This window comes from Xenopus laevis, chromosome 8L, assembly GCF_017654675.1.
Source record: "Xenopus laevis strain J_2021 chromosome 8L, Xenopus_laevis_v10.1, whole genome shotgun sequence".
In the NCBI taxonomy this organism is placed as follows: Eukaryota; Metazoa; Chordata; class Amphibia; order Anura; family Pipidae; genus Xenopus; species Xenopus laevis.
The window spans coordinates 46,221,926-46,294,014 of record NC_054385.1 but is presented as its reverse complement, the minus strand read 5'-3'; positions in this window follow the sequence as shown (position 1 = coordinate 46,294,014).

Genomic DNA, 72,089 nt, shown 5'->3' with positions numbered 1-72,089 from the left:
ACTATATGCAGATGCAAGCCATTCAGAACAATTAACTTGTTTTAGCATTATTTTAAAAACTTTATGATTGCGCAGGAAACCCACCTACATATGAGCAAATTAAACTTGTTGGTTAGCAGAAATCTACCTAACCTTAATTATCATTTTAATCGACAAATGACTGAAATTAGATAATTGTATTCATTTTAACTGTTGACCTGTTTCATTAAGGCTTGTATACCATTTCTGTTCCTTTCAAAGTCAAAACAAATGTGTTTTAATGGCTTGTTAATATCAGCAACTTGTTTTTTTAACTTCATTTGAATAAACTTGATCCTCTGTAAATTGTAAATATGCATTCTGTCTACTTGAAATTTTGATGATGATGTTCCTTCCAATGCGTTGTAGGATATGTGCATGAAAATCTAAAGCATGCATAAGAACGGTGGGATAGATCAAGCAAATGAAAGTATTTCATAGAAAGCTGAGCATTACAATGGCCCGAGATTATGGCCCTTTGCCAAATGAGGATGAGATAAATATAGAAGTCCTAATTATTCTTCTAGGCAAGTAACCAAAATATTATTGTTTCATCAGTATATAGAACATAATAACCAACACCGGTAACAAAAAGAGGAGTCGATGGCGGAGCTCTCCTCACTCCTTCCTCTCTCCCACGTCCTCCGCAGCTATCGCGGGATCCCGGTAACACTCAACCGAGCACTCCTATACATCCAACCAAATATCCGCTAGCAGCGCAGGAAGAGGTATCCACGGGAGACGGTAGGAATAATATCAATATCTGGCTTTATTTAAACATACATTGTGGTATAATAGTAGTGGGAGTGCCAAAAACTAACGCGTTTCGTGCCCCACACACTGGGCACTTCTTCAGAGTGTGGGGCACGAAACGCGTTAGTTTTTGGCACTCCCACGACTATTATACCACAATGTATGTTTAAATAAAGCCAGATATTGATATTATTCCTACCGTCTCCCGTGGATACGTCTTCCTGCGCTGCTAGCGGATATTTGGTTGGAAACATAATAACCAACACCTGCATGTTCTTGGAGGGCACCAAAGGGTGTAGCGAGGCTGCCAATGACTGGGTGGAGGGATGGCAGGCCAGGGGATTGGATCTTAGGAGTAGTAGGCTAGAGCGCATTGGTGGGAGCAGAAGGGGAGGGCAGTTATATAAACAAGGAATTCCTTACCTGCTTCCTCTTCCCTCAGGATCCTGGAGCACTGGTGGAGCTGCTGCCATCAGTGTGTCCGGTTCTCCGCAATGGCTGACTCGCTAGAGGCCCAAGTGAGGGAAAGACTTAGGCAGCAAGGGTCAGGCTGGGTGGATCAGCTTTTAGCAGAGCTGATTCCCCCTCTGGCTGAAGCGTTGACCGGTCGCAGCAGGACTGCTGCGAGGAGAACTGCTGCGGGTCACGCTAGACGTTCCCGCCCCCCGTCCCGGGTCAGTCCCAGTCCCCCTAGGCAGAAGACCAGGAATGCGGCTCGCAAACCAACCGCAACTACCGCTACCAGAAGGAGTGCAGCGGCGGCTATCACACAGCTTCAAGGTGTTTTAAGACAGACACAGGCGATAGGAAATTAAAACTAAACTGTGATTCTTCCTTTACTAAGGGTGTATATGGACAGGAGGGTCGTCAAGGTGTTTTGGAAATGACAATTTCAGGCCTTTCATATTCTAATTTATTCTGATATATGGTAAAATATCTTCCATGACTAGTATAAATAAAAAGGGGGTTATGGGTGAGCCCAGCCTGGTTCCATTCAGTATATTAATTCTGGGTGTGAAGACACCATTGACTTGTTTTCTTGCTGTTGGATTTTAATACAACATAAAAAGTTTCTGAAAAAAAATATGTAATCCATTCTCCTTGCATTCAGTCTCTTGTTATTTGTAAACCACAAGAAGCTAGTTTCTAGAGAAGAATGAATCTGTCCTGTTTTGCTTTGCCAAAAAAATTCCAAAACTGACATAAAAAAACCCACAAAACTTTTTTGTTGCAAATATTTTGTTGTGTAACAAATTCTTGTAGCAATTTACACATGCTCACACAACTAATAATAAATCTTACTACAAACAGATATCTGGGTGCTTTGTATCCCACATTAAAATGAATAAACCATATATTTATGTGTATGTCCTTAAATAGAGAGCGGGACAGCTATCCCATAGGTTCATGTGGAAGGAGAAGGGAAGGATAAAATGACATACACATATGTTGAGCATGCCTTTTAATTGTTGAGCACTTCAAATATCTTTTTTTTGGTTGCTCAAAACAAAACAAGCTACTTGGTGAATTCACAAAATTCATGAAAAACATAGTAGTTAGTGGACTGTGAAGACAGTCAAGGATGTGCAAGCTGTCCATGTCTGATTTCCATTGGAGCAGGAGGAACAAGCATGCACCTCTTTGATGGTCTTCATGGTGAAATCAAGTAGGAGAGCTCAGAAAAGAAAATAGGGTGGAGCTTCAGGCTAGGCTATGAACTAAAAAAAATAAGCTTAAGTTGATCTGCTTGTGATTTAGAAATGACATATGTTTTTTTGTTTTTTTTTAAAAAAGGGTTACTTATCTTTTAAATGCATTTTCTTCTATTCTAAAGCCCAACAGAGTGTATCTGAGAATGTCCCAGGGAATGTTGTTTAAGGTCCTTTGTATGTCAGTAGGTAACATACATACATTTTAGTTTTAGCATAATGCATTAAAGATATTATACAAGATGTATTATAAGTTCCTCCTCTTTTTGTAGTAAACCCTGATTACATTTGAAGAATTACAGATTTTAATCTGTTATTTATCATTTTAGCATATATTTTAATGACTATATTTATTAATAAAATGGTCCTATAATTAGCACACTTGTGGGTCTATCTTTGTCGTGGGGATAACAGTGATAATTAGCTTCTTTTGTTATGAAAGTGGATTGTTTGCCTTTATATGATTACAATAAATATTATAATTATATCATTTTTAATAAAACTCTTGGAAACAATCTTCTATTTTTGTGTGTAGTTGAAGGTTTTGTTTGTTGTCTCTTATGGCGGTACATATGATTTTCCCATGATGAACTTATTGGTACTCACCGGCATAGCCCCTCCACCCTCCTCAGAAGTACCCTCTCAAATCCTTAAAAGACTAACCCAGCTTCTTACCAGCTTCTTTGTAATAAGCTACAAGAAAAGGGATGGGAATGTGACATGGAGTTTGTTCAGGAAAGAAAGGTCATGGTAAGTATTTCACAATCTTTCCATTTTCCTTAATGAACTCCATGTCAGTTCTCACAGGCACATAGCAAACTACTCCCTCTATAATAGGTGGGTAATAGACCCTTACAGGAATCTGTATTAATGAATGCCATAATATTGCATAAAACCCATAATCATGCAACTTCTAAGGTAGGGTCTTTGAATTTTGCAAGGGATTTAGTGTAAGATTCAAATCCCCTACCATTATCAATAGACCCTCCATAAATGCTGACAACTTAAGCCACAATGTCCATTAGGTACATTTAATTAAACATAGTTTGGAAGGTATACATTCCCTATTGTCACTGGGAAGGAGCAGTTTTCCTTTCATTAAACTATTATCTTCTATTACTATTGTTCAGTATATCTGACCAGCTGAAGGGAAGATCTTTGTGCAAGTATCATTAGTCCCAGAGATTTTTTTGTCAGGGATGTTACCCATAAATCATCATCATCATTTATTTATATAGCGCTGTCAAGATATATATTTATATTTTTAGCTCTTGGCAATGCATCTCTTGAACTGTGTTTCTTGCAAAATAACTATAACAGATAAGAACAGTGGTATCTTAAGTATATAACAGTATGCCACAGTATGCCATAGTTGGGATTTAGCCTAGTCCAAGATAATTTTTTTGAAGCTGGTGGAAAAGTAGGGGAGTGTTGTGGAATATAATGACTGGGAAAGAATTGATGTAAAGTGGCTCCAGGGACTGAGAAAGGAATGGGTTGAGGGGATGGGAAAATGACAAGGTTAGGAAAGGTTAGGAAAGGTCTGGGCATGGATTTCCTGCTAAGGGGAATATTGAAAAGGTAGTCAAGGACTTGAGTGGCTGGAAGAGGAATATTCAGGATTAAGTTTTGCAGAGACAGAAAAGAGGGTGCCACCGCCCTCCTCTGATAATGAGTTTAGTTAGGTAAGGGTGTTTGGGGACAGGTTGGCCTTTCGTTTAGTCAGCCATTGGTAGAGAGAGTGGAGGAAGGTTAGAGCGGAGGCTAGGAATTGCGGGCTTAAGCCATGGAGAATTTGGGAGGCTGTTGTTTTAAAAGGTGTATGGCTGGATGGTTTCCAAAAATAGCCCTCAGTGGTCTGCGTGTTAATTTGTGGGTGTTATGTTGTTTAATGTTGTTAACACATCATTGTTAATGTATTTTGTTAGGATTTTAATTAGTGCCATTAAATTTGGCTGTAGGCTTTTCAACCCAAATTGGAATTTGTTTGTGTATTGTGGAGGGTAGGAATGTTAGGGTAAGGGGAAAAGGGTGTGTGTTATGGTGTTACGAAGAGGGCAATACATGGATGCTGCCCTTGTCAAATGCTGATTTGATAATGTAATGCATTATACAGGGATTTTTTTTTTCACCTAGCCAGTTTAAGACACTGGATCCCTGTTTATCACACTGCTTCTTTCCTTTATTGCTGCACACACACACTAGTAGTGGGACTGTGGCAAACTCACTCCATCATATTTGCAGTGGGCAGGAAAACATATTTGAAAAATATTTTTGTGACATAACTATGGGTCACTGTTATGGCTGGGTATTCTTGTTAGTCTCAAAATGAGAAATTGCAGAGAATCCAATGGAAGCTAAATGCCTACCTATAAGTATAGTATATTTATAGTACATTACATATACATAGTACATTATAGTTGGGTGTATAGATATGTACAATAACCAGCACATTTCAAAAACACCTCAAAAGCAGCTGTACAACTTCAGCAGTAGCATTATTTATTTATTTTGTAGAATCTTTTTAGTATTATTGCCTGTTAAATATATATTAATAGCCTTAAATATCACTGTTTCACTTACAATAAAAGCATGCTAGATGTCTGTGAAATGAATAATAAATGCGTGATAACAGATTTATTTTATATTTAAACATGCATTTTACCATTAGTATGTTAGAATTAAATTGCTTTTCACAAAACCACTCAAGCACTTCCATTATTCTAAGGTTTGTCTCAGTTTCAGAAATATTTCACACAAATAACTGTCACAACAGTCAGCAAAGCATAGCTCTATTCATTTTAAAACAGTAAGGTATATTTCTTTGAAAATGGATTTAACCTCCTGTGTTATCCCAGTGTTCTGAATAAAAGGTGCACGAGTGTCTGTGGTTTTGTATTGCATGCAAATAGAACTTAGGGTAGGACTACACGGACGTTTTCGGCACAATCCGAAGCGCTGCGACAAAACACTGGCGGAAAAAATCGTTGCGACAGAAATAAGGTAAGAGATAGAAATGTTGGATTAAATAGCAGCTTTGGTCCGACGCGACATGACTGTCGGATGCATCGTGCATGGTCTGCATCTGACAGTCGTGTTGCGTCATCCGACTTTTCTATCTCTTACCTTTTTTCCGTCGCATGCGATTTGTCGCAGCGCATTGGATCGCTTTATTACTGGAAAACTGCAGGTGCCTAACTGCCCTCTCTGTTCCTTTATCAAGCTGACAGCCTCCGCAGCAGTGACCCTTCCCCTTCAGAATTAGGTTGGGTCATCACACAGCACTACATAACCCAATTACTATGTCTAACAACCCCTTCATGCAACAAGAAAAAATGGAAACCAGGTTGGGAAATTATGGGGCACAGGTCTGTTTAGAAACCCACAAAACTGAATATTTGTAAACTATAGTACAACAAGTAAAATTGCAAACAATACATTTAACTATTGCAAATATAATCAACATAGTAATTTTTGATAATGCTTGCCAGGCACCACATATACTGTACCAGCCATGCTGTCCTTTTTCTGCAGGCATGTCAAGTGGGCAAGTAAGAGTAGGTAACCATAAACAAGCACCAGTCACCTGTACTCAAGGAGACAACTGAACACGTTTAAAGCACCCATGTGCTTTAAAACTCAGGGGATATAACCACAACAACCTAGCAACCATTCCACCCACCAAGCTGTGACCAGCCAGAAATATGGGGAACAGGATGAAATGGTTGCTTTTGCTGGCTTTCCAGGAAAAAAACACATCCAATAAGGCAATTTATTCACTTCTTCAGCATCCACCTGACCTATGCTCTTCCCAACTAACTTGCCACCCACAGACACTTACCAATCCTTAACCCACCATCCACCTTACTTAAAACATAGGAAAACACAGCTCCAACTCAACATGAATGCATAGCACTCCATCTGGCAGGGTCTTTAACAAACCGATCATTTCAGACGTCCTTTGGCCCCTCAAACCAAAACACAAGCAAAGAAGACGAAGAATAAAGCACTGCAACACTGAAGTTCGTTAAAAACGTTGTCTTTTATTTCTCACAGTTGATGCATTTTGGGCACGTACACCCTTAATCATAGGCTTATGATTAAGGGCAGAAGCGTCCAAAACACGTTAAGTGTGGATTACTGTGTGTCTTTTAAACTGTGAGAAATAAAGGAGTAAGATTTGGGTGTTGCGATGCTCCATTCTTCATCTTTTCCCCCTTGTTTAGTCAGTCAAGTCTTCTCCCACCCTATATTTCATGGGTAATAGTACTCTCAGTTTAGAGGTTGTATAAGATTTTTCATATGCATTTTAATAATTCATTGCATTAATACACTAGAAATGGTACAGTCTAACAACTTGATGAACAGCTTTGTTAGCAATAGATTTCTCATAGGCAAAAAGTTAGAAAGAAGAAAATAGAAGAAGGAATGTGGAATCAAAGTAAATAATATATGCTTCCCATTCCATTTGGGGATTCATAACTCCCAAATTATAGCCATCCACTGAAATATAAGCATCTCACTTATTTTAATTTTCTACATCTCAAAGGAAGTTTGAAGAAATCCAACTAGTGGCACTGCCATCTAGTTTAGCCCAATCATTGTGAACACAACTATCATAATTATTACTATGTTAAAATGAAAAAATAACAGACATCTATTGGTTAATAAATATCCATTTAATAACAGGTATTTTATCATCTGTTTGTCCCTGTATTTGTACCTTGCTAAAAGTATTTTTTTTGTTTAGTATTATAACATTGGGTTGCTTCACAAGGCTGTAGAAGTTGTTAAGGTGGGTGTGAATTTGGTGGGTTTGACATTTTTGCATAAATGTAGGATGCTATTATAGTATTTGTATAGAATAGCTTAGACTGATATTGACTATTATACTTTGTTCAACTTATTTGTACGTTTAAACGAGCAGTTTGATTTAAGTACTGTGAAAAACAGTTTATAATAACCTTACTGTAGAAAAACTGGAATCTTTTCTTTTTTAAGACAGGCTCTGTGATTGTTATCATCAACATTTTAATTATAGATGATCTTGTGGATATACTTTTCTTCTTGGCAGCTTCAAAGCCAAGCAGGAATGAAAAAATACATAATAATTGAAATGAGACATGGAGCAAAGCTACTATGGTGAATAGCTGAAAATGAATTTCAGGGATTTGCATAAGCGTAATTGTAAAGAATCAGATAATCTCTCTCAGATAATCTCTCTCTCTCTCTCTCTCTCTCTCTCTCTCTCTCTCTCTCTATATATAATACTACCCTTTCAACTGTAAATGAAAATCTGCTCAGCATGCATGTGTATCATCAAACATTTCATATTGTAGTTTAGTAGGCACTCAAGGAACAATCTTGAGTGCCTAACACATTTTGTATCTGTAAATACACTTAGGGGCAGATTTATCAACGGTCGAATTGAAAATTTGAATTTCCAAGTTTTTTTATTGTCAAAACCGTCACATTTGACTAAAGAGTTATTCAAATTTGATTAGAGTTTTTCAAAAAATTCGAAATCAGCTTTTGAGATTTACCATACTCTTTAAGAACTCGAATTTGACTATTCACCACCTAAAACCTGCAGAATTGTTGTTTAAGTCAATGGGAGACATCCAGGGATCAATCTGGAGTTCTTTGCAGCCTTCCTGACATTCAAGTTTTTTTCAGAGAAAAAACTCAAATCAAGTTTTGAAAATTATAATCCAATTCTTTTTGAATTCGGGTTTTTGGGTCAACCCTATTCAACCGAGTTTTAAAAATGAAATTTTGTATTAAATTTTAATTGGTCGAATTTTGAGTTTATGGGAGTTTTAAAAAACTCACATGAATTCCAACTTCGACCCTTGATAAATGTGCTTCCTAATCATAGGCCAATTATTAAGCGTCTGTAAAGATACAAAACACGTAAGGCTATCCCTTAAGTACCCAATAAAGTACTATTTCGTCTACACATCTATTTGGAAGATTGTTCCTTAAATGCCTGCTTAACTACAGTAAGGTGTGGATCCACTCCCTTAGCTGAAGGTTCAGGGCAGTGCACCTAGACCTCTTCCTATACTTGGTGAGTTTATTTTCATGTGACCTCCTTCCTTTTTGGTGCATATCATCAAACATGTGTTTACTCATACACTGGTAAGTAGTTGTCATTGTACAAAAGGATTTTATTGTAGGGCCAGAACTAGGGATACTACACTCCCTCCTGTCACCTTATCCTACCCTCTGTCGCGTTCCCCCATATTGATGGGACAGTTGTAAACATCTCATCAAGATGATGACTGCATCAGCATTTTAAAGGCCTGCTTAAAGGTGGCATATTCATTTTATGCAATGTTGTCATTAAGTACTTTTATTACATACACTGCACACTGGTGCAAAAGACAAACTGGTAGATAAAGTTAGAATGTATTTTACAGGTTTGCAAAGGCTATATTAAATTTGCACAAAATTAGCAATTCTTCTCATAAAGAAATAATTATTTGCATTGCACATATTTTTCAGTAAAAAGGGTATAGTAATAAAAGTCAATAATGGAAAAATATGCACAATTCAAAAAACAATTGCTTTGTCCAAACAATTTTACCTTTGCACCAAGTTAATATAATTTTTACCAACCCATAATGTAGTTAGTGAGCCCGTGCAGTAAGAAGAACTGGAATTCTGTTTATGACTTTTATTACACTTCTCCCCAAAGACTTTTATTTAATTCCCCTCCCTTCATACAAAATTACCTTAAGGCCATTCTCCAAGTTGGATAAAAACATTCCACAGCTATACTGGCCTGTGCATCATTTATATCTGTCTATTACAGAGCATGACCACAGTGATGAATTTACTTTACAATGTGAATATATCCTGTATCATGCCATTAGGATAAAGTGATGATTATCTATATTAGCCAAGTTATACCTAAGAAAATTCTTGTATATGTACAACCAGCATATTCATCTTTATATTGTTCTGTGTGTATGTGCAGTGTTGTAAATTTTTTAAAATGCATAAATAGTTCAGACATGTGGCATAACCATTTCAATAAATATACACAGATGCACACATTAAATGGCAGATGTTAGGGGATGAAGGTGGATCAATGGTTCCTATCTTACAGCAGGCTGCAGGTTTCCTCTTCCAGTATATATGGGACCTTTACCAGCTTTTTTTTTTTAACTTTAATTTTTATTAATTTTAAAACATAAAAGTGCATGTTGCTGGTCAATTGTATTGTACACCACAGACATGATCAACATGGCAGTTATTCACTTTTGTCAGCATGGTCTAAGCATATGCGAGCATAGGAGGAATAGAAAGGAATTTAAGTGTGAGAGAAAATAAGACGGGGTACAAATGCACTGTGTAGGTTTATTAGGGTGCCTTCTAGGGGGTGTTTGAGTATTGGCCCTTGCTCTTTGAGTGTAAAGGTCCCATCTGGACACGGTTTTCTCAAAGTTCAAGAGAGTTCCACAGTGTTTAGCTGTCATTAGTTCCATGTTTCTCATGTCTTTCATTCTTAAGAGGACTTCTGACAGTGTTGGGGGATTGGGGTTTTTCCACTGCTTTGCAAGAGTCTGGCAGCTGCTAGAACATAGTTTGTTAGCTTTTGCACTGATAGCGTATTGTGGGGGATTGGTTTACCCACCAATGTCTTCAAAATGTCTAGATGTATTGGGTGAATTAGAGCTGCAGATAGTAACTCCTCTACTGCTGTCCAGAAATCAGTTAACGTAGATCTTGCCCAGTTGTAGTACCAGAATAATATGGATTTATAGATGTTTGAATTATGGTGTATGCATGAGACACATTTCTGGGCATTTTCCCGAATCTAACTTTCTACTGTTTTTTTTTTTAAAAAAAAGACCTTCTCTGCATTATATATTATATTATTATTTCTAGTACACTCTAAATTTTAAGTTATGGTTTCCTTTGGATTGCACATTGTAGTATTATTCTTGGACGATTTAAATGAAGGCTTGATTATAAACAATGATAAGCTGTCAAAGAATATTCATGCAAATGCTATATCATTGGTTTTAAAGAGTAAATCAGGTTTGCCACCTGCATAGGGCTATTTCTATAAATTCATATTAGGGAAGATCAGCATTTCCAATCTTGTATAGTGTAAAGTGCTAGACCTGACACGCAGGGGCACATTCACTTAGTTCGAGTGAAGGAATAGAATAAAAAAAAATTCGAATTTCAAATGTTTTTTTTGGCTACTTCGATCTTCGACTAGGACTTCGACTTTGAATCGAACGATTTGAACTAAAAATCGTTCGAATATTCGACCATTCGAAAGTCGAAGTACTGTCTCTTTAAAAAAAAATCAACCCCCTACTTCGCCACCTAAAACCTACCGAGGTGCCATGTTAGCCTATGGGGAAGGTCCCCATAGGCTTTCTAACAATTTTTTGGTCGAAGAATAATCGTTCGATCGATGGATTAAAATCCTTTGAATTGAAAGATTTTTCGTTCTAACAAACTATTTGCGGTAAATCCTTCGACTTCGATATTCGAAGTCGAAGGATTTACATTCGGCAGTCGAATATCGAGGGTTAATTAACCCTCGATATTCGACCATATGTAAATCTGCCCCTCTGTCTTTGACCTTCATTATTTCAGTGTTATTGTTATTTATGCCATCTTACACACAGTAAATTATGGGTATGGTACACAGCATTTATATAGTGATACTGGGGATGTTAGCAATGAGAATAAAATGCCATCCTGTATAACAATGCAGCTGTGTCAAAAATAATCTGATGAACAGGCATTGCAGCTTTAGGTAATGGTACTATAGTATACACATTGGCACATATCACACTCCTGATCATACCCATCCCCACACCTTGTGTCTCAACCCTCCCTGATTTTATATTATAAGCTCTTTTGGGCAGGGCATCACTTTACCTCTTGTATTGGTCAATGGCTGCTCTGTATGTAAATGTGTTCATTGGATATACCCATTTATTGTACAGTGCTGTGGAATATGTTGGCACTTTATAAATATGTGATGATGATGATGATGATGATGATGATGATGATGATGATAATACTAATAATACCAATAATAATAATCTTGCTCCTGCATGCCAAGAACATCCCATTATGAGCTATCACTCAATATGCGAGTGGCCATCACACTCCTATTGCACTGGAAAAGTATTGGCATGAACATATCTGTCTATGAAAGCTCACAGTATGAGTATTTGGAAAGTTACCAAAAATAGTTCTCGGAGATGAGCATTTTGCTTCATCGTTTTTTTATTATTTCATTTGGCATACCATTTTGAACTGAATCTTATTCTTAAATTAAAATAAGATTCAAAACTAAGCTTGGCCTTTTTGGTCTTCACATGCATTGCCCTCTCAGAGAGAGATTAAAGACCAACAACTAACCATTTACCCAAAAGGTTATAAATCACATACTACAACACAGCAACCAGTGACAAAACGAAAAGTTTACATTTATGTGTTATTCCAGCAGTACTATATGAAGTGTAATGGCTGAATGTATCATTTAAAAAGAATTTTGCTAATGTCTTTGGCAATTCAAAGGTTTATTGAATATATTTCATATACAATTAAAGCTCAGGACTTCAATAAAAGTTCTGTTCACACATGACTTCCCTTAGAAATCAATGCAACCAAGAAATGTACCTTTTTAAAAACCAAGCTGAATCTAAGTACTCCTTTCTCCTCTTATACACATGCGTTGATTTAAAACAATTGCCATTGCTCATCTCAGAACAGGATTGAGTAGTTCGATCAATAAACCCTTAACAATGTAAAGAAGACATTCGTATTGACAAAAGCAAGGCTTCCTAACTAATCGCCACACTGCATAACAATAAGTAGTACGATAACTAAACAGAAAAGTTAGAACACTGAAAAATAGTGAAACACACACAGAGCTACCCAAACAGGTTTCCCTTAAGTTAAAATCTGTAGTGTAACTTACACTTTTAGCACAGTGAAATCTTCATAGGGTTATTGCTATTTGGTGATCATTAAAGCTGGGAGAATGGAATAAGGTAACCAGACTTTCTATTTAATACAAACAATGAATCTTGCAATGGCAGAAGATTGCAATGCATTCATGAAGGATAATACAGGTGTTTATTCTGCAGAATGTTTGAGAACTGTTTTTTTTTATACATATTTTATTTTCATAATTTCGGTCACCAAACCATCATTATACTTAAAAACTCAATAAATAAATAGAAATAATAAAAAATAGAAATAATCCCAAATGGACTGTTTTGCCACAATTTATGTTGCTTAGTTAGGAAAAAGTACAATATACTATTTTTACTATTAACAATAAAAATAAAATAATTTTTAAAATATAATTCTTAACTTAAAATGGTCTCTATGGGAGATGGCCTTCACGTAATTTGGAGCTGTTTGATTAACAAATTTCTGGATAAGGGATCCCATTCCTATAATTGCATCTAAAAATAACCCAACAATATGTAGTCATATTTATGCATAGTAAATAAAAAATGTAAATGTTCAATCATTGTTTCCTAAGCTTGCTGTCTGGAACTGCCCTAGTAGTTTACTTGTATGATTTCTAAACTTACTCGCTGCAGCAGTGGTAGATCAGTTCAGCTGGTGGATTTTCTAGCCACTTACCAATCCACCGGTGAGTCATTAATCACCTCCTGGCATGTTCTATTGATGTATTTCTGCAAGATTCAAAAGACTTACCAAGGAGAAGTCAAATCCATATTTTGAACTAATCAGATCAATAATGATGGTAATAGTCTGTCACCTAAAATGTATGGCTGTGAATGATTAAATTACAGTCCCTCGGTGCACACGTGGTAATATTGGTTGTCAGATATACAAATAAAATCTTTTCTTTTTGTTTTAATCTAAACCAAACACACTGTACATGAAACTTAATGTATCTATAGTATATTGTGATTTTTTATGACGGGTACATACTGTATCACCTTATGCAATGCAATGTTATTCATACGCATTATTTTTGTAATGTTCTCCATTTTTATCAGTGTCAGTGTCACGCAAAGTCCACCAATATCATCCAAAGTAGCGGAGAAGGGACAATCCCTTCTCAGATCCGTTATGGAAGGTCTAATCTTTATAAATAAACACTTGTGTAACGAAATGAAATTCTCTGAGCAGGATAACCATTATCCATATTTTGTACCATATGTAAAATACTGTATTAGAAAACAAACAATTAAAAAGCTGAATTATAGAAAGGGTAGATTTGTACATTTTAAAAGCTATACATTGAAAAATAAAAACTCTTATACATATTAAACTCATATGAAGCTTTTAATCAACAATTAACTTTTACTGTTAATTTGGAGAATCAAAATAGCCCAAAAACAAATGTTTCAATGCATACAATGATAAAAAAACGAAAATGTTACAATTTGGTTGATTCTTTGAACCAGTGTCTTTTTTTTTTTTAAATAAACCAATTAGGCAATTTCAATTAACTCAGTAGCATAATTGTATGTGAAATATACATTTCTGTTCCAAATAAAACCTTTTGAACTTTTCTGTTTTGTGCTTTTTTTTTTTGCTAGGTTTAAATTAATGAAATGATTTCATAAATTGATAAAACAGCATTTTATTTCAGCTTTAAGGATTATTACTTTGTTGAGAAATATCTCCATTGCGTGTTGTTATTTTGTTTCTATTCCTAGGATAATCTGCATAACAGATTTCATGATAGCTTTATAGCATTCTGATATAAAGATTTGCTAAATTGCTTCTGGTCTGATATATATATGACAACTAGTAAAGGCTTCTTTAGTCACAGCTGTAAACTTTAAGCCTATATTGTTTATAACTTTTTTAGAAGTTTACCATTTGTATACCACATCACTATGTATAGAAGGTAAATTTACCCTGAAGTTTTTTCTTTTTTTAGTAATGCAAATAGAGGAGTGATACAGTTCTTTAAATTTTGGAAATTATCCATCCTAATGGGAGGCAACCCCTCTTTATCTGCTCATGGTGCATTATGGAGAATCCCCATCTAATGAGATCCTTAGGGACTTGTGCACCCAACATGACATCAATGGTTTTACTATGTGAAACAAGATACTGTACATTAAAGCAATAGAAGTTTTAACCAAAGTCAAAGCAAAACACAGCAGCTACACAAGCCCTCCCATCCTTAACAATGCCGTTCTTGGCATGACTATTCTATAATTAAGCCTAAGCTCAAATGTGAATGAAGCTCTTGACAGAGAGCACCAGCAAACCTAACAAATATAGAATATAATGCTGCTTAGTTAGTGAGTCAAACACCATAAATAAAATATAGTGACCCACTACAACATAGCATTCCATAAGGATAGGAACAAACAAGGCTTTGATACAACATATTCATTATAGTCTAGGTTAATGAAGAGAACCCATGCTTTATATTTCAATTGCTTTTATATAGTAGTTCTCAAAGAGTTCATTAAAAGAATGTCAGATCTAATTCTTGTTAATGCCTGTGTTGGATAAAAAGGTATCTGTGACGCCTTCTTGTTAACTTGTATGTGTTGCTGATCCTTTTAGTTTGGCATAATCAATAGTTTCTTTGTAGAACTAGCATTGCATGATTATTCTGGCATCACGTGTATCTTTTCAAGAGCATTGCACTTCTCAGCAACAAAGAACTGATTTGACTTTCAGTGGAAATGCATTATTTAAGCTGCTTAGGCAAAACAGAGTCCTTTTAAACAGACCTTATTAATACACATTAATATGTTCTACAATGGTAATTTCTAAAACCAAACTCTGTGTTTGTTAATATTATTATTTAATACCTGTTGTTGTTATTATTATAACTGTTTTAAGAAGGCTACCCCATTTTGTTCTTTGAATCATCAGTATTGCCGCTTGTTGTTAAAATATTGCAGAAATTAATGATGTTTATAAATGTTTAGAAATATTTTAAATATTTTCAAAGGACCATTAAACTAAGAAAGAACAATACACACTTGTATGAGTAGTTTCCCAAATGCCTGTGGTCAACCCTTCATTCTTGTCAGATGGACATAGGAAGGACAAGTATTTTTTGACTTTTTGTGTCCTCCTTAGGAAGTTAGAACCAAAGAACTGCCTTGAAGGAGGACATTAATAATGAGGCAGATTTAGGTTCCTGATCTAATAAAATGAAAATATGCCCGCTTAAATGCATTTTCTGCCATTGCCAGTCCCAGTAACATTGTGGAAAACTGGAGAAGCAAGAGCAGACTGTGTTATGCAGTGTTACCATTTACAAGTGCTCTATAGTTTCCACAGATCTTGAAATGTTAAGAGTGGATAAAGTTCATTTAACAATTATGCCAAAATACCACTTCAAGAATAATAGTATACATAGGTTTAAATCTCATCTTGCCACATTACACTTGTTTCACTGAGCTGCCCAAAGTCTATATATGGAAACGTGGTATATTCCTGAAGAAGTCAAAACAAATGATGAAACATGTTGGGTCTTAATTAGGTGCCTGGGCCCAATGGGTTAATGGGAATTCATGGAGTTTTATTTGAGATATAAATGTAGGGAGTTTGTGATGGGTTCCCATGCAGTGGTTCCCTGTAGTGGAGGAGGCACTCATTTGGTGTCTTCCTATGAGATCCAACGAATATGGTTGCAACATTACATAAAATGAGTTATGCAATTGGGCAGCCCTGGCTCTCTAGCAGTGATTGCTAGCTAAGTGCATGCACTGTTGAAGCCAGAACCAGCATGGCTTCATCTACACATGTTTCTGGTAATCAGTACAATGGAGCCATGGACAGTAAGAATGGGACCTCCAACCACGCTGCACTACACTGCCATTTATCACTGGGTACAGGGGAGCAGGAATGTGTTGTGCGGTGTGGGTGGATCAGTACAACAGGGAGGCCTCTTCAGGTGTCCATTGATATGTAAGACACTTTTATTCCAAATAAAAATATGGAGATACCCGTAACTTTTTTGCACCTCAATTAATAAGCAGATAATCATAAAGATTTATAGAGGGTTAGTCTTAGTGATTGTTGAAATTTTTCAAAAAAACACCCATAGACTGATGAATTGTACAAAAAAGTTGAATGGCTTGGAAAAAGTCAATACAAAAATTGACAGTTCAGCAAAGTGAAATAAGACAGATTTGACCCTCAATATTTAGTCTCCCTAAAAAGACCAACTGCTATATACTATTGTATTATAATGACAATCTCTAAAGAAAAGCCTCCTATTGGTGGAAACCCCAAACAAAACTTTCACCCGTCTTCCCTATAACACTATTACTTTGTATAACTTTGTAACTGAATTTTAATATTATAGGAAAAAAATAACACCATTGAAAGAACGCTTATTGATTTCTCAGAAAGCAGAAACAGCAGCATGTCATGTCAAATTCTTTATATTCACAGCAAAGAGATTAGATCCCTTCTGAGTTATGTATTGTTACACTGGTGTAAAAACACCAATTGTGATGTGAACAATACAAAAAAACAACAAATCAAAATCCTTATGCTGTCAGCAAAAATATAAGAACATTGATTTGAATATATGGTGCACATACTAAATAGTCAACAGTCCTTGGTCCACTGTTTTGAAATCAACTGCATAGAAACTATTTTGCTTCTCATTATTTCCATAGAGAGACCTTTTTCTTTCAAACATTTCTTTCAGCCAGGTACATTTTGATGTTGCATTCATGAAAGCTGCCAGTAAAGTGTAACTCATAATTGCCAATGTGGTGGTACTTCTATAACAACTCAATAGATTTTACTGTCCAGGTTTTTTCCTAAATACAGTAAGTCCACCCATGATTTTCAAATATTGTGAGGTATGTTGAACCATTTAAGAAATGAAAAATGCTAAATCAATAGTGGACCTTGCTAATTATTGTAGACTAAACTTTCTGTTTAAATGGGGATGTAAACCTTTCCGTAAAACTAATTCCATGTCAACCCTAGCTCTTAAGGCATCCCTAAATTAAAGGACAAGGAATTGTTTGTGTAAAAATAAAAACTGGGTAAATGGATAGGCTGTGCAAAATAAAAAAATGTTTCTAATATAGTTAGCCAAAAATATAATGTATAAAGGCTGGAGTGACTGGATGTCTAACATAATAGCCAGAACACTAATTCCTGCTTTGCAGCTCTCTTGGTTTCCACTGTTTGGTTACCAAGCAGTAACCAATCAGTGACTTGAGGGGTCACATGGGTCATAACTGTTGCTGTCATATCTGAGCTGATTGCTGAGGATCAATTGCAAACTCACTGAAACTGAATTGTCTTGGATAGTAAGAATAAATATCTCCAAAATAAAGATTTTAGCAAAAGTTCTTTATATAGTCATAACTATAATTTCTGAAATTCCTAACAACATTCTTAAAATGCTCCAAGGCCTGACCCAAGATCTTATATGGAAAGGCAAATTAACAAGGGTTGGTAGGGAATATTTCTATAAACCTCTTATATGGGTGGGTTGAGTGTGCCCGATTATTACAATGTTGAATGATATTAATAAATTATGGATGGAAATGGAAAATTAGATGTTACAATGTAACCACAATGGTAGTTCAACTATGGCTCTCGCACACCCTTAGTAAATTAGAGTAACGACACCTGGTGCACGAAGGTAGAGGACAGTCTAGCAGAAAGAATCCCAAGGCACACAGGATAATTGCAAGCAAGCTGCCTTGCGTGTTTATTGCGAAGTGCAACGTTTCGAGGGGTCACGCCCCTTTCTCAAGTGTGCCTTCGTATTCTTTCTGCTACAATGTAACCACAACTCTTTATATATTTAAAACCTGGAAAGGAACAGTTATCCTTAAAAAATTATGGAAACAAAAGATTAGAGAAGTACGGGTATGGGATTCGTTATCCAGAAACCAGTTATCCAAAAAGCTATGAATTATGGAATGGCCATCTCCCATAGACTTCATTTTGCTCAAATTATCCAGATTTTCAAAATGATAATAATAAAAGTGCCTTGTACTTGATCTAAACTAAGAGATAATTAGTCCTTAATGGAAGCAAAACCAGCCTATTGGGTTTATTTAACGTTTAAAGGATTTTCTAGTAGACTTAGGGGCAGATTTATCAAGGGTCAAAGTGAAAATTTGAAGTAAAAAAATTCAAATTGCGAACTATTTTTGTGTACTTTGACTACTGAATAGGTCAAAATTCTATTTAAATTTGAAAAAAATTTGACTATTCGAATATAGAAAAGTATCATGTACTGTTTCTTTAAAACTTCGACCGACCATGCTGAATTGCTGTTTTAGCCTATGGGGGACCTCTTACAACCTATTGGAGTCATTTGGTGGACTTTGAAAAATCGAAGTCTTTTGAGGTGAATACTTTGTTTCGATGTCGATCGAATGCGCTAAAACTTCAAGTAGAATGATTTGAATACAGCCTATTCCCCGAAGTTAAAAACTTGAGATATATGAGATAAATTCTCACTTTAGTAATTCCAGCAAATAAAGCGAAGATTTCATGTTCCCAAGCAAATAACTATATCTACAGCTACAACCAATGTTCCCTCTAAGGTGTTTGATCCCAGCACACACGATAAATTGTGAAAAGTTTTGGCTACAACATTTAGTAAATCCTTATTTAGAGGAACCTTACCAATCATTATCAAATTTTCAGAATCTTATTACTTTCTCTTACCAAAAAAAAAAGGGATTTCTTTATGTTACAAATGAATGCAAGAAACAAATTCCTATTTCCTTTGTTAAGTTGGAAAAAGAGTTAGGGGCCTGACCGATCATTATCAAATTTTCAAAATCGGATTAATTTCTCTTACCAAAAAAAAAAAAGGGATTTCTTTATGTTACAAACGACTGCAAGAAACGAATTCCTATTTCCTTTGTTAAGTTGGAAAAAGAGTTAGGCGTCTATTTATCAAAGGACAGATTTTACTACGAATGTCATGACATTTATTAAAAACATCTGAATTAAAAAAGTAAATACATATAATTACGCTGAATAATGCACTAAAAAGTACAAATACCTTGAAAATCTCTCTTTCGGACAATTCCTAGTAAAAAAATCGAATTAAAAAACTTCGAATTCGAATATTGAATTCAACGTTTTTTCAATAAATTTGGCAATCCTGCGGTCGAATAAAAATTGAACGTTTCAAACTATTTTTAGCGATCGATCAAAGGATTTTTATTCGATTTAAAAAAAAACTAGTAAAGTGCTGTGGAAGGTCCCCATAGGCTAAAATGGCAAAGTATGAAGTCTAATTATTTTTTAAAGAGACAGTACTTTGATTATCGAATGGTCGAATAGTCAAACGATTTTTAATTCGAATTGTTTGAATCAAAGTCGATTTATAGCCTATTCGTTGGTCGAAGTACCCAAAAATTCAAACTTTTTGAAATTCAAACCATCACTTGAGCTTAGTAAATCTGCCCCTAAAAGTTCGAAAGTCCAACAGGAGCAGTGCAGCTCCCATTGACTTCTATAGGACCTTGAAAACTTTTACCTGCCAAAATTTTGCATTAGAAGTTTTTGCACTTTATAAATCTCAAATTTTTAGAGCTTTAAAAAGAAAGAACTTGATTGTTAGCAAATAATAGTGATGGGCGAATTTGTCCCGTTTCACTTTGCCACGAATTTCGTGAATTTCCAGTGAAATTCGCAAAACAGGCAAAATTTCATGAAACGGCGATTCACCAGCGTCAAAATGGGCACAGGCGTCAAAGTTGACGCCGGGGCCCATTTAAGTCAATGGGTGGCCGGTAATCATTGCCGGCATCATAAATGTCGCCGGCTTCAACGTTTTTTTTTTTTTGACGCCCGTGAAACGCAAAACTTGTCAGCAAATTCGTGCCTGCCGAGTAAATTTTCCCATCACTAGTAATCAATAGTATTGAATTAAACAGGAAAATATTTCTCTGTCAGGGCCGGAACTAGGGGTAGGCAGAGTAGGCAGCAGAGTAGGCACGTGCCTAGGGTGCAGAGCTGGGGGGGGGCGCCATGCACGCACCTTCTCTGCTTCTCCTACCACCTAGTCCGGTCCCCGCTTGCAGATGTATCCGGCGTGTGTGTACTCTTTAGCATATGCACGCTGCTCCTTACGGCTTTTTTATTTTTGCGCATAAGTGTTTTGGTTTTTCGCGCATGTGCACATTCAGTTTTTTTTCTCGAATGCGCACATTTGGTATTTCTGCACATATTTGGTCTTTCCACGCATGCGCGTCTGTGGGCGCCTGCCTGGGTTGGCCCGGTGCTGTTCTCTGTTATCTAACACCATGTAGGTTATCAGTGATACTGTAAGTCCCTTTATTAAAGAAACTTACTGGAGAAGATGTGGTCATCTTATGGACACCCTCAATATGTGGTTGACGTGTCCAATACTTATTACTCCAGCAGTAATATAAATAATCAATTCACAAGCAGAATTGGAGGGTTTATAGCACAAATTTTTGGGTAATTTTGGGTACTCTAAACATTGGTACTGTTGGATGAGCAACTTTGGAGGTAAAAACCATAAGACTATGCATGAACTTGATTGACTGAGCTGATGCATATTTGGAATGGTGACTTAACAAAAAATATATTGAGAAGCTTGAGGTAATTAGAACCTTTAAATATAGGGCACTAAGCCTCAAGCCCCCATGCAAACCAGTTCGGGTGTTATAGTAAAATAACTGCAAAATAGTAGACACTTAAAACGTAACCTTTAATAAATATCGTTAAAATTACAAAACCAAAAAGTATATATACAGGGCTGTGCCCTCAGTGACACAACACAACTACAAAGCGTGTAGACCCACTACCTCAAAATAGTATAGGCAGTGCAGGACATTAGCCTTAAAAAACAACGATTAAAAGCTGCATCAGGTGGTATACGCGTCGGGCAGCATAGGTGGACGGTGGGGGAGAAGCTCCCATCCGTTCCCAACGTAGATAGGCAGAATTGTCTTCTGGGGGATGGAAAAATCAAGGGGAGGGTAAAATCGTTGCTACTAGGCTGCCTCAAACTTGTATCGATCGCCTTACTAACTGGCGTTTTGTCACTCCACCGTATACCACCTGATGCAGCTTTTAATCGTTGTTTTTTAAGGCTAATGTCCTGCACTGCCTATACTATTTTGAGGTAGTGGGTCTACACGCTTTGTAGTGGTGTTGTGTCACTGAGGGCACAGCCCTGTATATATACTTTTTGGTTTTGTAATTTTAACGATATTTATTAAAGGTTACGTTTTAAGTGTCTACTATTTTGCAGTTATTTTACTATAACACCCGAACTGGTTTGCATGGGGGCTTGAGGCTTAGTGCCCTATATTTAAAGGTTCTAATTACCTCAAGCTTCTCAATATATTTTTTGTTAAGTCGTAATTATTTTTCAAACCTGCGGGTGTATATAGTACCCTTTGACTGATTTGGCTCACTCTTTTTGATTCATATTTGGAATGGTATCACACTGTGATATAGGAATTCAATGGACACAAGAGTTTCTCATTCTGGGCATATATTTGTTTTCTTAACTTTTGTAACCCTTAGCTGACCCCTTTGTGAGTTACACTCACACATTTAACTCTTCAGTAGCCTGAATTTTCTTTGCAATCATGTGAAATACTGGGATATTGGAATTTACAATGCAATGCCTCCATCTAGTGGGCACTGAGGAATAGCACCTCAGGGGAATTCTTCCAGGTAAATAAACCACACAGTTTGCAGTAAACAAACAAACTTTATATAAAACCTAAGAAAGTGGATATCGAATACACAATGCACTCCGGCATTGGGAACACGAGGGGATCTACCTAACTTACTATAAGGTATCACTCAATGTCTCTCTTACACAGTCCTGTTATTATTACAGTCCCAATCACACTGGATGGGGTTAATATAGCTGCTTCCACATTGCAGGTACTTGAACAAGACCGGTCCTCACACAGGGGCCCTACACTTGTAACCTTCCCAATATCCTCCCTTGGGTAGTTCACTTACCAGGGTGCTCTCAGAGACAGTCATACTGGGGATTACAGGCAGCTCAACAGTGGCATCTTTGGGGGCACATGCGTGGCATGGAGTGAGAGCAGACATATTCCTGCAGAGCTCCGTAACCCAAATTAGCGTTGCTCGCTAATAAGCTGCATTTAGCCTCAGATCCTACTCACCGAGCACATACACAGGCGGGGGAATTGTTGTGCTATATGGGGCGATGTAAGCTAAATGATCAGGTGGGCACATATCTGCAAAAAACTCCGGGTGGCCTCTCAGCGGAGGATCCAAGATGGCGCCGACGACTGAGATAATGAGCACCAACTATACTCACGGGCCTCATCTCCTAGCTACCAGGAATCAGAAGGGGGAATGACAGGAGAACCCCTAATGCCTGGACACAAACATATTCCTACTGATGCTGTAACAGCCCAAGTCCTATCTCAACAGCTTGCCCACCTCCATGAGAAGCTTACAGCGACTATCACAACACACGGTTCTTACGGACATACGCACAGATGTCAATGCAATCCGTGACTGGACTGACAAGCTTGAGACTACAGTGGATGATCTTACCCCCTGAAACAATGCACTAGAGGATAAAAATACAGCGCTATAGGAGGAGGTGACATCACTTTAATCCTATGCAGAGCACTTGGAAAACAGATCCAGGCGCCAAAATCTTCAGATCCGAGGCATTCCAGAGGACGTGGGAGCTCAGGAGATTAGAGTATTTTTGAGCTCCATTTTCTCCAGTATCAACCCAGATCTGCCGGTAGAAGCCTGTCGCTTTGACCATGCCCACAGAGCCTTGGCACCTCGACTACCAGGAACTTTCAGACCAAGAGATGTGATGTCTGTTTACACTACTTTGAAAGTAAGGAAAGTATTATTAGCAAGACCCACAACTCTCCTTTTATTGAGCATCAAGGTCATCGGCTCCAAATATTCAATGACGTTTCTCCCATTACCCTGAAGAAACGGAGGGTTCTTCGTCAGGCTACTCAAACACTACACTCCCACAAGATTCTTTATAGGTGGGGCTTTCCCTTCAAGTTAATAGTTACCAAGGAGCAATGGCAGTGCATCCTACAGGACCCTGCAGACGGTGAGCGGTTTCTCAAAGATCTGGGGATCTCGCGTGTAAGCCAGCAACAAGAAGTATCATCAGGAGGCGCCAGGCCCAAAGAGAGACTTACACCTGAGTGGAGCAAAGTCGTACGATCGCCAGCGAAAAACCTCTTCTCCAGCACCTGCTAGAGATGGTTAATTGCTTACACCCTTTCTATCTACTTGTTTTTACCCTTAGCCCCAGGCGAAGACGGGACCAGAGACGTGGAAGTTGCGTGAGTACGAAACACCTAATCTCCATATCTGAGTGCTCTAGTAGCCTCTGGGACGCACCCAATTTAGGCCATGCATGGCCTGATTTCCCCCCTCTACCTTTACTGGTAACCCATGAGTGGGTTGTATATGCTGAAGTTATTGTTATTGGTTTTCTTTACACTGGTTTATGCAAATACTGTGAATCTCAAGCTCTTTAGCTTCTTTCAGTTTAAGGTACATATGTTTCAGGACCACCTACATTGTTAACTACTCTCCATGGGGCCACGTAGGCGTTAGATTTCAGTCTAACAGGATATTAGCTCAACTCTCTATTTTCAAACATGGTTAAGCTACTCACAATAAATGTCAACCACCTTAACAGTGTAATCAAGCGCTATTTATCCATATGAGAACTGCATAGACTTTAACCAGATATTGCCCTGGTCCAAAAGACACACTTTAGATGCTCTAAAGGCCATGTTCTTAAGTCCCATATCCATCCCACAGTCTACTATGCCTCAGAAGAGGTTAAAAAGACTGAGTTATTGATCTTGATCCATAGGGATTGCCCGCTACAGATTTCATAGGTAGAGGCAGATCCTGCGGGTAGATACCTGATTCTTACCGGTACCCTAAGGGGTAAACCCATAATAATTATTAAACTGTATGCCCCTAATAAAAGTCAGATAAAATTTCTCCGCTCCAGATTGATGAAAGCCAGGGGGGATTGTCAAATACCTGTTATAATTGTCTGAGATTTTAATCTGCCATTCTCGGAGATACGAGATCACTCCAACCCCCCCTTGAATAAAGATACATCAGATCACTCTAAAAAACTCCGACCGTTCTAATCTAGATCTCTGAGATGCCTGGAGGGTTCACCATCCTAATGAGAGGGCCTAAACTTTCTATTCAGCAAGACATGATCTCTCCACTAGGATAGATTATTTCCTGGTTTCTAGGGACCTCCTTTCAGTGACAACTGCATCTGATATTTTGCCTTCGTCTTGGACGGATCATTCAGCAGCAATATTAGAGGTTGATTTAACCTGTCTTCCTCAGAGGTCACCCCACTGGCGCTTAAATGAGTCACTTCTTAATGATCCAGAGATTAAAAGAAAGGTCCTAGACTCCATGAATGAATATTTCCAGACTAATCAGGGGTCAGTTGACAATGTAGCGTCCTTGTGGGAAGCCCACAAGGCGGTCCTAGGAGGCCACCTTATATCTATAGTGTCCAGACAGAAACACTTATGGCTAAAACAGATAGCAGACCTGGAGAGTCAAATAGCTCAAGGAGAGAAACACCTCTCTCGAACCCCCACAAGGCGATTACGTCAAACAATCACACAGGCACGTAGAACCCTTAGATCGCTACTTCTGGCGAACACAGAAAAGGCACTATGCTGGCTCAAACAGCGCTATTATGAAAGTGGGAATAAGCCACATAGGTATATGGGCAAACGCCGTCGCTGCAAATGGGAGAGAATGCTGAGCCTGTAATCAGAGAGATCCATCCAAAGCCGCTCTGGCTGCGGAAGTACGAATGCAAAGCAAGCTTGATTGTGTGGACGACCCTTAATGCCCCCATAGGAGAGGAGGAAATTCTGGCAACCATACGGTCCTTCCCTTCCATGAAAGCCCCAGGCCCAGATGGCTTCCCATGATGTCCTCAAAACCCATCTGTTGTAACAGGTCGAACATAAAGCGCCAATCCAATCGGTCTAATGCTTTTTCATGATGTCCCAGATGGCTTCCCATACCTCTATTATAAAACATTCAGCTCTACCCTGGTCCCGTACCTAGGGAAACTTTTTAATTCATTCCTTACGGGCTCACCTATCCCTTCCTCTATGTTAACGTCCTATATCACTTTGATACATAAAGAAGGCAAGGATCCCAATCAATGCGGGAGTTACCGACCCATAGCCCTACTGAATTCAGACCTCAAGCTTTTCACGAAAATACTAGCAAACCGACTAGCCCCAATAATGCCCAGTCTCATTGACACAGATCAGGTGGGGTTCATTCATGGCAGACAAGCTGGAGACAACACCAGACAGGCCGTCAATACTATAGACCAGATCAACAGGGCCCAAATCCCAACGGTCATCCTTAGCTTGGATGCTGAAAAAGCATTAGACTGATTGGATTGGCGCTTTATGTTTGACCTGTTACAACAGATGGGATTTGAGGGGCCCTTCTTAATGGCCATAAAAGCCATTTATTCTACTCCCACAGTTACTCTCAAACCAAACTCCCAGGAGCATCCAGCAGTCCGTTTATCATCTCAAATGGGACTAGGCAGGGTTGCCCACTTTGCCCTCTTCTGTATGCCCTAAGTATTGAGCCACTGGCCACGGCTATCAGAGGTCATAAGGACATCACGGGACCCAAAATAGGAGGTGCTGAATTTAAAATATCTCTGTTCGCAGATGATATTCTCCTATCAATTACAAACCCAATAGTATCCTTACCGAACCTTCATACCCTCATAACACAATATGGCAAACACTCAGGATATAAGTTAAACATTCAAAAGTCAGAAGCCCTTGCAATTAATATATCACTCCAAGAACGAGATATTCTGAGTGGTACTTTTAACTATAAATGGAAAGACTGCTCCATAAGCTATTTAGGGATCCAGCTAACAAAGTCCTACTTCCAGCTCTATAGAAATAATTAAATCCCACTTATTAAATCCATTACTTCACTTCTAGAGAAATGGGGCACATATACCCTGTCCTGGTTACGCAGGATAACTGCTATCAAAATGTCTATCCTCCCCAAACTGCTCTATCTATTCAAAACACTGCCAGTGATTGTGCCGAATACCACTCTTAGAAGTATTCAGACGATGTTTTTTAAGTTTATTTGGGCAAAATCTAGACATAGGGTACCCAAAGCTGTGATGACACTGAGTCGGTCTCAAGGAGGGCTGGCAGTACCAAATATACATAGGTATTATGAGGCTGCACACCTACGCCAAGTGCTTGGTTGGACAACGTTTGCTCCACAGACTAAATGGGCTCTCATTGAATCCCTTACATTGGCCAAAACGCATCTGAATACCCTGCTTTGGCAACATCAGAAGCCAGTTAAACTCTCACCGGATACCCCACAGGTGATCAAATTCAAAAAAGCTGTCATAATAGGAACCATCTAATGGGCTCTCACCATCTTATGCAGTCCATACTAGCAAATCCCCAATTCCCTCCAGGCTTAGCACACTCTTTCCAGGAGCATTGGAGCTCTAAAGGTATCTTTAGAATATATGATTTCTGTCACTCATTTCACTGTCACTGTCACTGGTGTATGTAAATTTTAGCCACCATAATGTTGTACAACAACAGTATTTTTCCAGTCGAGAAAATATGCAATGTTTGAATTTTTGAATGTTTAAACATTTTAAGTTCAAAAAATCTCTAGCAGCTTGGCAGGGTACAGGATGGACTCTCTCTCACTGTACTTGTAGGACTGCAGATTCTAACTCAGATCTGAACAGCTTAAAACAACAGCCTGTCCACACTCCTGGGCAGTCTCACACTCACTGGTTCTGCCCCTTAGATTGGGCTCCAAACCCAGGCTCTTCCTGGATCTTTCTCTTTTCCCCCCAGACATCTTCTGGGGCCTTCAGCCTATTGGTCATTTCCCTGCCTGTAACCAGGCCTGGTGATGTTCACCTACACTTTATTTTACAAATGTACATTATGTATACTTAGTTAGTACATATTAGGTAAACCATACACTGATTCTAACCAACATATCTTTGGTGTTGATCATCTCTGACATATATGGTATTGTAAATTATGCACTTGCCATTGTTTTGTAAATTGATAAAAATTAATAAAAAATAAAAAATGAAAATAATAAAAACTGCTAAAAAAGCACAGGTACACATTGTGCAGGTTGGAATAAAAAAGTGGGTGAATAGAAAGGGGGTTACTATTTAAAAGGAGAAGAAGGAAAGGGAAATGTGAACAAAGGAAGTGCAACCCCTTTGGGCAAATGTCTAATCCAGCTAACTAAATAAACCTATAGGGTAATAGAACAGAATAAACATAATTCATTTGTTTGTGTTTAAAAGTAAATATCAGATTTTTCAAGTTATTTCTGGTTTACCAATACTGCAGAAAATGCTTAATTTGGAAAAGCAATTCATTTAAATCCTTATCTAGTTTTGAATGCATTTAAGCAGTTCAAGCAGTTTAAATTATATGTGCATCTGATCCTCTAGGGTAATCACACTTTTTTCAATGTGAGAAATGTGCCTTGAACAATATAAAAGCTGCCTGACTTTATTAATCTAAGAAGAAATGAAATGGTGTTCTGAAGGTAGAAAAAAAGTAAATACCCATAAACCTAGATTTTAATTAAACTCCAAACTACAGCACAGAAACAGCACACTTAATCACCACTTTCCAGAATGTGTTCCCAAATTTTACTGCTGGAATATGAACTCATTTTTAACAATCTAAGCTTTAGTAATATTTTTCCTATTTTTGCTTTGACCTTTCATTTTTTTTCCAGTGGACAAAAAATGGTTGATTTTTGACTGATGTAATCTGACCAATTTGGGCACATAAATTGTCTGGGGCTTCTTCTATAAATCATCAAAATACATTGGTCAGACCCTCCATATAACATACCTCAATGATTTATCTTGCAGCCCCTGCCAAACCCTTCTGCCAATGAAATATGCACTGGGTACAATATCCATTAGCATTGCCAAGGCCAACTGTAATTTATACCCATAACAAAGGAAAATGTTTCAATAATTTTAAGACCAGTAAGGGGCACAGCCTTTGTTAAAATAAATGAATATTGTAGGACCTGAACAAAAACAACAACATAAGCAGTGACCCCAACAACCAGACAACATTATAATTTGCAGGCAAGAGAAGGCAAAAGAGGAAAGGTCCGATTGTATCAAATAAACAACCAACAGAAGATTTGATAGAATAGGTACAACGATAACATTCTAATAGAGGAATGTAATTTGCATTTTGCAATCTAATATGCCTCGTTAAACTGTTATTGCATTGCTAGTTCAATTGCGCATTGTGCACTTTTAACAAGTGATTGAAGTTGTTATAACCTTTTGGAGCAAACATAACAGCTTTTTCAGTAAGACGTTTTATTAAATTAATTGCACACTAGCGCAAACTATAACATTTGCAAGGTTCTTCCACTGTAGGAAGAGGTCGCTAAACAGTTTCCAAGTTGGCAAATGCTATATAAAATTCACAAAAGGAAAATTTATTTGCGTAAAGGCATAACTTTTCACATTGTGCATGGTTTTCTGTTACCAACTTTTACTACATTCCCCCATAAAAAATAATTTTTTATTTTATTTGCGTTGGGTTACTGGAGTGGAGTAAACATTGTATGCATCATTTACTACAGAGATAGATATTGATTTCATTTCTTTAGTTTTGAGACAAGAACTGGGCAAGAGAGTTTTGTCAGGGTTGGCAGTTTTGTAGAACCACAGACCAGCTTAAAGAGCAAGGGTGAGCTGCTGCCTACCCCTAGTTCTGACCCATGTAGACAAAGCTTTGCAAAAAAAAATATTTCTTGCATTTGGCAGATAGATTACTGGACCAAAAGCTTTTATACACCCTGAATAGGCAATCAGTCGGATATGTAGTTTTAAAAGCATCTCAGTCCTGCAAAAATATTGTTCATTCTTGATCCAGCTATTACATACACACTTTAGGATTTAAAAGCTATAATCCCTCTAAATTGTGTAGTAGCCACAAAAGTCAATTTTTGCAAACATCATAGGAAACACTAAAAGCTAAAAACATCAAACTCTGTACGGTGTTGAATCATACAAAGCAGTGGGCACTGATTGCTAGAGAACTGAACTCAAGAATAATAATTGAAGGAAGAAAATAATAGATCTTTGCTGGAAGACTTTAACCCCTTCTCCATCCATTTATATAATAACAGCTTCTCACAAGCCGTCCCATCTAAGGGAGCTATAGATCATCATTTTCCCCATAATGGATGTATTAAATTGCTTTAACTGGTGCCATCACGTTCAGTGTTCATTTTTCTAAAAATATGTTAGTTATTTTAGCAATGAGTAAAACTAAAAACTTGAGAACTGTAAAAAATAAAACTCTTCATAAATGTGAAGGAATAACAATGCTCAGAATCAAGAACAATATTAATATGTATTACAATAAAAATATTTGTAAATGATGTGTGCTTTATAACTTTGCTGGAGATGAATGGAGACGTATAACAACCGACTTTAATAACCTGTAATTTGCCCACAATAATCTGATTAGTCAAGGCTGTATAATTTAACACAACAGTACAGGTGATTGACAGATGCTTAGAAAGCCTTTGTTATGCTATGTGACTATCATTATAGCTGGTGTTATGAGGATTGTGTAGTTGCTGAGCAACTGTAGAAAAAGTGATCAACATGATTAGGAAGGTATACAAGGCACCTACTGGAACTCACAAGAGTTGCACCTTGAACAAGTGCAGAGTCTGCACATAATAGTACAGCTGATAATGTACAGAATATGCTGAAAGCCTTTTATAAAAATGTAATTCTGAGTGCTGAATGTGGTACTTCAGGTCCATTTGTGACACCACTTCTGGTTATACAGCTAGTATAAATAATTCTAAAACAACTGGACTTGCAGAGTAATCATTGAAGACGTTTCAGTACTCATCCGAGCAGCTTCTTCGGTTTTTTAGAATTACTTATAATAGATATACCATGACCTGGATGAATGAAAATTATCATAGTCATTCTGGTTATACAGTATGTCCTATTTCCAGGCTCTTCAATGTTGAACAATGCTGAGCATCATAACATGCAAGTACTTGGCTCACCTATAATTGCAATAAGCATTTACAAATACAGGAGGGGAATAGCCTCATTTCTGAAGAGGCATTATAAATCAACAGGCTGGTTGTAATAATTGACCAAAAGGAAGGAGTGGTTCAGTATTTGTAGAAGAAGACAAATGTGCTTATCTTTTTGATTATCATGGCTGCTCACTGCACTATGTGCTTTGAGGGAGGATCAATGTTAAACATATTGCAACATTGCAGTAGTTGAGCTTCAACTTTGAAGTTATGCCCTTTAAATGGAAATCTTAGGAGGAATCCTGGGCTTTTTCTCCAATACAATGCACATGTTACATTACTTTAGTTAAGTTTATGCCTCCCAGCATTACTGGCCACATGTTCAGTGTGATATTTGCTTATGCTTCCATATCTACAGTATGTGCTATTCTATATTTATGCTGATTTTTATAAGATCAATTTCAGATATGAATTATGAGGTCTCAGATTAGAACTTAGATGCAAAACAGGTCTAAAAAGGACCCTTCCATAACCATGTTGCCAATCTGCCGCTGTTAGTGTTTGTTCAACATGTTACAGTATAGGCACAACATAAAGTATGTGTCCCCTGATTTAATGGTGTATCTTCTCAACAAGTGTTTTCTTATTAATATATCATAGTCTGACTAAGTAACAAGAAATGTCTACATATACAAATGACAACATTTTACGACCTTGAGTTCCAAGCAATGGTTCCAAGTGCAGGCCATTGCATGTCCTCAAAAGTCCAATAGTCACTTATCATTGTCTGGTCAAATTATTTACTTCCCTGTCCAATTTGGCAACATCACCCACAGTTCAATTAACACTGTATCTTCTCTGTCCCTTACTGATTGGTATACATCATTGTGTCTCTGCTGGTAAGAATGCCAATTAATTAAGTTTTACAAAACAAACCTTATCTGAGATAAAAATCACAGGGGACTGTAGTTAGAGCTTGTACATCAAGTCTAAATGATTTCCTGAATCTGATTAGGTATTGTAATGTGTCCTTGTATAGTCAGGTGGATATTTCTCATGGGAATTGCCTCATCTGTCAAAGCAACAGCTGCTAACCAAATAAAGCCCTAATCGGACACAAACTGAATTACGACCAGAAGACCTATTTTTACTCAGTTCAAAGCTAATCACCCTTCTTTCTTTCAAATAAGATCTGTAGAATATTACATCTAGGATCTAGAAGGGACACTAAGAGGAATGTTAGAACAAACATAATATCCTGTATTCCTAGTCACTGCAAACATTCAGCTCATTAAGAGGTAAGTTTATTCTTGGCATGGGAAAAGTGAATCGGAGCTAAGGCAGAAATGCTGAAAAAGCATGCAGAATAGAATTTTCTGTCAATATCAGTGAAGATGCTTTATCTAATTGATAGCCTCTAAACACTGAAGTATTAAAGCACTCCACACTTAAAACATGAATAAGGGCTACATTTAGGGGCTGATTCACTAAGCTCGAGTGAAGGATTCGAATGAAAAATACTTCGAATTTCGAAGTATTTTTTGGGTACTTCGACCATCGAATTGGTTAAATTCGTTCGAATTCGAACGAAATCGAACGAATCGAACGAAAAATCGTTCGACTATTCGACCATTCGATAGTCGAAGTACTTCCCCTTTAAAAAAAACTTCGACCCCCTACTTCGGCAGCTAAAAGCTACCGAAGTCAATGTTAGCCTATGGGGAAGGTCCCCATAGGCTTGCCTGTGATTTTTTGATCGAAGGATTTTCCTTCGATCGTTGGATTAAAATCCTTCGAATCGTTCGATTCGAAGGATTTAATCGTTCGATCGAACGGAAAATTCTTCGATCGATCGATCGCAGGATTAGCGCTAAATCCTTCGACTTCGATATTCGAAGTCGAAGGATTTCAATCCGAGGGTCGAATTTCGAAGAATTTTTAACTTCGAAATTCGACCCTTAGTGAATCGGCCCCTTAATGTAATTTTTGTTATCAAAAGTCAAAATGCATCATACATGGGTAGGTTACAGGATTTTTTACATATTATATAGTATATTATAGGGAGGGCAGAAAACTTATGAGCATACCATAGCCGTGTTTTATATATCATATCATTCAGAATTTATTGTGGCCTTAAAGATATTATTTTGCACCTTAAAATACCTTTGTCAAGATATACAGCACCAATCCACGCAGAGTTGTAGTATCCATTGCCTTAAAACTGCATCAGGTTTCACATCATTATTTTCAGTGGATAGAAAAACCATAGCATGATTTTTTTATTAAAACTTTGGTTAAAGCAATACGTTTGCCTACAGTTTAGAAAAAAAAAAACAGTATTATTATAAGCCTTTAAAGGCAGATGACCCTTAATTCCCACTATAGAAAACAAAGGATGAGCTCTTTCTCTTTTGCCCCTCAAGAATTTTCAAATGCATAATGCACGTTTTTATTAACCTGTTTAATTTCATAAGAAGCTATTATGCCTGGCACACAAGGCATTTTGTCCACCACTGGCCTAAGACGGAGAACAGTTGCAGACAAAATGCCTCAACCCCACCTCTACTACATGACATTCAAGTGAATGACATGCACGTAACTGAATGCACATGAAGCGGTAACTAGTGAAGAGCAAATATTTTCATCATCCATGGATTTGCATCTGCAAATTTTATTCGCAAAATAGCGGCAAAAATTGGCCACGACAAGAGTCACCAAGACAAAAATGTTGCTGAGACAAAAAAGTCACCATAAGAAAAAAGCCTGTTGACTTTAATGCATTTGGACAAAAAAGTCACTATAAGAAAAACACCCATTGACTTCATTGCATTTGGACAAAAAAGTCGTAGAGACATAAAAAGTTGCCACAAGATTTGACATTGACTTTAATGCATTTGGAGCAAGAAAAATTGTTGCATGTAAAAAACAGTTGACGCCCAAGGACTTCAACGTGTTTCGTATTTTTTTCACTGTTAAAATTTTTTTGGGCAAAGCAAAATGGTACAGATTCGCTCATCACTAGTGGTAACAGGCAGACCTTGGTGCCAAAATACTGCTCATATTGACACTAAGGTCTGCCTGTCCGTTGTCACCACGCTATATACATTCAGTTGCATGTTTGTCATTCAGCAAAAGTGGTAAGGAGCTGAAACAGCAAGAGGGAAAAATGTTGTCACTGCTGGAAAGGACAAAAAATTCCATGTACCATATTCCCCTCCATTTTGAACTTCTGTTGCTCCAGTACCTGACTGCACTGCCATAATGCAGGCAGGGTACAGGAAAGGGCTTCAGTTATGAACTTCTTGCATTTACTACTTAAGGGGAATAATGTCCTGATCTAATTGCAGGCTGTTTCCTGACATGCAATTGTTTTAGCTCCTAGAATATGTAATGGCTAGTCTAAATGTGCCACTACTTCATACAGAAGGGCAATGGGTGTGCAGAACATGAGTATCCCCTGAACGCCCCTAGCTGCTAGCAATCAGAAGATAGAAGTCAGGGTGTGCAAAGGAATGCAAGGTGCTAGGGTGCCCTGTACTTAATGCCTGCTTATGCTGTTCTGCATCTTGCAACTGCATTTTAACCCAGCACAAAATGCAGTGGGCAGCTTGCACATGCCAATGCTTTGTGCATGCACAGTATGTGTATTTTGCACACTATTAGTCATCTACTACTTGTACCATTGGTAATTGAGCAGTTGGCCTCTTAGGTGTCACCAGCTGTCACCTAGAGTACTCTAAACTGTGCTTCACTGGAAATAAATGAAACATAGAAGTTGGGTTATGAAAATATTTCTTGCAATTAAACATTGATTTGTATTTTTTAAAAAATCAGGGTTTATTTTGAATTTACTCTTTATATTACAGCATTATTTCATTCAAAGAGTTCTTTCCATCTCCATCTCCTGTCATTTCAAATACTAAATTTATTACGTTTAATGCTTCATTTGTGTTTGTTTTCTCCGCACTGTTCTTCACTTTCTCTCTTTAAAGGTCACTTTTATATCGAGCGATTTCTTTCCGAGGCAATTTTACCTTTCTCCTCACCCAATAATTTTATTATCACTTCATCCTCATTGAAGTTACATCTGTTTTCATTTTACAAAACATGGGCAACTTTCAATTTGAAAAGAATGATATTATATAGCACTGCAGTAAATTAGCCAAACCACAGAAAAAAAATTATATGCTCAGCAGGTGGATATTCATATAGTATGCTGGCATTGTTGACTGCAACTACCTTTTGTAAGAATATTTGCTTTTGAATCGATATTGAAATCCCATTGTTATCCACTTCATGGATCTTGGTTTCCTTAATTTATTCTAGTCAGTGTTTCTAAGCAATTGCTGTCTGTTCCTCAATAGCGTGTAGATATGAGAATTGGCATCATCCTTAATTGGCTGGTGCACTGAAGTTCGTTCTAAATCCCTTTTAGTTTCCATATCTCTTGGTAATTTCCTTCTTTCTTTCCCGAGGGTTGGGTGGTAATCATTAGTGAGGCTTAGTTCCCTAAACTGAAGATTTATAAAGGTTCAAGCAAGAAAAAAAAAGAGTAATGACTAACGAGAAAGAGTTATAAGTATGAAAACAAAGATGTGCATAAACTGTAGCTGAATGTTTGAGGCCTCCTGGAGATCTTTGATTTGTATGTTAATATAGCTGAACTCAGCTGCAGTTTTTTTTTAAGTGAGCAGTTTCTCTGACTCTGGATTTTCCTTTACATTAATTGTAGGGCATACTGTAGTTCTCCACTGCATAGGACATCATCATTTCGATCTATATACAAGTAGTGATTTTTTTCAGCAGGCATGGATTTGCGGTGAAATTATGCACTTCGCCATCTGCAAATGTTCATGAAACTGCAACAAAAATGCACCTTGACAAATTTGTCACAGAGACAAAAAAGTCACTATAGGGTTTGAACTTGATGGAATTTGTCTTTTTTTCAACTCAATTTAACTATGTAACTATGTAACCATTAGAAAATACGCCCATTGACTTTAATGAATTTTGAACAAAACAATCGACAAAAAAGTTGCAAAATTTGCCACAAGAAAAACGCCCATTGACTTTAATGCAATTGGAGTGAGAAAAAATTGAATTGTTGCTTGTAAAAAAAAAAATTGTTGTCTATTGACTTAAATGCTTTTCGCTGATTTTTTCGCAGTTTTGCAAATTTTCGGCAAAGTGAAACAGGAAAGATTCATTCATCACTATATACTAGCCCTCAGGCTTGTTATATGATAAATAATAAGTCCACTATATGTAAAAAAAACTGTACAAAGCTGCTCTTGGGATTAAAGGTTTTGCATCTTTACTGTTTCTAACATAAGATCGAGTTCTTGCTCTTCTACAGTCCTCTCATTCAACAGGACATTTACTCTAAAAGCACTGAACAGATTTGTTTCAAGAATTACATTCTCTCTATATGCCTTTACATTCAAGGTTCAGACTTCATATTCTGTCCCTATTCACCTCACCAGACAGGATCTGAGTCATCATTTTCAAGGAACATTCCTCTTTTTAAATACTGTTTTCTTCACCAGGCTAGTTCCAGAGATATTTTTATTACAGATTGCCCTGCTCCTGTATGTTACAGCAATGCTGTTGTTAAAATGAAACATGCCTACTTATACCCTGAAAACAATATGCAATATTATGTGCAGTAGTGGAAAAAATACCCTTTTTATCATGGTTACATGGGGCCTGTCTCGCTTTCAGATAATCTCAAAAGTAAACATGTATCAATCTCAACCAATGATAAGGTTTCTATCGGTAGAAAGGGGCTAAGGCAGTAATGCAAACCCCCACCCCCAAAATAACAGCACATTATTGTGAAAGGCTGCCCTAGCAACCAGCCTACATGGGTTGTATAAGCAATGCCCTGTGGACCAATGGGGACCGTGGTGTTTAAATGCGATTGGTCCACTGCACACCTGTGTACCACATATACTGCACTGGTGGTCTGTTGACCTGGCGTGGTCCCTTAGCAACTGCAAAATATACAAAGACCCGCACACACTCAAATTATGCAGTTGGGGAACTTACCCCATTTATTGCATCACCAAAAGTATCAAGTTTTTTGGGGGGTACACCCTCCCTTCATCAAGTTACTGAGGAAGGGAAGGTGTACTGCCCAATACGTTGATACCTTTGGCGATGCAATAAATGGGAGAAAGCTCCCCAACTGCATAATTTGAGTGTGTGTGGGTCAGTGTAAATTTTGCAGACCGTGGTGTTTATTCAATTCTTTGCAAAAGGGATTCCTATTGGTTTATGTAAAAAGGGTTGGATGGGGCTGTTCCAGGGTGAGCAGCTTTGCTTGAAATATATTAACTAGTGATGGCTGAATTAATTCGGCAAGCACGAATTCACATCGAATTTCCACGTGTCGCTGTGGGCAAATAAATTCAGGAAACTGCAGTGAAAATTTGCCGGCAAAATATCTAACGCGTCAAAAAAATGTAGGCACACGTCAGAATAGTCGAGTGCATAAACATTTTGTGCGTCAAAATTATTTGGACGCCTATTGACTTTAATGCATTTGGACAAAATAGGCACGCATATAAAAAAAATTCATTTTGATGCCCATTGACTTCAACGTGTTTCGCAAATTTTTCACCGCTAATTTGCCCATCACTAACATTAACCCATTGGCACTTATAAACTAATATGCTTCAGAGAGCTAGATACTGTATGTGAATTCCCCAGTGACAGAATTGCTTGCGTAATGCAAGACTGAAATATGCTCCTTTAACAAGTAAAAGGGTTAATAATGTACAGTAAATTGTTGCTGAGGAAAACTTGGTTGATGCTTAATGATAAGATAAATGGCTCGTTTAATTTTCTTTTCCAAACATTCCAACTTTTTTTTTCTGAATGATTTTCTGACATTAGGAGATTAATGATGGTAGCAGAATCAGTTATTTTTGCTACTTTGATAAATTATACATTACATTATGATAAAATGTGGGTAATATAGCTAATGTATTGAGAAGAAAATCAGCTCTCAGCTGAGCCTTCAATGCCAGCACCCATACAGCAATCTGCAGTTTCCTTGAGAGTATCTATCCTAGAGATCCCACTCCATTATAATGTCTGGAATGTTCACCTCACACTGGACAGACGATTAATCTCTGTCTTTACACTTTCTGCAGTACAGACCTAATTATAAAGGTTTTCTCCGTATTGAAAAGACTTTCAAATGACTATAATTACCTTTCTTGTGTTAAAACCCAAACGGCAAAGGGACTTCTTTGTGCATAAAATAGGATTTTAAAAAAAGGATTTTGTTAGCTCATTTCAATGCGGCTATTGTATTAGAGAAAAAAGTATCAAACATTTTTGGACTTCTGTATAACAGCAAAGTTGATTCTACATGTGTTTCTACAGAAAATTATTGCTTTAAGCTAAATTTGTTTTTGATTGATAGAATTTCTCTACAGGTCTAATCTGTAGCAACCAATCAGCAGGTGGTTGATACTTGCTGATAATGGGTTCCTGTACCTTGGCAAACAGTGTGTTGTTTATTACATTGGGGCAGAGAGAGCAATAATAATGGGCAATAAACTGTAAGCATATTTAAGAATGTAAATCGACAAACACTGCACTTCACACAGCATTCATACAGCAGCATCCACTAATCCACTTCTAAATATTAAAAACAATGTCTAAAAAAGAGCAGTATTGTGCCTTGTTTGGGAAACTCACAAGTAGGGAAGGGTGAATTTGACCCCTTTTGTTTTGGTAAAAAAAATCTATGGGCGTCCAAAAAATGTTGTCGAGCGTTGGAAATGTTTTTGACGTACACCACCATACAAGTCTATGGGCGTCATTTCCGTGGCAAAACAAGGCAAAAAAATTCGCCCATCCCTACTCACAAGAATGCCTTAAGGACTGGCGGAGTCAGATTGAGGTTTTGTATGCAAATAAAGTATATTTTATACTTTATATATTTTTTACCCTTTCCGATGCCCCATTGGACATGAGGGTGATAGGCAAGGTAAAATTGGAGGCGATACCCAGATTCACGATTCACACAACGATCTCCAAAACGTGGACACAAACTTGGAACCTCGGTCAGATACAATCTCCACTGGAAATGCATGAAGTCGGAAGACATGCTGAATGAACAACTGAGAGAGTTCAATGGCAGAAGGAAGTTTACGCAGAGGGATAAAGTGTGCCATTTTACTGAAGAGGTCAATAACTACCCATATTACAGTGTTCCCCTTGAAAGGTGGTACGTGGTTCGACAATAAAGACCATAGCTAAATGAGTCCAAGCATGGGAAGGAATGGTTAGAGCTTGCAATAGCCCTCCTGTGGAGAGAATGACTAGATTTTGAAGAGGCACAAATAGCACAGGCCACCACAAAGTCTTTCACATACTTCCAAAGGGTTGGCCACCAAAGAAGAAAATTAACAAGTTCAAAGGTCTTTTGGACACCTGGATGTCCAGCTTGTTTGGAACAGTGGCTTTGCTGAAGGATGGGTATACGGAATTCGGGTGGCACGGTTTCGGCCGGAGTAGAAGACAGATAAGATCTGGCTGGCCAGTTGCAGGAATAGGGAAGCAATGATCTTTGTGGAGGGAACAATTGGTTCTTGATCTTCACTGATACGACCCTCAGGTACAATGCTTTGAGATAGGGCATCTGCCTTCCGATTCCTGGAGCCAGGACGATATGTCAGAAAAAAGTTGAATCGTGAAAAGAAGAGTGCCCAGCGAGCCTGACGAGGGTTCAGTTTCTTGAGAGTCTAGATGATTTCCAGGTTTTTGTGATCAGTGTAAATGGTTACAGGATGAGGAGTTCCTTCCAGGAAGTGTTCAAGTACAAGTTTAACTGCCAGAAGCTCACGATTCCCGACGTCATAATTTTGCTCAGCAGTAGAGAATTTCTTCAAGAAGTAAGCACAAGTGTAGTTTCACATCTGCAACTTGTCTCTGAGAGAGTATGGCTCCAGCCTCAGAAGCATCTGCTGCAATAAAGAAGGGTTGCAGAAGGTCAGGATCTCGAAGGACAGGAACTGAGGCAAACGTGTCTTTCAGGGATTGAAAAGCCTCTAGAGCTTGAGGGGGCCAGGCTTTTCCTCCCTTGCAGGTGAGAGCCAATACAGGTTCAATACGAGAGGAGAACCTCTTGATAAATTGTCGGTAATAGTTAGCGAAACTGACAAATCTTTGTATGGCCTTGGTGCTCATGGGTAGAGGCCAATCTTGAATTGCTGAGACTTTAGAAGGATCCATCTCGAATTGCTCACGAGAGATAATGTAACCCAGTAAGGGAATCTTAGACACCTCAAAGACACACTTCTCCAGCTTGGAAAAAAGGGAAGCAACTGCAATGGGAGGATTTCGCACAAGGAGGCAGATGGCATCTGAGAATGTGTCCAGTACTTGCCCAATGCGGACCTTCTGAGCTTCATACGCTTCCATGTGGGACACCAATCCATGGAGAGCTCTTCCAACATCAGACAAAGCTTCTTCAGTGGGGTCCATGGTCTGAATATACTGTCAGGGGGCCTATCGGTTCCCAGTTTGAGAAGTCCAGACCAAGGAGGAAGCTAGGGGTTAAAGTCCAATACGCGGTACAAAGGGATCAAGAATAAACGTAGTCAGGATTTCAGGCAAAAGATTGGACAAAGGTCAATAAGTCCAAGAACAGCAATTACAGGAATTTAAGAAACCCAGGAACACGATTCAGCAATTCCTATATTCTGACATTGAACCCATGACCTGGAAGTCCTTTTATTTCAAAGTTTGCACCGGGCGGGTGCCGCCATCTTGATCTGGATGCTGCCGGAGACGGGACTGTACTGCTGTTCCTGATTCCGGTTTGACTACAAGTTCTCTCATACTCTTTTGATTCCAGCCTACGACTTCAGTCTAAGGCTCTGAGTTCCAGTGAGAGGCATAAGGGAGGCAATTATTCATCAGACCCATCATAGAACTGTGTTATTGCCTTAAGGCAATCATCTGATACTGAACTTCCACAAACCGAGGAAGATATATATATTACAAGGTGCTAACATAGGATTTATTTTCTTTCTCCAGGAAACTGACTAGAATAACAATTGTATCTGCAAGGATAACTTACTTTAGAAATTATTGAGTGGAGGGACCAATACCTCTGGATAGTATTATCAAAAGTTGAAATCTATTGTAACACTTTTGTCTTTTATAATGCCTATGTAAAAACACTTACCAATCTAGTAATATTATGCACACATTTTAGGTTGATGGATAAGCCAATGGGCAAGACAGGGATAGGAAATACAAGGCAAGCAGAATATTCATTTTGTATAACCAAAAACAAACAATTTATAGAGGAATGAAATAGAATGAGTGAATGATTATTGATTAATAATGTGGTTGTTTAAAATGCAGTATAATTGCAATGAATACAGTATAGAATATTATTTTCACTTTCAAATGTTACTATGAATAGTATCTTTTAAGCCAAGAATTATATAACAAAAGAAACTGAAATATAGGATATAACTGTTCTTAACATTTCAGGAATTAAAATGAACAAAGGCCTTCCATTCGGTGCACTATTTTTGTTGGGTCTGCTTCAAACAGCATAATGAATCCAAGAGTTCTCTGAACCGCTGCTCTACTCCATTACAGAGGGATTGTCAGGCAAAGTGGGACTTTTTATTTCCAATTCACTCTTTTTCAATAATCTGAGCTGACATTTGCCTCTACATTTATTTTGTGCAAAGGATGGGCATTTTCTTGAAGCTCTGTGAATAATAAACCATTTGCAGGATTTTTCATTTATTGGTGCATGAGATCATCAAGGTGAAGATATGTCCATCAACTTTAAGAAAAAGTGTTTTCGTTAATGCTTGCAGTATTTTGTACTAACCATTGCTTAGCCCCTGGGCCTTTTCTATTTAGGAACTAATATGGCCTAAAGCTTCCTGGTGTGCTGAGAGCTCTCACTGTTTTCCTGGCTCCTATAGCATGTTCTGCTAAAGGAAAGGATTGCTATCTCACTTGCACTTATGACATTTACGGAACTTGTTTTCCTGCTCAAAGTGTATACTCATGCAATTAATTTTTATGTACACTCTGCTTTATTTATTTTTTCAGTTGTAACATAAAGGAAGGCAATGTACATTATATGCTATTGCAGAGCTAAAAATGCCTTAACCACACTGTAATTTTGTCTTCCATTGACTCCAATGCATTTCAGCAAAATTTCATGTTATCACAAAATTTTGCACAGCCTAGTAAAATTTTCTGTGAAATTTCCAGTCAGCTCCGCACTACTTAATATCACCCTAGTTTTATAATTTCCAAGTAAAGTACAATAGATTTGCATATTAAGCTGTCTATATCATGTCTGATTTGATGTGGCCAGCTATTAATTTGTGAGTTTATAATTTTGGTGTCAATACTCCATTTCTCTCCATTTCTCGATTTGGGGTCAAAATATGAAATGGATTGGTAGTAATATATACAGTGATCATAGCCAAGTATATGCACACCCTTCATAAGCGCCACCACCAAAGAGTGCCAACTAAAGTGGGTAGTAGTAAAAAAAATATTGCATATTGCGTGAAGGATTAGCTCTGGTTTTATATATTATTTATAAAGAGCTCAGAAATAAAATATAAATGAAATGTATTAAAAATATATATATTTATATATTAGACTTGCATACAGTATACAGTTTCAGCGTTTGAGTCAATTATATCTTAAATTGATTTCACATTTGCTGGATTCTTCTGGAAGAGAAAATATCATGTCAAAGAATGAAACATATGGCTTTTTAAATAACCTTTCCACAGTGGTAACAAAGTTAAATTATATTGATGCATTTGCTAACAATGTGAGATAAGGAAAGTCATCAAAACATAGAATATAAAAGGACTGTAAAAACCAACTTATAATGAAAATATTTTTTTATTCACTTGTCCTTTTCATTTCATAATGAAGAAAGATTTAATCTGAATCACTTTTTCCCTAGGTTTTCCGCACATGTACAGGCACATACTGTACACATTTTTAAATGCTCTAAATATCTCTCAGCACTGCAGTGCTCAAGAAAGTCAGAAAGGGAAGTCAAAAGCCTGAAATATCCCTAGGACAATTCAATACTTTCTAGTTTTGAGGATTTAAGAATTAACATGTGTAATTTAATTTTGGCTGCATATGTTCTATACTTTTGTCTATGGCATGTGAGCTTCACCAAGACTTAAATGTAAACATAAGAGTATTAACAGGAGCAGAATAAAGCCCTAGAGTAGGACACATGTAGTACATCTGTTTTAGTATATGAATAATTGGAGAATTTTAATTTATGGGCTGTGTGTCACCTGTAACAGAACAACAATCATCACTTAAGTCAACATGTATTTTGTGCACTTACATGTAGCTCGGTGCCGCTGCCTTTCTTCTGCCTCTCTGTTTTGAACTTTGCACAGTTGACACAGGGGAACCTTGGAGCTACCACCACCTCCAAACGAGACAGTAACTCCAGAGTTCCCACAGTGGCCTGTGATAATCAACATAGCCCAGTTGCTCCTAAAGTATTAAGCAGATGAATCACTCTGCAGCAAGAAAATCTGAGTTTTTTAGTGCTCTTGCATACAACTCACATTAAAATGCAAGTGCAAAAAGTGTGAAAAATTCCAATTGTAAAGATGAAAACAGGTCACAGTATGGATGTGTTCCAGGGCATTTGAACCTTTTAAAATCAATACTGTACATCGTTAATCATTTGTACTTTAACAAAGGAACCTATGGTGGTTCTGAAGCATCAGCAGTTAATAAGCAGTAATTAAACAAGGCACACCTGAATATTAGTTAGCTCAAAAGCTACTTTGCTTAACTGCACCAGTTAAGGAAACCCTACTGGTCCACTGCTTCAATGACTTTTTGGCTGGTGGGGGGCAGTGAAAAAAGGGAGTAGTCAATAAAATAGAAGGGGTGGGGCAGGGACACAAGGAGGTCAGGTAATAAAAAAAGGTGGCAGAGATTTTAGCATTGTTGAAAGAAGTAGAAAACTTGCTCTCCCGAAATCTTATTTAGAGAAATCCACCTAGAGAAATATAAAATATTAGTGGGCAAACCTATTCCAGATAATAACATTTCAGAACAGAGATTCGCAAACTTTATTTTAACAGTATCGAGGCTGGCAATTACTTCTCAGTGGAAAAACCTACACTCCCCTAAATTAATGGATATAATACATAGAGTGAAAGATATGAGGGAGATGGAGTACGTGACAGCTAACATTGGGGGCCGCCGTGCAAATTGGGAGAAGATATGGTCCAGATGGGACTACTATATAAATTTCAACAGACCTGGAAACAATACCCCTATAAAGTGACACTGGCCAACTCAATATATATAACGGTGGATTTTGATCCCCCAATGGACCCTGTTCCCCCTCCCATGATTTTGTTATTAGTCTGTACATTTTAATGTTATCCATAATGATGCAATATGTTAGACCTATGTTGTATAACTATATACAGGTTTTAATTGCTAACCATTGCCCAGTGTCCTATGTCATCTAAAAACTGATATCTTTCTCAATTTTGAATATCAATGTGTGATACACGTGACTGTTATTTCTCTTTTATATGAATGAAAAAAACAAATAAAACTTTAGGTTACAAAAAAAAAAAACAAGAAAAAAAAGGTCAGTGCTATAATGGCACAGATAGCTCAATGGCAGATAAGGGAATAGATAGGAATAAGGTAAGTTTAAGGCAGATCAGAGAATTAAATGGGAGAGCCAGGGGCTTAACTTAAGGGTATTACAAATTTACCAGTAACTACATTGCCTATAAATTTGGAATACCAGCTCTGGCCTTGGCAGGAGTTTTAACAGCTATGCCAGTAAATACCAGCCAGGCGGCCACCCTATGCACTAGAGAAATATTTAATAATTAGTTCTTAAATAGAATAATATGGTATCTTAAAAACAGGAGCAAAACTTCAAGGACAAATTGAGACTCTAAGACAGTAAAAGTGTACACTATTAGTTAATAAGACAGCATAAAATTTGTTGTGGGTATATTCTGTAAATGAGTGAGGTGCAAATGTTAGCTATTTAAAACAATAAAACAGAAAATAAAACCACATCTTAGGAACTGAACCACTGTTTAGCAACTGCTAATTTTTCCATAAGGTCTAGTCTCTGCATGTGCTTCTGCATGTTACTGTGTAATTAAAGGTTTACGTCAAATTAACCTACGTCCTGATCCGGAAAAACATTTTGGCTGTTACATAGATTATTAGAGAAACCCAGGTCAAGAAGTAACATGTTTTAGGGCTGCTTATTCATTGTGAAATACTGGCAGGAGTTCTCTAATGTTCTTGTAAAGTATAATCATGTCCCCTCCCAAGCATCCTTTTTTCCAGAGAAAACAACCCCAACCTAGACAGTTTCCCCTCATGTAAGTCTTCCATTCCTTCCATAACCAGTTTACTTGCTCATCTCTGCACTCTCTCCAGCTCATGTATATCCCTCTTAAGAACTGGAGTCCAAAACTGCACTGCATACTCCAGATGAAGCCTCACCAGGGACCTATAAAGAGGCATAATTATGTTTTCATCCCTTGAGTTAATGCCCTTTTTTATGCAAGACAGAACTTTATTTGTGTTAGTAGCCACAGAATGACACTCCCCAGAATTAGACAACTTGTTATCTACAAAAATCCCTAGATCATTCTCATTTAAGTGCATAACCTTGCATTTATCAACATTCAACCCCATTTTCCAGTTTGCTGACCAGTTTCCCAACTTAGACAAATCACTCTGCAAAATGGCAGCATCCTGCATGGAACCTATAGTTCTGCACAATTTAGTATCATCTGCAAAAATAGAAACAGTACTTGCAATGCCCACCTCCAGGTCATTAGTAAACAAGTTGAAAAGCAAAGGACCTAGTACAGAGCCCTGCGGTACTTCACTAACAATACTGGTCCAATTAGAAAATGTTCCATTTACCACCACTCTTTGTAGTCTATCTTTTAGCCAGTTCTCTATCCAGGTACAAATACTATGTTCCAGGCCAACATTCCTTAATTTAACCAGTAACCTTTTGTGTGGCACTGTATCAAATGCTTTAGCAAAGTCTAAGTAAATCACAAGTAAATCCTTTCCCAAGTTGCTGTGCTGAGTGTTCCCTGTGTGATCATCATAAAGACCAACTCTGCCAACATTATTAACCCTTCGAAAAGCTTTCCTACCACTGACGTCAGATTAACTGGTCTATAGTTTTGAGGCCAAGAACGGGATCCTTTTTTGAATAGTGGCACCACATTAGCAATTTGCCAGTCTCTCACCACTATGCCAGACCTCAATGAATCCTGAAAAATTAAGTAAAGTGGTTTGGCAATCACAGAGTTAAGCTCGCTAAGTACCTTGGGATGAATACCATCTGGCCCGGACCTTTGTTTATCTTAACATGTTCTAGTCTCTTTTGAATTTCATCATGTGTGAACCATGCATCATTAGTTGTATTACTAGAATTGGGACTATTAAGAAGGAAACCTTCATTAACTGGTTCCTCATTTGTGTAGACAGACGAAAAATATGAGTTCAGAATCTGCGCTTTTATTTTGTTTTCATCAACCAGCTGACTCCCCTCTGATATTAAAGGTCCCACCCCTTCCTACTTCATTTTTTACTATAAACATATTTAAAAAATAATTTTGGATTCTTTTTACTGCTTGCTGCAATATCCTTTTCCATATCCGTTTGGCTTGCCTTATAGCTTCTTTGCATGATTTATTGGCCTCCTTTTACCTTATAAATGATTCAGCTGTCCCAGCTAACTTGAAAGCCTTAAAAGCACATCTTTTCTTACCCACCTCAACACCAACACTTCAAGTGAACCAAAAAGGTTTTGCTTTGAAACGACGTTCATCGCTTACAAGGGGAATATACATCTGTTGTTTTTAGTCCAGTTGAGAACTTCCCACACCATTCAGTTGAACTGATGAAGCTGCTTGGATGAGTAGTGAAACGTCTTCAATGATTACTCAGCAAGTCCAGTTGTTTTTAGATGTACCTAGACTAGATAAACCCTGTGAAAAGCATTGCCCACTTAATATTTTGCAGAGATGCCCTTATACTGTCAAAGTTTGGACGTCTGAAATTTACGGGCAAATTCACTAAGCGCCGAATCGCCGAACGCTAGCGTCAATTCGCTAGCGTTGGGCATTTTCATTACTTCGCAAATTTCGCTAGTGTTACTTTGCACCCTTACGCCTGGCGAATTTTCGCTAAGGACGTAACTACGCAAATTCACTAACGCGCGCAGTGTACTGAACACTACCTGAAGACTTCCTTCACCAACTCAGACCAGGCGAAGCGCAATAGAGTAGATAGGGATTGCTTCAAAAAAAGTCAAAAATTTTTCTAAGTCCCAAAAAACGCTGGCGTGTTTTCTACATTATGGGTGATAGGCTGAAAAAGATCGAAAACATTTTTGGGGCTCCCCTCCTTCCCCCCTACATTTCCTGACTCATGGCAACTTACCTATACAGTGGGCACATGTGTAGGGAAAAATAAAATTTTTATTTGATGTTTTGAAGGTTTTCTAGGCATTTGTAGTGCTGATACGTATTCCTTCATTGAAATTTGAATTTGGCGCCTTATGCAAATTAACCTTCGCTAGCGTAACTTTGCTTCACTTAGCGATTCAACGCTAGCGCAACTTCGCAACCTTACGCTACCACTGTGCGCAACTTCGGATTTTAGTGAATTTGCGGAGCGCTGGCGAAACTATGCCTGGCGAAGTGTGGCAAAGTGCGGCGAAGCGCGGCGAAGTTGCGCCTGGCGCAACTATGAATCTTAGTTAATTTGCCCCTTAGTGTTTTAGTTACTCCCTTATAGAATTGCTTCTGCAACAGAATTTCAAAGGAGACCATGTTATGATCACTATTCCCTAAATGCTCACCCACACAAATGTTAGAGATGAGTTCAGTATTGTTAGTTATTACAAGGTCCAAAATAGAGTTATTCCTAGTAGGTTCTTGAACGAGCTGGAATAAGAAGTTGTTATCCAGCATATTTAGAAACCTACTAGCTCTTTCTGTCTTGGCAACTAGGGATGTAGCGAACTGTTCTGCGGCGAACTTGTTCGCGCGAACATCGGCTGTTCGCGTCCGCCGCAAGTTCGCGAACGTCGCGCGACGTTCGCCAATAGGCGTTCGCGTCAAAATCGTTCGACCATTCGACCATTCGATCGCTAAAATCGTTCGATTTTCGTTCGATTCGAACGAAAATCGTTCGATCGAACGATTAAAAATCCTTCGATCGTTCGAATCGAACGATTTTCGGATGTTCGAAGTTCGCGAACTGTTCGAATTTTTTGCCGGTGTTCGCGAACGGCGTTCGCGAACACATACTCGGCGGTTCGCTACATCCCTATTGGCAACCCCATTACCCCAGTCAATGTCTGGATAATTGAAGTCACCCATAGCAACAACTTGACCCAGCTGTGAAGCCACTTGTATCTGCAAGAGTAGCCGGGCTTCATACTCGTCACTTATACGAGGTGGTTTATAGCATACACCAATGATAAATCTTTTGCCCAGTCAAAATCTCTATACAGAGGGATTCTACACCCTCACCGGTGCCAGCTATAGTTATTTCATTAGTGCATTTAATTCCGGCTTTACATACAAACACACTCCCGCACCCTTTTTAATTCCTCTGTCCCTCCTAAAAAGGATGTAACCAATTAAATTCACAGTCCAGTCACATGTTTCATCCCTCCAGGTCTCAGTGATACCAATTATATCATCATTTTTAGAACATGCAATTAATTCTAGGTCTCCCATTTTACCTGACAAACTCGGTGCATTTGCCAACATACAGCGGAGGTTACTTTTACTTTTGAAATTTACATTAATTAGTGGAGAATTATATGTTAAGTTAGTATTATTCTGTTTTCCTTGTAACAGAGGGACCTCCGTAGCTGAAACTTGTGATGGGGGGTCCAGGTGCTCAAGCCCCAGACCTTCAGCTCAGGGAGGCTAACAACATGCTAATACCTAGTGATAGGTTGGCACAAACCAGAGCACACTTCATTAATTAATGCAGTTAAAGTAAAAGTATTTATTTAAGCAAAAAATATCTCAAAAGAGGCTCTTTTGAGATGTTTGCTTAAATAAATACTTTTTAACTGCATCACTACATATTAGCATGGTTTTCATTAGGATAGGACTAAAAAATTCCACACATATACTAAGACTTCCTATAAAAAGAGACTGATCTGCAACCATAAATTGGTCAGTTGCCAGGACTGATGTATAAAGGTAATGTGCAGGATTTTTACCTTCTAAAATTATTTTTATATAAGGCTCAGGGTTGTCTTTAAAGGTTCAAAGATATCAAAAAACCCAGGGTTCTGCAAATTATGTTGATAGTCAATGCAACAGTTGCAGGAAGGTTAATAAGTATAGTAGGGCATGATATAAACAGTAGGGCTAGATGATTTATCAAAACAGCACCAGTATTAGCACTGCATAACCAGCATTTTTTCAGTACACAACTCCAACACCTAGCCTGTCAGGAATATAAAGTTATGTTAAGGCCATAGCCCCCCACTATTAAATACAGCCCAAAGGACACACATCAGTCTAGTAGCAATCTATTCTAAAATGTTTCAAAAGTAATTGTCGTTTCTGACGAGCAATGAGAATTGTTTTGTTAAAATGACCCAAATTTACCTTTCATAAAACATATTTTTACAAATTATGTTCCATTGCAGCTTTTAATCAGAACCAAGCTACAGTGCTTACAAAGAGGATTAATAAAGATTTCATATTAATTAAGTTGTCTCGTTCTTTCAAATGCTTCTAACATCTATATTATTGGCCTCTCCATTTTTCATTTTTGATACAGATTTCATCTTTCTAAAACTTTAATCTCAAATTTATTAAGAGCAACTGTAACTGAAAGGCTTCATCATGTGTTATTCAACTTGCAACACAAAAGATCAGGCAAGCTCATCCCCTATGCTGAAGAGGTCCTTGTGATTTTCTCTTCAACTAGACAAACTAGATAATTACTACCAAAAATAAGTCAGCAAAAGACTCAAGCCTGCTGTAAATGAGCTACTTTGATTAACTGAAAATATTATGGCTTCCATTCGAGTACTTTTCCTTACACAAACAAATATGATTTTAGTGGGGTTCAGACCAAAATAATTATAAAAACACACTCATAGGATTACACGTGTCATGATCTGTGAAGTAGAAACCCTGGCACTGCCTGGGAAATTGCACTTTTTAGTGAGCAGGGCACTCCTGTCAGGACCGGTCAGGCCAACAACATACCCAAACATGGCACAGTTTTGTAACCTTTGAACACAAGGTATGGAACACTTTCTCATAAACAGTTTAACTTTATTGCAGTGACTTGCAGCACAATTATTTCTCCTCACCTTTCACTGCTGTCCCTTGCTCTATCACTGCCAAACTGGCCACCACCTTTCCTGTTTCTGTTTTCTTCATCCACCTCTCATCACCAACAACCCTATACCTCACAGTTTACCCAGGCCCTACTGCCATCTATTAGCCAAACCAACCATACATTAACCACTACTTAACAATTCACATTTTACCCCCTTACAGTTTGATCTAAATAATGGTACAGAAAAGGGTCAGAAGATATTGCGGTCAAAGGTTAAGACAGTGAACAATTAAAGTCAGGAACAGACGCAGTGAATAAAGAAGAGAGCAATCAGGTACAAGACTTAGGCATTAATTATAGTATTCAGAACCAGCTTGGGCAAGGACTATGGCTGGACAAGGAGTAGGAATAGGCCTTTTAAACCTAAAAGGTCACCAAAATTGCACTAAAATGCATGCTAACATCACAGCGCCATGCATTTGTCTGCCATCTTCTGATGATCAGAGGCTTTTACTAGTACTTGGTGACCATGGGTCCAGATGGTCTTGAAATCACGAAAAGCAGAGTCAGCAACAGTCACATCTATTTTTGCCAGTCCCACACCAAGTTGTCCTCTGTCATGTGCTGTTCCTCATGCCATGAGATAATAAGCAGGAAGGGGAATGGAGAGACACTTCCCCACTCACTCCTCATACTGGTCTGACATACCTCTGGTATCCCTTCCTCCTCTGATTCTCTTGGCCATGCCTCCATTTCCCAGGGCTTGAAATAGGAGTAGCAGATGAAAAAGGTATGTGCCTAGCACCCTATTCTTTTGTGCCCTAGGCTTGTCCCTTTTCTGCCTACAGTACCTCTAGATCTGGTCTTGATTTTGGTAAATGCAGACAGCAGAGCCAGAGGGCTGAAACTATACATACAGAAGAATGAATTAAAAACCAAAGATTCATGAAAAGTTATTAAGTGTTTCAGACTGATTTATTGAATATTTCTGCAAAAACCCTAATACTCCCTCCCTTCTTTTCCACTTTCTGCTCCCTGAATTCCCAGGCTATGCAGGGAAGCCGGCAGCTCTCAGCTCACTGCACTGTAGGACAGGAACCAGCAGCTAGCAGGACCTGATAGGGAAACAAAGCTTATATCCTATATGTCCTATATGTCTCCTTTAACAAATAAAATGTATTCAAAACAACATTTTTGCCCTCAACATTTTTTTTCTTCCCGCACTAGCTTATTTAAGAAAAAACAGAATAATAGTGGTCATGCACACAATTGCTTTATTCATTTTTATTGCTTTTGAAAGCAATGTTTTTATACCCTGTCATGTATTTGCATTTAGGATGAAGTGAATGTTATTGATGTAATGACAGCCTTAATCCATTCCTAATCATTTTGACAACAAAAAGTAAAATGCTTAATATTTTTGCTGAATATGTTTCCATGGTAGCCATTATGTGTAATGTTAATCTCTTCTAGACATCTTCAGCTCTGACTTAAATGCTTTCAAGCTTTTCTTAATGACATTTCTAGCACAATTGTAGCATTTCCTATTGCAGAGTAATGCTTACTTTTGTAGTAGGAAACTCGATTCTAGTCCTTATATTACATCAGAGCATGATGTCAGTATGTTGTATACGGTAGAAGTTGATATCAACAAAAAGTTGCATTATTATGTCTAATGCTTCAGTGCACTTGATTACATATATAAGCTACTGGTTTCTACTTTGGAAGACTTTTATGATGCTCCAAGCATTCCATCAAGTCTATCTGAGACAAAGCACAATTTTTGGCAGCATGCTTGTAGTTTTTTTTTCAGTACATGTTGGGCAGTAACAGACTTTAAGCTGGCCATAGATGCAAAGATCAGATCGTTTGAATTCTCGAAAGATCAGACTTCCCCATCTCCCGACCTGCCACTAACCATTCAGAAAAAAATAAAGTACAAAAGAACAGATCAGCCGATGTTCTGCCCCTGACAGCAATCGTACGAAAGTTATGTCGGACCAAAGCTAATGACAGTCTCCCACTGAAAATTGTACCACTGAAAATACATGCAGAGATATTATTGGCACCCGACTGAAATTGTTTAACCTGTTCACTTTGCTTGATCTCATTATGAAGTCCTGGAGTGCGTCATTCCTTGGAACATGACTATTTACACTATACTGTATATGACAGCACCCAGGCAGTAAAACTCTGCTGGATTGGAGTGCACCACAGCCTGAACTGTGTGTGTATATATATATATATATATATATATATATATCTATATATATATCCAGTATGTGTATATATATATATATCTATATATATATCTATATATCTATATATATATATATATATACACACACACACACACACACACACATTACACTATAGGCTATAATTTGTGCCAAACATATTTCCTGTTGTTTAATAGGAAAATTTAAGCTATTCCATGTTTTGACCTTGTAAGGTAGATAATTAGACTACTAGTTGTCACGACCGGCACCCAATACCAGAACAGATGCCAAGTACCCTGGTCTTGGCTCGGCTTCACCAGTAGTGTGACCACCGTTGGGCTTCTGGAGGAGCCCTCAGCTTACTTGGGTGCCACCTGGACTTTACGAGGGGAACAAGGCAAGATGTTCTGGTTGGCAAAGGGGCACGGCTGTTAGCAGAGTCTTTTGGGCCGAAGGTCACGGTACGAATGGAGCAGGCAAGGGAATCGTCAAACAGGCTGGGTCGAGGCAGGCAGATATCAAGAATTGTCAGGCAGGCAAGGGTCAAAACCAGGTAATCAAACAGATGGGGTCAGGCAGAAAGAGTCGAGATGCAAACAAAGGTCAGGATTCGGATATCAGAATTGTCAGAAACAGGCAGGGATCAAAACCAGAATAACAGATATAAGTTTCACAGGAACAAACAGCACAATGCTTCAGGAACCACCAGAATCAAGATTCTATCACGGGCAACCTCTGGAAGCCCTTTCAGCCTATTTTACAGTTTAAATTTGACTCCATTACGCGCTGGCGTCATCACGCCAGTGCACCTGCGCCTTTAAGAAACACGGAGGTGCGCGCGCGCCCTTAGTGAGGCAAGATGGCACCGCGCTGGAGCATGCCCGCCGATGGGGCAAATTTATCAAGGGTCAAATTTTAAATTCAAATATGAAATTCGAATTTTCAATTTTTTTATGGTCAATGTCAAATTTGACTAAGGAGTTATTCAAATTGGAATTAGATATTCGAGATTTATCATACTCTGGTCCTTTAAGAACTTGAATCAGAATATTTGTCACCTAAAACCTGCCAAATTGCTGTTTAAGTTAATGGGAGAGTTCCAGGGAGTTGTTGGCAGCATTCCTGACATTCAAGTTTTTTTCAGAGAAAAAACTTGAATCGAGTTTTTAAAATTCGAATCTGATTCGATTCAAATTTGATTTGAGTTTTCGGGTCTATTTAATTTATCCAAGTTGATCTGGCTTATCTTCCCCTTCCAGTTCTGCTCCAGTCCTGTTTTAAACTTCCTTTACCCTTGCCTTGCCCTGTCCAGCTTTCCTTGCTAAAACCTGATCTTGCCTTAACCTTAGTCTGCCTTGACCTTGATCTGACCTTGCCTTTTTGGTTCCTGCTTCCTGTTCTGACCTGTACCCTGTCCTTATCTTCCCTTGTCTCGTTCTGCATCTTGCCCTGCCTTTTCCTCCCTCTCTTGCTATCCGCTCCAGTCCTCTCTTGCTATACACTCTTTCCACTATCCAGTCCTCCTGTTTCTGATCTCTAGTCTGCTCCTGTCTCCTGATCTACGACTGCACCGTTCAGTCCTAATCCTGTCTAGTCCAGTCCTGACCTTCGCCCTCTGCATCCTGTCTAGTCCAGCCCTGATCTTCGCCCTCTCCATCCTGTTCCACTCTACACCTGTTCCAGTCTAATTCATCGGTCCTCTTCGACCGGTTCCCGCCTTCCCTTTACGTGTTCCCTAGGCACATACGGCTCCTTCCTCAAGGACTCACCCTTCCCTCAGCAGTCTCCACAGCACCCCCTACCTAATCCTTTACATAGGGGACATGTTTATGTCAAGTTGGCACAATTGTCTGGTAAAAACTCATGCAGGACTTAATAATGAATAAAGGATCTATATGGTATATTCTACAATTGATTCTTTTTACATATTTTGACCTTGTTTGACTTTCTGAAGTCATAGAAAAGGAGGTAAAATGAAAGACTTATGAACTTATAAATTTGTGCAATGAGTGGAAGCGAACAAGAATCACATCTGTACACAAAAAGTAGTTTGACCATAGATATAAATTGATGGCGCCCATAGCCTTTTACATTGTACCTTACAGATGATGCACTTGGAAGCACCAAAGGAATCCTGCGATGCTTCTTAAATTTTCCATACATTTATCTGTCACCACTGTAGTGCTTTTTGGTGTTTGAATATGAAGTTGTTGCAGCCTTAAATGTGTAGAGATAGACAAACCTCACCAGTTCCCATGCAGATAACATCCCAGTGATTATTTGTTACAGGGAGAGAAATAGAGCTAACCTCTGGGGGTCAAAATACAGGATATTTTTGTAGATTATAGGCATTTACCAAAGCCACTTTTTCTGTTCCTTCCTAATTATTTTTGCGTAATGACACCACTAATGATAAAAATATTACAGATAACTTTTTTAGGCATAGGAAGTCCATTTGTAGAACTGATCTAGATTTGAAGCAGCCATTCTTTGCCAATATAAAAATGTCTTTTTTATGTGTGCATTTTATGTACTCTGGATAGTTTATAGCAAAAATAAATAAAATGTATCTAGTTGAAGGGGGTTCCACCTTAACTTTCCACACAGACAAATATAAATTTAGAGTAATTTGCCAGATTCCAGTACTCACTTCCTTACATATTATTCTTGCCCTCTTTGTTAAAATGTTTTTTTCTTTCAGAGCAGAATTTGGTGAACATTCTACTGTGTATTTATAGATAGATTAGCCTTTCTATTTCATAATTTTAAAATGCCTTTTTCTTATGTGAGCAGCCTTAAACCACCATGTAGAAAATGACAGATAGAATGAGCAGTCAACGTGAAAGAGCTTTAATGTTAAATGAAGAGTTTGTCAGCACATGACAATTTTTCCACCTGGAATCTCACCCTGTATTATAAAAGGAAAGAAAATAGGTCACAAGAAGACTAAGCCGCAGGCCGCAGAAATGCTCACAGCAGAATACAATGTGACAGAGTGGGAAATATGAGTATGACAGAAGCCTGATCAGTCCCGATAATGAGAACTGACTGTGCCATCAACATATACTGTACCGATCATACTTTCCACTTGGTAAAATACAACTGTCTCGGGAACATGCTACCCATGACTACAATATTTTTTGTTAAATAAGAATTCATCAGAAAGGTTATATAAAAACATTGTTGGAGTAATGTATTAACATGAATTTCTGTGTAATGTATTAACATGACATTTGTTTTAGTTCTAGGAACCCAATCAGTAGAATTACTTTGCAGTAGTAAATGAGGGGTAAAAGAAATGGTGATGAGAATGGAATAGGTCTAAGCTTTCTTGTATGAAGTATTGTTGAAAAATTACAGTGGGAGTATTCACATGCAGGAAACAGTATCTTATATATCCAATGTACAATTAAGCAACCGCGCACATAAACTTTAATATTCTTGTTTTCATTGTTTCCCTTCCCTGTTCTTTATAATTTGAGCTATGTTTTATTTGCTTTGTAGGACTATGGCCCCTACACTGAAACAACATACTAGGAATAAATCAGAAGGTACATTGTGAATAGTGTAAATGATAGTCAACACTAAAGGGATATTTAGTTGGTGCTAGAGAAGATGTGGATTCGGTGCAATAGTCCCAACCCTTACTGAAGTTAAGGAGAAGGAAAGGCTAAAATTAAGTAAGCTTTATCATAAAGGTCTATATGAATACACCGGTAAACCTTCAAAGTAATTGTTAGTCCTCTGTCTAAAGAAACACTGCATTTCTTTCTTTCTATTGTGTACACATGAGCTTCTGTATCAGACTTCCTGTTTTCAGCATAAACCTCCAGGGCAGGGCTTGAGCATGCTCAGTTTGCTCCTCTCTCCCTTCCTTTTCTCCCTCCCTCCTCCCCTCTCTGCTGTTATCTAAGTCCAGAGCTATAAGTGAGCAGGGAGAGACTCAGGAAGTGATGTCACAACAGGATAATATGGCAGATACTATCCTAAACAAACAGAGAGAGCTTCTAGAGATGTTTACTCAGGTATGGTAAAGCATTCTACAGAATAAATATAGTGTTATAGCTTGCACTATTGTGGCTAATCTATTGGCAATAAACTGAGTTGGTAGCTTTCCTTCTCCTTTAAGCCACTGCTGGTCATGTTGTATGTAGATATTACAGAAGCACAGTACAATAAGTCATAAGACGCAGCAAAGCTAACTTGTATTTATACCCTCACACAAACACGTTGTATACACATATGGTAGGTAAATCAACGGAGAACTTTTGTTTTAGCATTAGGATGTCCTTTAAAGCCAAATATTTGGGTCTGTTTATTTGAGGTCCTACAGAAAATAATTTAAATGATACTAAATAACAAGCAGTGACAGAGAACATTGTAGTGTAGCTTCGTAGTGTCTTATTTTCTTATAAATAAATCCATCATGGCTTTAAAGTGCAGGGATAATGATAGATTATTTTCTTTTCTCATTTAGATCATGGTCATACAAGAGCAAAGTTCAAAGCTATTCTTGCTAGTATCAATGGTGATTGTGACCTTGGCTTTTCTGCTTATGATGGACTATCTTGTCGGCAGAGATAAAGTGATATTTCCTGATGATAAAGGAATTCATCTGCTGTCTGAATTGAATGCACACAGTTAGCTTTAGCTGTTGGCATTGGATTTTTTAAACAAAAGTAATTTTAATGGCATGAGTGTGGATAATGGATATTATCAGTTGAATTGAACAATGTATTTTCAAGGCAAGATGTGTTCTTATTTGTGAGAAGTCATTTTACATTTGGTTTATGTCTTTCTGTTTAATTGCCAATAGAAGCTTGTTAATTTCAACTTTATCACCTTGATTTCTAACAAGAGGTCTTCAATCTCATAACCTAGCCCTTACAGTGTGTCCTCTGTAGAAGCCCCAATCAGTAGACAACAGTCCCACAGATGTCCTGCTGTATAAGCCACATATATTTAATCCAACTCTCATAAACTCTTCTCTCACTATTAATGCATTAATTGAGTATGGTCTATCACATGACCATAATTATTTTTAGTCACCAGTACCATACATTAAGCAAAACTTAATAGCCCCAGTGTCTCAAAGTTGCCTTATTCCACACATTATGTTGAAAACTTCACAAAGGTATTTCCTGCAGGGAAAAGAAAAAAAATACAAAGACAAAAATACAACCCCGTCTTCTCTACTTGTAATGAATAAGCAGCACGTCCAATGTTAAACAAAGATTTCCTGATAGCTGGGATTGACTTACTCTCAATGGTCACTTTATCTGTTGCCAACACTGTAAGCCCAAGTTCAATAATAGAGTTTTATTTTTTAGTAAGAATGCACACCCAACCCTGGTTATCTTTATTATAAACTACTGCTTGTATTCTGTATTAAAAAATGTATTTGGTGTTTATGGGAAATCATGCTTCCCACAGACATGATTCAATGGTTGTTCTAATGAGGAATAATGCAGCAATTCTGAATCTTCTATACAGATAAATAAGATAAATCATAAAGTGATCCGGACACTAAAAAATAATAATATTAATGTACATTAAAATTTATGTATAGGTCATGTTAATCACTTTTCACTGATAGATTTGCTTATGTAAGTAATAGTTAGATCTGACTGTTTTGCCAATCCTACTGTTCCTTCTCAAACTGTCAGTTTCTAAAGTTAACAGATTACTGTGGAACAAATATGCCAACCTGCTCATAGAGGAATATGGAGATCAAATAGGTAATGTTAAAGCAGTTGTCCTCAACCAGTGGCTTGTGAGCAACATTCGGCTCACCAACCCCTTGGATGTTGCTCCCAATGGCCTCAAAGCAGGTGCTTATTTTTTAATTTCTGCCCTTGGTTGCATAAAAACCAAACAGAGGCTCCTGTGAATTCACTCATTTCAATTTTACTAATCCACACAACAGTAGGAAATACGCCTTATAACAGTTAGGGGCAGATTTACATAGGGTCGAATATCGAGGGTTAATTAACCCTCGATATTCGACTGCTGAATGTAAATCCTTCTACTTCGAATATCGAAGTTGAAGGATTTACCGCAAATAGTTTGATCGAACGTTCGAACGAACAATTAAATCCTTTGAATCGTTCAATTCGAAGGATTTTAATCCATCGATCAAACGATTTTTCTTCGACCTAAAAAACATAAGAAAGCCTTATGAGGAATTTCCCCATAGGCTAACATGGCACTTCGGTAGGTTTTAGGTGGCGAACTAGGGGGTCGGAGTTTTTTTTAAAGAGACAGTACTTTGACTATTGAATGGTCGAATAGTCAAATGATTTTTAGTTCGAATCGTTCGATTCGAAGTAGAAGTCGTAATCGAAGGTCGAAGTAGCCAAAAAAATCATTCGAAATTCAAATTCTTTTTTCTTCTATTCCTTCACTCGAGCTAAGTAAATGGGCCCCTTACAGTATGTTCCATGGATGCATGTATCTGAAAAACATATGTGTGCAAAAAAATAATCTACAATTAGAATAGTGATTACAGTTTAATTTGGAGCATGTCATCATACCCTATTAAACATAATTTAATCAATGTGCACAGGGGCCATGTCATTGATACATACTTACATGTAACTTGCATGTCATTTGAAACATACTTTATAATCTCATAGAGAAATTGTTCTATGAAGAGTTTATAACTAGTACTGTATTTTCGGTTCATATAAAGATCTATATGAGCACATGTGAGTCATGGTAAGAAGAAGCTTTGTGACAGTATAATCCAGCAATGGATTGGATATCATACATAAATCTAATAAATTGTTTGTGGTCCTATTATCCCTAATTTTGTCATTTCGGTCCAGGAAATCTGACTGTTTTTATGACTTTGGTGTATGAAACTGTTCCTAACAAATTATTTAGCCCATGGTACTTTACTCTGTTGACTTTATTGCACTTTTAGAGCTGCTTGAAGCTGATAACACAGAAGAAGCCTTGTTACGAAACCAAGCAGCAAAATACTACATTGTACAACGACTCTTTCCAGTTGCTTAATTTTCTTGGTTCACTGAGCCAGTGAAATTATCAAATGTCACTAAAGAAAGTCATGCCGTTATCAGACTTCTGAAGGCAATGCCTTCTATTATGGTTTAGTTCTCATAATGAGTTGGTAGTTATCACAGTCTGACACGCATTAACTTTCTTGTATCTTCTTGTTGAACATAAATAAAATTATTGCTTAGCTGGAGGTTATTCTTACAGCAAGTGACATGCATGACCTGCCAATTATTCTCCTTTATCAATTGAATTTCCTTTATTTCTGCAATATCCTAAAATATGGCCATATTCTCAAACAAAATCTGTTTGAAATTAATTTGCAACACTATTGTGCCCCATGGCCCTGGGGGGACTAGGAAAATGTTTACTGTTGCTTTAGGAATAGATAGCTGTGGTTGCTGTTGGACTGCAGCTCACATTATTAGTGATGGGCTAATTTATTTGGCAGGTGCAAATTTGCGCGATTCGCCACCGGCAAATACATTCGTGAAACGGCCGCAAAAATTCGCTGGTGAAAATTAGCCGGCGTCAACAAAAAGTGGACACGGTGTCCATTTTTAGGATGCCAGCACATTTTCGCCAAAAAAATTGAAAATTTTTCACCGTTTCGCGAATTTCGCAAGAAATTTGCTAATTTTCCAACAAAACAGAGCAAATTCGCCCCCATCACTACCCATTATTAACAATATGTTGCAAAAGTTGTTCAATAATGTGTAAGCAGATCAAAACCGCTCAAGGTACAAAAAAATAAAGGTAAATAATGACCAATTACAATGAAAATCTAGTTCCAAAAGCAGTTATATTTATGGACATTCATCTTAGCAGATAGCATATTAAACTGTTAACTGGAAAGAAAACATCATCTAAAACCCACAGATAAAAAAAATAGTTGCCTAAATTATATCTTAAAGTTACTCTTTGGGAGATATTTCCCTTTCAAACAGAAGGGAAGCTATGTTTCAGCTTATAAATGTCATTGTCCATTCATTGATTTGTACTTTATCCACCTGTTCCCTAATCTGTACTCACATGGGTTAAGCATTTCAATTTTTCAATGCATTCAAAAGCATTCATATGCCTGTAATATATTCTTAATATATGCTGTAATGTTAAATGTATTTTGTCAAAGCTCCATTGTCCACAGCTTTAATGCAAAACATCTTAGGCTTTCTAGTGTGGTAGAGAAGCCTATAATATTGTATAAAGTAATACACTTCAAGAAGGCAGTGATGTGCATAAGATAACAATTGTGTCTTCTGAGTGAGTTTTTCTTTTCTTTAGGAAATAACATATTATTTGTGAAATGATTTAGAGATGCTTGGTGCATAATGTACTTTCTGGATTTTATTTTAATATTTGGATACACTTTAATATTATGAGGCAAGCCTTATCGAGGCACAGCACAGCTAAAATACAGTAAATACCAAGATTATTAATTAAGATTAGCAGCCTTCATTAGGAGTCATTTTGCATGAACTGTGTTAATGTGGTAATAATTAATTTGAATATACTGTATATAAATAATTAAAAAAAACTAAAAATATAAATTTTCTCTGTGTGTTTGTTTATTCCCAAATGCAGTTGGCATTTTTATGCCCAGTGTTTGCAGCATTTGGTATTCCAGCAACTATTTATCGTACCTTAGAGTTGCATTAATACATCATGATCATTTATTTTACTTTTGTAACCCAACTGCAGACTAGAAAAATACATATACTTAGAATAGGTCTAAAGACTTTCAAACTAGCTATACTTGTATATATGTAAATATCTAGGGGGCTGATTTACAAGCATAGGTGCTAAATTTCACAATTGTAGTTGCAAATGGTAACCAATTATGCTATTAGTTTGTAACAAGTTAGAAAATGAAAGCTGGATGAAGACTTTTTTGATTTCTATAGACAATTGCACTTGTGAAATTTAGCACCCACATCTGTGAGAAAGTCATCTGAACTTCCATGTTATATTTTTATTGGAAGTTGTTTTGCTAGAGCTACATAAATTCAACACGGGCATGGAAAAACTTGATCTATTTAGTTAAAAACGTTTATCCAAACTAGACCTTATTTATTATTAAAATAAATGATTTAATCGGATCTGGGACAAAAATGAAAAAATCGAACAAAAATCTGAATCGTGCGATTTTTTTTTTTTTACAGTTTTTTCCAGAAAAAGCACACATTTTTCGGATTTTTGCCAGAAAGGCCCAAAATAGTTGTCAGGCTAATTCCAGCGCAGACCACATAAATGTCCTAATAGAATAGGGACCACTCCCATTGACATACATACAACTTCGGTAGGTCCAAGATGCCAGATTTTCAGATTCAGACTTTTCCGGGGGTATAGTAAATCTGGAAAAATTAAAAAAAAAAAGTTTTTGCCATTACAACTTTAATAGATAAGCCCCTAAAGGTCTGAAATCCACTCAGCTAGATTACCTTTGTCTGAATCACACAAATGGATAGTTCTTATTCTTTATCTGTTATATATTTATTTTATTGCAGGTATTACATTAACTAGGCACAACATAGCTTAAAATATGCAGTAAACAAAGAATAAAGGGGGCATATACTATCCAAAGTAGTTTTGCTCTACCAAGTTGTACTTCTCCTAGAATCCTTTAGCATAATAGCAAGGGTTAAACTATGATGGGAGATAAATTACAGCAATATATTATTGAAGCAACAAAAAGAATCCTCCCTGGTTCAAGATAATATATAAGCATCCACTCCCAACTGATGCTCCACCCCTGACCTCTTCCAGCTGGATTACTCTCCCACTAGTGACACTTCTTGATGTTACCAGGAGATGGGGCCACCTGGGGGAATGCTGCACAGACTGGGAGTGATTAGCTTCTTCCTTGAGATGATAAAGTGAAAGTACTTGTGGGTCTTCACAGAATTTTACTTTTAATTCATTTCAGGTATAAAAGCATACCTTATACAAAGACATCCATTCTTTAGTGTATATAATGATACAATCTCAGAGAAAAGATTATCTAAAACATTTTTTAATAAGTTAGAAACTTTACTTTGGCAGAAGAAGAAAATGATGGTCTTCTGCTTGTTCATTTTTCTTTTTCAAGTCCAATCCTATTTTGCATTGTACTAGCTTTGTAACCTTTAATTAAAGGGAAACTGTCATGGGAAAAAAAACATTTTCAAAATGAATCAGTTAATAGTGCTGCCCCAGCAGAATTCTGCACTGAAATCCATTTCTCAAAAGAGCAAACAGATTTTTTTATATTCAATTTTGAAATCTGACATGGAGCTAGACATTTTGTCAATTTCCCAGCTGCCCCTGATCATGTGACTTGTGCCTGCACTTTAGGAGGGAAATGCTTTCTGGCAGGCTGTTGTTTTTCCTTCTCAATGTGTCTCAGTGGGACATGGGTTTTTACTATTGAGTGTTGTTCTTAGATCTACCAGGCAGTTGTTATCTTGTGTTAGGGAGCTGTTATCTGGTTACCTTCCCATTGTTCTTTTGTTTGGCTGCTGGGGGGGAAAGGCTATAAAGGGATAAAGGCCCCAATGTGGGCCGAAACGTTGGATGCACGATGATATGTGAATAAAAGCACCATTATTTATCAGAACTGGAGTGCTGGTCCATCCTTTGATGATTATACAGTATTACTTTGACCAAGCACCCGTGAAAATATCTAAGTGGTTGGAGTGCAGGTACCTTGGACATATTATATATATATATACACACACACACACACATATATATATCAAATGTTTTTGAAAGCCATCTTTTGAGGCTTTTTTATACAAATTTTCATGTGACACATTCTCTGTTGTCAATCCTTTCTTCTCAATAGTTCATAAAATGCATGGTCTATATAATGACTTGTCCCATCAACTGTGCCCAGTTTCGCCTAAATGTCAATGTGCTCAACAACCCTTTTTTAAACGTAACTACTTAATTTATTTCTATATTTTATGCAATTTACATGTGGACAATGCTTGCCTACAGAGAATGACAAATAACAATGACAATGACAAAAGAATCCATGTGTCACGTTTTCGTATCCTAAAACCCAGAACAGATGCCAAGGTTCATGCCTCCTCCTATAACAGCCACTCTTTTGCTTCAGGAGGAGCCCTCCGCTATTTGGATGCCACCAAGCCTTAAAATGAGAGAACCAAGGCAAGAGTTCTGGGCAGACAAATGAACCGTAATGTGTGACAGGAGGGACGGGGTTAGAGCTAAGCATAGTCATGGAACAGGCTGGGGTCAGTCAGTGTAATACAGAGAAGAATAGTCAGTAACAGGCAAAGATGGGTTGAGGAAGAGATACAGCGGCTGTCAAAGACAGGCAAGGGTCAAAGAACAGAGAAAACAAACTAGAAGCGCACCCAGGAACTGTGTACAGTAGGCCTACTGTACGTTGGATGATGGGAATACAGTAGGACATGGTGCCTTTAAATATTTTGCACCAAATGAGATGACGTCGCGCGGTGTGCCAAAATAAAAAGATGCACACGCTTAGACTCTGTCCCCGCAGGCCCACCCGCCACCTCTCATACATTGTTACACTGTGGTTGTGGTCTCAACAGCTGGGTGTTGCTAATTCGCTCATAGAGACTCTACTGCCAAAGCATGCAAAATAGCATTACCTACTCATTTATAAATTTGCTGACATGCTAGTAGTATATACAACAAAATATTTATAGAAACATACCATATAAATACAACATACATTCCCTTTAATTCTATGTTTAATGCTTCTGTCTTTTCTGGTATATTATGCAGTTAAAGACAAAACATTGCTAAATGGCATTCCATGTTCATCAATGAACATAGAACAAGGTTCACTGTAGCATACTATTGCAATGAGGTTAGTGTTTCAAAAGTACATTAATGAGTCCAACTTGTAGATCTAAACAAGGCAATATTTCGGGCCTTGTTACTGGTGTTATATAGAGAAGGAAAGAGGAGGGAAAGTGGGAGCAATAGGAAAAAGGGGTTGAATTCACTTAAATAAATCAGACCATTGCAAAAGAAAGTCTTTTCAGATAAAATGTTGCCATTGCATAATCAGAAAAATTCCCCCGACATATGAATCCTATATTATACACCACTCAAAAGTGTATAAAAATTGCCTTTGTGCTATGTTAATAATTTTCCTGGTCATTTCCCCATGGGCTTTTACACATGAGTGTTTAGTGGTGCATTCCCCTTTGTTTGTTTTTTATTTGTTCCACTGCAAGGGAGCAAGTTTAAATAGAGTACATTTATCTTTGCCTCCGCTGACACCATATTCAGTTGCAAGAAATTAATGTAATGTTATGCTGGCCATTTAAAACTATGCAACCTGCAGTGTATTTGCTATCAGTTATGTGCAAATATAAAATTAACTGATTATTGCCCAAAAAAAAAAGTGAGACATTGCATAATTGTTTCTACTTAATATGCAGCTTCATGGACACTTGTCTTATTTCAGTCAAAGTCAACCATGTAATTATATAAACACCTCCATCCCAGTATTTTTTTCTGAATTTAGTGTAAATTAGAATAAGTCATGATTTCCCTAATTTAAAACTAAGCTCTCTACTGGTAGACAGTTGTGCATTATTCCTACAGTACAATATTACTTGTTTGAATGCCAATGTGTCGATATTCTCTGGAAATCTAAATTCTATATCAAGTAGAATCCCAAGAGAATGTACAGTCTTGAGTAGGATTTTCATCTAACAGCAGAAAGCCAATTAACTTCCAGTAGCATATAACTTGACCTCTTATCATTCAGAGAAAATCATGAGCTTAATTTAAATTGGGGTACTATATTACTAATACATACATACAGATCACCATTTATTATCTCTCAGTGCAGATGAGATAACAATGTGAGCATGTCTGCTGATATGATACAGTTAGAATAGTAGCCAGCTGATTTGATAAGCAGTAATTTCGTTGCTCAGGTCATCGTTTTGCTTTAACTGATGTCCTGTTAGTGGATTCCACTTTTAAGTATATTATAAATGATACCATACCCGGCAGTTAACCTTCATTTAATGGCTTGATGTATATGGGGGTCCAGGTGATAAATTTTTCTCTGCATCTCTACCAACTGATATGGATTTAATTCCCAGATCTGCTGAAGCTAATTTTTCATAGCATGGCATAGCAGAATTATCAAATAATATAATGTATTTTTACATGAGTTTACAAGAATTACCTTTGTATAATCATTATTAACACTAATTATTTTTTTTTTTGCAACCAAAATCCAATAGTGATGGGTGAATAAATTCTGCAGGCGCAAATTTGCGGTGAATATCCATGTTTCGCCACCGATGAATAAATTAGCGAAATTGCCTCAAAAATTGGCTGGCATCAAAATTTTTTGACTTTAACGCCGGCATCTAAAACCGATGTAAGCGTCAGAAATGACACGGGCAGCAAAATTATATTTTTTTGATGTTTCGCAAATTTCCTAAGTTTTTCAGCGAAACATGACAAATTCGTCCAATACTAATATCCACAGCTACACTTCTTTTATAGCCCAGGATAGCACATGACCAGTATCTCACTGGTTGAGTATATCCTGAATTAGCTTTCTGCTGGGGATCTCCCAGAGTTCTTTTCTTTATTATTACTTATATTGAAGAATGCTGGGAGTTGTGGTCTAGTATCATCTGGAACCCAGCGGAATAATAACGGTAGAAATAGTTTTTATTGAACTGTTTAGTACTGTAATTCTATGTACAAATTTAAAGTAAAAGAGCCATTTTCCTATCAACAGGAGTCATGTAAGTATCATTAACTACCTGAATTCTCCAAAAAAAAGATATAGCCCAGTCTTCTGGTATAATTAACAAAATGGCATAATTTGTCAAGTTTGTTAAAATATACTGTACAGTATGTCAAATCCAGCTTTGTATTTAGAGTCTGGATTTGGTATGGCTGATTTATGAGAATTTTAGAAAAGTGTTCTGGGTTATGCCTAAAATCTAGAATTTTTTGTATACTTAAAAAAATCTTTGTGTATTTTTAAGGTTGTTGTGAGGAGCTCTGCACCCCAATTGTTCCTCCACATGTCAAAGCCAATGCCAGCACCCCATACCCCAGCATGCCCCCCGCATACCTTTTATGTCCTCCTTGCAGCTGAGATGGGGCTAGGGCAGATCTCCCCCAGTTCCCGGCAGGACCCACCAACTATTTCCCCAGTGTTCTACTGGCCCAGTCCAACCCTTGTTGTTCTAAACTAGGTTTTAGGTACATTTTTTTTGAAAGACTATTAAGGAAAGTAATAACTAAAACAATACTTTAATGGCTTTAAAGATTGTAAATTTAAATTATTTACATAATTTACCAGCAAGGATTTGACACCGACCTATTAAGCTAATAAGAGGTGTGCATGTTTTACATATGTTTAACTCCATTTGCAAAACGTTATATTGATTGAACCTGCTCTGTTAGACATCCAAGTCACCAATTTGTCTACATTTGAGCTCTCTCTTTAACTGCCACATATTTGGATTGTGCGTTGCAGCTAAGTCTTATTTACAGGCATTCCAAAATCCTAACCCAACACACTGCATGTGCTTAAACAGAATGCTGTGGGCTTTGCACTAATATCCAAGAGTGCAAGGGTCTGCTTTAGACACAAGTACCGTTAATGAATGGAGTTGACTGTGGCAACAGTTGCACAAGCACATCTGCACTTCATCAATGGGCCCTCTCTCTAGATCTCTAAACCTGAATAACTGAAGGTGCCGTAAAAGCTGTGCACATATTCTAAAACCTAAATTCCTCATTGCATATGCATATAAGTGTTTATATGATCAACTTATCTTGGTACCACTAATAAGGCAACATACCTTGTTTATATACATTCTATTTTATCTATTTTATATCAGGCACACAATGACAAAAGCACTAGTAACTCCTAACTGTAGTACATAGCATGTACCGAGAACTTTAACTGGCGCCTAAGAAGAGCTTTAAATAATACAGAATAATCACTGTCATGAAATTTGAACATTCGAACATTTAAACCTTAACCAACTACCAACAACAGTACCAGTTCCCCAGCATGACCAGGTACTTTTAATACAAGGCATCAAATTGAGCACTGCCATCTTGTGGACTAATATTAGAATGCATTTATCAATACTTCTACTATAATTGCAATTACAAAATGCAAATGTTAAGCATATTTAATCAAATTTCAGGGGGTATATTCTCCTACCACTTAATTGATATTCAAGCAAAATCCATACCTTCATCCAGAATGATCAAAGTTCATCATAATCATAGTCCATAATCCATTAACTGTAAAGAGAGCATTGTAAATACATTTTAAAATGCATTTGAAGCTCACAGCCTTATTCATACCTAAATATTCCATTGTAGTTAACGAATAGACTCATTTTGCTCCACATTAAATTTGTAACCTTTCCTGTTGGCACCCCTTATGGGCATCTTTGCTTCATCCAAAGCTAGACAACTTGGGCTAGCTGCAGCATGATTTTTCAAATAAAAGGTCATTTTAATGTCTGGATCAAAGCAAGAATGGACCTCTTATCGGACCTCTTATCATCCTATATCTGTATTTTTACCTGCCTAGAGGTGTGTCCAACATATATCAAGACACACAGGCATTTCAATCCATAAACAACTGATATACTGTTATAGGTAATGTTATTAGTTATTTCCCAAAGGGAATTTGATTCTAATTAGAAAAACTCGAATTGAATTAAAAAAGAACTCGATTCAATTTTTTTCTCCAAAAAAAAACCCTCTAATTTCAGGAAACATCACCAAATTGATCCCTGGACCTCTTCCATTGACTTATATAGCAATTTGGCAGGTCTAAGGAGGTGAATAGTCGAATTTGAGTTCTTAAAGGACCAGAGTATGATAAAGCTGGAAATTTGAATTAAAACTTGAATCGAGTTTGGATAATTAACAGGTAAAATTTGAGCATTTTGACGAAAAAAGTTTAAAATTCAAATTTAAATTTCAACCCTTAATAAATATTTTATTAAGGATCAATTTGTGTTTTCCATAAAACATTTTGGTCAAAAATAAATTTTTTGTGTAATTTTTTTTTTCCGAGATTTATTATACCCCAACCCTGGAAATAGCTCAAAATACACCATCAAAAACCTGTAGAGGTCATGTAAGAGTCAATGGCATTTGCCCATTGAACCATTTGAAGACGTTAATAGCCTGCATGAAAATCAAGTATTTTTATGGAGGGTTTTGCCTGAAAATTCAATCAATTTTGCTGAAAACACAAATCATTAAATTTTGGGGTTGTTAACCCTGAACTTACTGAATCAATTTTTTTCAGTGAGAGTTTTCTCTTAAATAAAAAAAAACATTAGAGGTGTGAGCTCATTTAAGGTTGTTCGAGGTATAAAAAAACTCTTAAAATTTGACCATTCATAAATAAAGGCTCTAAATGGACTTCCATTTATAAATTGTACACAGTACGTACAATGACACATTATTGTTGGATGGAATCAAGAAACAAATTCTGTTTAGCTCATATCTCCTAAGTATCTATATTTTGGCATGGATTAACAGATAGTAAAAGGACAAGGCTTTTTCACAGTCAGGCACTTTCCTAATATGCAGCCTACCTCTAGTCCTGCAAGTGTTACCACATTGAAAAGTGGCTGTGTAAATTCGAAGTGCTTTGCACATGACCATGCACGTGCGCCCTCGGCTGCGCTCCATTGCGCACCCTCAGTTGCACAAGATTATGCATGCGCGTCCTCTGTTGCGCGCCCTCGACCGAAGTTGCCAACCGCCAGCTGGGATGCCTGGGGCAACTGACAGATCTGACCCGGCACTGAGAGTGACAATGATTTAAAATAATCTAAATGGGTTATACCAAGCTAAAACCAAAAAAGCAAATGTAATTTATAGCTTTTTTGCCAAGAATGTTATGATATGCTGAATGCTATATTTCATTCTTGGCAATTTGTTACTTTTTGAGATTATTATTTGAGAATTATCCCCTGGGTTATCTCAAAGCACCTGGTATTGAATGTGATTATTTACTTTGTATTTTACTTTTCCACTGATTTGTTTTGTGAGTATGAGTTTCTATCCCTACTGGTTAGATGTACAAAAATCAATGCCAACTGTATATTTATTCAGTGCCGATGTTGCTAGAAGGATTTGACATTGACATTGTAGATATAATTATGATATTCCCTTGGTGCTTGAAGGCTGCTCTTGTTTCGCTATATTGTTTTTGTTCTAGTTACAAAATGAACATCTTGGAAATGTGATCTATGTTCTGTGAGTTTAGGTTGGTTTTTAAAGCATGTAAGTAGACCTGTGGGAAGGCAGATTTGCAAAGTAGCAGGTGCTTGCAATGTGTCCCAGAAAAGAAAAAAAGGTATTTTCTCCATTGGAAAAATGATTTGCTGTGTCATCAGCTCTAAATGCACATTGTGATGATTATAGTGTGTAAATTAGAAAAATAAATCAAGAGAATTTCATATACAAAACAATGACTGGTAAATGGCTTTGATTTTAGGTAGCTATATAGTGTATTGGTATTGGTATATCTTTATTCTATACTGTAAACTGGTACATTTATCGAACAACTTTTAGAGGCCTTTTTATTCAAATCGAAGTTTGTTAATTTTACAGTTTTTTTATTTGCATTAATTCAAAAGTTTACCAATCTTGATTGTTTGCTTATTTATTAAAAAATTTGAACCTAAAAAACAAATAAAGAGAATAAAACTGTGAAAAAACCTCTACAAACTGAAAAGCCTATTAAAAAAATTGCTTATATTTTGCCTAGGGTAACTCCCATTGACTTCTACATGAATTTGCTAACTCAAGTTGTTTTGTGCTTAAAGGGATTCAGTCATGATTTTTATGGTGTAGATTTTATTTCTAAATTATACTGTTTACACTGCAAATAATTCCCACAACCATGTAAAATTTCAATCCTAACCCAACACGTAAAAAAGTTTGTTGCACGTAAAAACGGCGATGATTTATGCAAAACAGATTCGCTTATCTCTAATAAGCAGCACATTTAAGGGCACTTACTAATAAGGTGTCAACATTAATTAATTAATTAATTAATAAATGTCAATTATTATAGGGGTGGACTTTCTAGATCTTTCTTTTTAAATAATCTTCCATCTCTTTTGACGATACAAAGGAGATTGGGAATATAATGCAAAATTACAGTATTGGGGCAAATGTAAAAGTAGATTAAAAATACACCATTTTATAGCTGTGTATCCCTTTACGGAAATCTGGGGTACTTGTGGTGTGTTGTAACTTGTCAGAAACCTAATAAATCTTCACATTTAGATGCCTTCATCCACAAAATCTGCAGTAAACCCAACAACTACTGTAGTGGATCATGTTAAGCCAGCGCAGCCTTTTGATGTGTCTTTGGCTGACTTAATTATTACAATGCTTTCTAAATCTCATCTGAGTAATTCCTATTGATTGCAGAGTTGTCTCTTGCTGTGAGCAAAGCTGATCCACCACAAGCGTCTGGGCTTTTAATCTTTGCCAACATGCCTGTAACGTCTCTTGATCATTCTGCATTTCAGGTAAATGCCTAAAGAGACAGAAATGCAGCTCTTTTCAGAAGAAGAAATCAGCATTTCTTCTGACTGGGAAAGTTTTACAGCTTGTCACAGAAGGAGATGGGCTTAACGACTTGTGTGCATGGTTTTTTAATCCATGTAATCCACAGCAGAAATTAAGATATTTGTCAAACTGAGATTTATCAGGCAAAGGTTATCTTACAAAGTCTTTCTATAAATAAAGATGAGCATGTTTATTTTGCCTGAATATGTCTCCTTCTGAATTTCTGTTAGTATGTATAAATTGACCCAGAAATTCAAAGCAGAAACACACTCTAATTTACCATCTTATATCAAATTTTCAAGTTACTTGAGAGGAAGTATGGTCTGATATTTCCCAAAGGGAGAGTGAATTCATGTTTTTCTGCAGGCTTTATGTATGCTTGTAAAATTGACCTATTTATCCATGAAAATCTGCAATAAAAATAACTTTTAGTCACCACTGACTGCAGCATTCAGTATTTAGTGACAGTAAGCAAATATGGATTTGAACTTTTCCGATGAATTTCTCAGTTATGCGCCTTTTAATCATGATAACCAGTTCACAGTTTGCTTTTTTTTTTTTTAAACTTATTTTCAAGATTCATTTTACAACAAGTAGTAAGGAAAGGGAAAGAGAAAAAGAAGGAGAATTATAGACTTTTGGTGATATTTAGTTTTAACAGAGATACATTCATAATTATAACAGTAAAAAGTATCAATTACACCCTAGCCATATACTGCCATTAAACACATTAACCCTTTGGGGCAAATTCATCAAGGGTCGAATATCGAGGGTTAATTAACCCTCAAACATTCGACTGGGAATGAAAATCCTTCGACTTCAAATATCGAAGTCGAAGGATTTTGCGCAAATACTTCGGTCGAACGATCAAAGGAATAATCGTTCAATCGAATGATTAAATCCTTCGAATCGAATGATTCAAAGGATTTTAATCCAACGATCGAAGGATTATCCTTCGACCAAAAAAACGTAACCAAGCCTATGGGGACCTTCCCCATAGGCTAACTTTGGGTTCGGTAGCTTTTAGGTGGCGAAGTAGGTGGTCGAATGGTCGAATAGTCGAACGATTTTTAGTTTGAATCCTTCGATTCGAAGTCATAGTCAAAGTCGTAGTCGAAGGTCAAAGTAGCCCATTCGATGGTCGAAGTAGCCAAAAAAACACTTCGAAATTTGAAGTATTTTTTCTTCTATTCCTTCACTCGAAGTTAATGAATTGGCCCCTTAGTCTCTACCTGCATATGGTCTGTTGTGCTTAAATCCGATCTGCATCTGCCATTGA